At 46.3% G+C, this 71,769-nt stretch overlaps 3 long non-coding RNA genes across 4 annotated transcripts; 1 reads left to right on the forward strand and 2 right to left on the reverse strand.

Annotated features, from left to right (window-relative positions):
• Window positions 1–7,766: 7,766 nt before the first annotated feature.
• On the forward strand, window positions 7,767–12,020 carry LOC125164381 (uncharacterized). Its single transcript, XR_007151737.1, has 3 exons — window positions 7,767–8,878; window positions 11,071–11,401; window positions 11,608–12,020. It is a non-coding gene; the product is annotated as an uncharacterized LOC125164381 (long non-coding RNA).
• A 4,155-nt stretch (window positions 12,021–16,175) lies between these two features.
• LOC125164383 (uncharacterized) lies at window positions 16,176–43,109 on the reverse strand. Its single transcript, XR_007151740.1, has 3 exons — window positions 42,625–43,109; window positions 16,505–16,604; window positions 16,176–16,243 (listed from the first exon to the last, which is right to left on the reverse strand). It is a non-coding gene; the product is annotated as an uncharacterized LOC125164383 (long non-coding RNA).
• Window positions 43,110–43,119: 10 nt separating this feature from the next.
• On the reverse strand, window positions 43,120–59,204 carry LOC125164382 (uncharacterized). Of its 2 annotated transcripts, none has more exons than XR_007151738.1 (4): window positions 59,147–59,204; window positions 56,213–56,672; window positions 47,633–47,743; window positions 43,120–43,389 (listed from the first exon to the last, which is right to left on the reverse strand). It is a non-coding gene; the product is annotated as an uncharacterized LOC125164382 (long non-coding RNA). The 2 variants fall into 2 exon arrangements; XR_007151739.1 differs by lacking the exon at window positions 59,147–59,204 and adding an exon at window positions 58,496–58,560.
• Window positions 59,205–71,769: the final 12,565 nt, after the last annotated feature.

Here is a 71,769-nt window from a genome sequence, read left to right on the forward strand (position 1 = left end):
TGGTGTAAGTCCCTCTCACACAATGGCTCTGGGGACTCTTTGCTAGGACCTATAATCCCAAGGTTGACAAACACCTTTCAGACTGAGACTGGAAACCAAAAGGATGTTGAAAATAAAAGATAAACACATTTAACTATGTAAATAAACACCCTTATACATCTGTGGGCAAAAAAAAAAAAAAAAAGCCACAAATAAAATTAGTAGAAAAATAAAAGATTTGGGATAAAATATAACACAAGTAACAGACCAAAGATTAATATCTATAAGATAAAAAGAGCATTGACAAATTGGCCAAAAAAAAAAAAAAAAGCAATTCAGAAAAATACACAAAAGATAGTAAATACGGGATTCAGAAAAGAGCTCATCCAAATAGCAAAATTATTTAAATTAATTACGGTTGGGAAATGCAAATGTATGCAACAATGATATATCGCTTTACTCCTATTATACGCCAAAAGGTTTTTATATTGAAAGCATCAAATGAATACAAATGGAGTAAAAACTCGGGGATGCACTGAAGAGGGTCCTCTCACATATTGTTGATAGAAGTGGAAATTGTCACAGCCTTTTGGAAACAATCTGACAATGTCTATTAAAATGTAATAAATATCACATACCCTTCTACCCTTCAATTTCACTCCTGGGAATCTATCCCATAAACATAAAACTGCTGGTACAAAGGACATGTTCACAAGAATATTTATTATAGCCTTGTTTGTAGTGACAAACCCAGAAATAATGCCCATCAGTAGGGGAATGATCCAATAAATTATGTATATCCACACAAAACGAGATTTTTATAACCATTAAGAGAATGAGTTAGAGCTATCCCAGTTGGCTTAGAGGGATTTCCATGAAGCATTATTGAGTGAAAAACACAAGTGTGTATAAAATGAACCCATTCTTGTAGAATAAATAACGGCAAATTTTCACTTGTATGATTACATGGGCATGGAGAAAAATCTGGAAGAACACATCCTGGGCCATAACATGTTTTATCGGGTGGAGACTGAGGTCCAGGGATGATGAACAAGGAGAAATACGGAGGAACTTGAGGGGAAAATCAAGCAAAAAATGACAAGGAACAACAACAAAAAAGACTACAGGCTATGCTCACACTTATGAAAACTTATGTTCGTGTGTATGCATAAACTGTTTATTAGCTAAAAGTATATAATTGAAAAAACAATGGGCAGCCCTTGATCATTTTTGCTTCATCTTCAGGGAGAAGCCTGCCTTGTGAAGCTGGTGTAGAATGGGTCCCTCCTATGCATGTGGTAGCAGCCAGGACATCACAGAGCTCGGGAGACTGACAGGGATTTTATTCTACACCCACCTCTCCTCCTATTCCTTCTCCCCGCTTCCACTCCCCTGCCTTTCCAAAGAAACAGAGACAGTGTGAATATAATATGGCCTGTTAGGGAGGTAGTAAAGGACCATCAACATGGGCCCTAAAAAAGTTATTTGGTGTTTGGAGGTACATTTTGAAGTATTTAAAGCCACCTTAGAAAAGCCACACAAGACCCAAGGATCAGATGCACACCCTGGAATTTGAAGCCAGAAACCTGGGAGCAAAAGACAGGAGACTCGGGGAAGAAACGAGCAGAATGTCTTCTAGTTCTTGAGACAGAGGAGATTAGACACCCCCAGCCAGCCGCCTACTGAAGAGGGCTAACGTGCTTAACAAACACTTCACATTTTATCGCTGTTAAGGGTATCGCTGGGCTGCTAAGAAAAGATGTTCTCAGAAGCCAGAAATAACGTAAAAGTGAGAATTTAGGGGTGGCGCCTGGGTGGCTCAGTTGGTTAAGCGTCTGACTTTGGCTCAAGTCATGATCTCACGGTTTGGTTTGTAGGTTCGAGCCTCCCCATCAGGCTCTGCACTGAGTGTGGAGTCTGCTTGGAATTCTCTCTCTTTCCTTCTCCCTCTGCCCCTCCCCCATTCATACGTTCTCAAAAATAAATAAATAAATACACTTAAAAAAATAAAGTAAAAGTGAGAATTCCGATAGGTAATCCACTTTGCTTTTGGGGGTGTAAGCCAAACCCTGGTGTTGAACTTCTGTTTTGACAGTGAAAACTCAAAGCCTCAGCCTCACCCAGAGAAAGAAGTGTGGAGGGTCCCCCCTTGTAGATCTCTAAAAGCAACACTGTCATTATTAGGGTAAATGGGAAATAAACTTACCCCACAGAAGAGGAAATAATATTAAGAACAGAATTAATAACTACAAATACAAACATACAACAGAGAGGATCAATAAATCCAAAATAATTCTTTGAAAAGTGTTCTGAAGTTGACAAGCCTCTGATAATACTGATCAAAGAGGGGAAAAAAAAGAACAATCATTTTTTAAAATCATATTATGGGGGCGCCTGGGTGGCTCGGTCCATTAAACATCCGACTCTTGGTTTTGGCTCAGGTCATGATCTCCTGGTTTGTGAGTTCAAGCCCCACATCCAGAATTCTCTCTGCCTGAAATTCTCTCTCTCTCTCTCTCTGCCCCTTCCCCACTCGAATTTTTCTCTCTCTCAAAATAAATAAACTTAAAAAAACAAAATAAAGTAAAATCACATTATGAATGAAAAAGTAATTGCTGCAGATAGTAAAAATAGATTATTCTACATAGATTTGTGCCAAGGAATTATAAACAGGTAAAAGAAGAAAATTCTTAGGGGAACAAAAAGTACCAAAATGTTACCAAAAAAATAAAACCTAATGATTTGGTGAAAAATTTTAAAAATCAAATCCATAGTTAAAAATGTTCCTGCTAAATAAACATACCATTCCAGTCTTGGATAAATTCTTCCACAAAGCAGGAAAATACGTAACTCTTTTCACTTTAGGAGGCTGGCATAACCCATACCAACCATCAAGGATCGTCTGGAAAAGGAAAACTACTCATAGATGATTTTACTCATAAACACTGACACAAAATCACCAACAAGGCACCAGCAAATCAAATCCACTTATAAATAATAAAAAAGACAACACGACAGGATGAACTGACTGTATAACGGATCAAACGGGAAAGAGCTCCTGATCGTCTTAATAGATGCAGAAAAGCATTCTACAAGATTCAGCATCTATCATGGTAAGAAATAGTTGCTACACTACAAAAAGAAGAAAGTATTCTTCTTAAAACCTACCCCACACATAATAGTAAATGGTGAGTGCAAAGAACGCAGAGACCAAAAGCATTCCCTTGCGGGTGGGGAACAGTCAACAGCTATCGCCACTTGTACTGGGCATCACGCTGGAGATCCTGGCCGGCAGGACAAGCCGAGGGAAGAGCCACAAGAGAGAATCTCCTGAGGACCCATCCGAGGCTGACTTTGTGGAAAAACGGGTTACAGGAGCAGGGAAAGTTCCAAGATATCTTCTGCATGCTGCGTAAATTCAAGTCCTGCTACTCGTAAGGCTTTGGGACACAGCGTGGCATTTTTGGAGGGACATGCATGGAAGGCCCAGTGCCTGGTCCATATTACAGGTCAATTAAAAATTAATATTGGGGTGGGCACCTGGGTGGCGCAGTCGGTTAAGCGTCCGACTTCAGCCAGGTCACGATCTCGAGGTTCGTGAGTTCGAGCCCCGAGTCGGGCTCTGGGCTGATGGCTCGGAGCCTGGAGCCTGTTTCTGATTCTGTGTCTCCCTCTCTCTCTGCCCCTCCCCCGTTCATGCTCTGTCTCTCTCTGTCCCAAAAATAAATAAACGTTGAAAAAAAAAATTAATATTGGGAAGAGCAAAAGGCTGTTGGAAATTGTCGAGGGGCGCTTGGGTGGCTCAGTCAGTTGATCTGACTTCAGCTCAGGTCATGAGCTCACAGTTTGTGGGTTCGAGCCCCGCATCGGGCTCTGGTGCTGACAGCGTGGAACCTGGTTGGGGTTCTTTCTCTCTCCTCTCTCTCTGCCCCTCCCCTGCACATAGGCACGCTCTCTCTCTAAAAATACACAAATAAACTTTAAAAAATGTATATATGTATGTATTGCATGCTTATACATGTGTATGTATCTGTATTAGTGAAATACATATAAATCTCTCTCACTATATAGCAATTTCTCCCCAGAAACTTGGTGCATTTCTCAGAGAGACAGGGAAGAAAAATACTTTGAAATTTTATATTAATGCTCTGTGCTGACAGCATGGAGCCTGCTTCAGATTCTCTGTCTCCCTCTCTCCCTGCCCCTGCCCTGCTGTCACCCTCTCTCTCAAAAATAAACATTAAAAAAAAAAGAAGAAGAAGAAGAAGAAGAGAAATTGTTGACATGTCATACCATATCCAGCCTTAGTGAGTGACAGTGCACAGTAGGATTGAAGCAGCCCTGTGAGTGAGTCCAGGAGCCACAAAGCTCGGATTCCCCACTACCCTCCCAGGGGCCAGTGCCTGCCTCACATCCCCTGTAGAGATCACTAAAGACCTGCCCGGACTAGTAGAGATGGAGAGATGGAGACTCCTTTCCTGGAGGAGCTAATTTCTACACACGGTCGCTAGAAACAAAAAATACCAAGCACCCTTACGTGAGATAAAACCACTTTTCAAGCAACGACTCCGTTCTCATGGCCATTCGGTCGGAGACGTTTCCAAGCATCTTCTTAGAGTTTAGGCATCTCTATCTGAAATCACAGGATTCCATCAGGGGAGTAAAAAGTTAGGAGACCCTATTGGCCATAAAACAATTATAAGCTTTTCATGACATAGGAAGATAATGCAAATAAAGTTGCTTTTTTGAAGTTTTTGAAGCAGCATGCCTATATCACTGTCTTACTTTTATGACGGTATTTATTCTACCCCGGGGTCCACTTCAAAAATAGAACTTCCTCTTTCCCCCATCCAAGCTCGTTTTTATCTCTCATCTACAAAAAAAAATATTTGCAATTTCTAAAGTTTCTCAATTTTGACAGTCCCCAGACTCTGAACTAAGCAAGGCTTTCTGTAATAATTAGGTTCCCAAGTCAAGGGGGGATTTTGGTGCTTCCGAAAGCTTAAATTCTGGGGCAGCCTTGAACTTCCTTCCTCTTTCTCTTCTGCGTTTTGCTTCCTTGGTCTTTGCAATTGGGGAAATTTTTTCCTCTCCGAGTCACAGTCTCTTACTGTTAAAAAAAAAAAAAAAAAAATCTTACAGCATCACCTTCACATTCCCTTTCTGCTTATTTCCCAGAGTCCTTCTAGCATTCCAAGGGTGTTAATGGAGCGCATGCTAGACCGGAGTCGGGAGATCATCGCTTTACAAGGGTTTCTTTTCTGAGTGTGGAAAAAAAGAGGTTGGGTTGGGTATGAAACGTCCTGGATTAAAGTCCTCATTTACGTCGTCTTGGGGAGGATATATCCCCTCTGTGGGCCCCAGTTTCCTCCTGGGTAAAGGAAATGTTGGTCTACCGCAGGAATTCCAGAGTCAGGCAGCAAACGTGAAGGAAGGAAGTGCACTGAGTGTCAGAAAAGCGCTGGCGTCCAGAGGCAATAGGGAGAGGTGGGGACTGCGGAGGTCTGGCACAGGCACCTCCTGAAGTGAGGACTTGTTCTCGACTACAGCAACACCATCCAACCACCATAGGAATGTGAGCTCTCTGTTGGCAGACTTCCAACTTCTTAAGAGAGCCCTGAAATGTGGATTTTTATTTAAATTCTTTTGATTTAAAAAAAAATTTTTTTAATGTTTAGTTTTGAGAGAGAGACAGAGAGACAGAGACAGAGCACAAGCGGGGAAGGGGCAGAGAGCTGGAGACACAGAATCTGAAGCAGCCTCTAGGCTCTGAACTGTCAGCACAGAGCCCGACATGGGGCTTGAGCTCATGAACTGCGAGATCATGACCTGAACCAAAGTCAGATGCTTAACCGACTGAGCCACCCAGGCGCCCCTTGATTTTGTTTTGTTTTGTTTTGTTTAATTGCTTGCTCAAAACTTATAAATCATCACAGGTCTTTTTTGAGAAAACTCCTAGAGTCTCTTTTATGTCTAACGTCATAGGATCCTAAGTTCTGCCACGGAACTTTCCGAGAGTCTCCTACATTCCTCCCTCCAGTTTTTGCAAGTCTTCTTGGAGCTTTGTGTTGGGGCACCTAGGCCCCTGGGGCTTTCCTTCAGATTTTGGAATGTCTACCTCATTCTCAGGGGAGAAGCATTTTGGAGCTAGGATTTCCTCACAGACAGGATTCTCCTAAGTCTGATTCCTGGTCTTGGGATAAGCAAAGGATGAGCCGGCACTGAGAGTTCCACCTCGAGACCAGCCTCCCCCCTCGGAACGGGCCAGCGGGACTGTTGGCCAGGGAACTAGGCGAGTCTCTTCCCACCTACAACCCCTTTTTGAGAAGTGGAGTCTCTCCTCCCTTATCTGAAATGGGAGGGTTGCTGGAGTGTGAGCTTCCTCACCAATCCGTTCGCCTTCTTGGATGCTGGGATTCTTGGTCTCTCCCTGCTCCATTTTCTCACCGGCCACTAATCCTGCCCAAACGACCCTACGCTGTGCAGCTCACCGCCAAAAAACCAACCAGCAGTGTCTGCTTGGTCTGACTAGCCCCCATTCCCCGCTCCTGTTTGGTTCCTGAGAGCCACAAAGGCCCTCCTCTGGCCAACATTTCTTAGCTACTTAGGCTCCGTTTATCCTCATAGTAGCTCCCACACAAACACTGACTTTCCTCCGCATCAGGTCCCTCCAGCAGTACTGGACGTAAGGAGATAATACGACAAAGTGGCTACGAGCCTAAGCTTTAAATACAGAGTTCCTGTATTTAAAACCATAAGGGCAAACAATCCTACAGCTGCCATTTACTGGCTTTGTGGTCTCAGTCAAGTGGCTTCAAATGTCTGAACCCAATTTCTCCATCAGTGAAACATATACAGTAAAGCATACCTGTGGTGGTTAATTTTATACGTCAACTTGGCTGCCCAAAGTGCCCGGATACGTAGTCAAACACTACTCTGGATGTGTCTGTGAGGGTGTTTTGGGATGACGTTACCATTTAAGTCAATAGAGTTTGAGATCACCCTCTGTAATGTCGGTGGGCCTGGCCCAATCAGGCAAAGAACCGAACAGAACGAAAAGACTGACCTCCCCTGAGCAAGAGTTATTTCTGCCAGGAAAATGCCTTCAGACTTCAACTACAATATCAACTCTTCCCAAGGCAGCCTGCAGGCCCACTCTATAGATTTGGTGCTTGCCAGCACATGGACTAATCCCTTAAAAACTCTCTCTCTCTCACATATATATATTATATATAATTTATATTTTAAATGTAAATTATATATATATATATGAGAGAGAGAGATACACACAGCACATATATATGTTATATAACACTCTATGTGCTGTGTGTATATAGAGAGACATTATTACATATATTATACATGGACATTTATTTATTGTATCTTATCTATTGTATGTATATTGTATCAGACATAAAAGTCCACCTCTATCCATATTGTATCTACATTTATATTGTATATTGTAACTATATCTATATACACACAGTTCTGTTGGGGCTGTTTCTCTGAAGAACCCTGACAGATACCTATGAATTCTTAAAAGGATAACATGAGATAAGGTTTATAAAAGCTGAATTACATAGTGCCTGGTATGCACAAATCTCTCCATAAGTGGTAAAAAGAGACAAATGATTCTAGCTGGCTCCATTTCTTCCCTCTTTCTCTCCATCCCCACAAGCCCAGGGCCCCAGCTGCTGGCAGCCTCACCCCTGCACTGTTATCTCATAGGCTACTGGTGATGTAACACTTGGCTTTAGGCAGGAGGAGGATACGATGACATGCCACCGTGCCCACAATATTCTGGGAGCAAAGTCACCTATTTCAGAGCCACGCGTTCAGGTGTTACTGCGGGGTTCCTGCAGGTTTGGGATTATGATGGCCGCATCATCTAGCACCTTCTGAAACTAGAAGAGCCCCAGGTCAGCCTACTCAAAGGCCACAAGGAGTCAGATCGGCCATGTGTGACAAGAGATCCAAATCGCAAACTCTCTCCAGATATCCAGACTCCCCGACCGGCCTACCAACCGTCCGGCAAGCAAAAACTATCACAGTATGTGCTAAATCAACAAACCGTAAGAGGAAGCAAGGAAGATAGAAATGCATCTTCGGAAAGAGGAGCCCTTCAACGTTCTTACTGCCCTTTATTTACTTAGGGTCTGGACACCTGGCCCTGCTGGGGATCAGCCAGACCAAATAGCATCCCTGCACTCAGCGGCTTTGCTGTCTCCACCAGAGACCCCGTTAGACTGGAGGAGCCTCTGGAAACTTGCCCTTCTCCGGGCAAGCTGCTTACTGGGAGCGGCAGCTATAGATTTCTGCCCCAATTGTTTTTGGCTTGGACAGCCTATGCTTTTACAAACAGACCCTGACCGCCCTGAAGTCATTTCTGTCCTGGATCTCCATCCCAGGCCACCGTATTGTTTTCATTTCCTGTGCTTCTGCACTTCCTTACCATAACATTATCGCACATTCCCGGCGCCGCTGGGCGGCAGGCGGGCTGATACACCATCATTTGGCATCAGTCGAAATTGTTCCATAGAACTTCTAATCACGGGTCCCTTAAGGCGCCCTGCAGGAGCTTACAGCAACTCGGGAGCGAATGTCACAGGAATGCAAAGCCTGACGTGAGACGTGGTATATATTTCCAAGATAGGCTGCCTTCTATTGAAGTTGGCTGGTGAGGAATCCTACGTGCCCAGCAAGGAATCGGGAAGTGGAACGTACACAGTGAGGTGCATATGGAATCCCCAACCTCCCTTTTACCTGGGTCTCATGAGTGAGATAAGTTACCAAACCCCAAGGGCAGATGGCCACCGTCCTGACAGCGCTACAGATCTTTCCCCTTCTTGGGCAAGCTGACCCAACTACCTGCTCCACAACGGTATACAGCACCAAACAGGTGAAACCCATAGCCCTTAGTTTATCTCAGGCCTCTCTGATTATAAGATTTCAGACACTTTAAAATGGGGGTGGGGGGGTGGCTAATGGTGATTATAAAACATCATTCGTCAAAAGGCACATTCTTATTTCAGAAATGTTAAAAAATGGGAGAGAGGGTTCTAAAATGGACAAAATACAATATTAAAGACCTGGGAGTATTTTAGCAGACGAGTGATTTGTTTGGGGTACAAGGCATATCTATTCTATCATCTTATATCATTGATAATGTTGATGGCTGCAAAAATCAGAGTAATATATTACATTTTCATCATGTTGTATACTTTATAACATGTGAAAAGACTTCGTGGTCCTTCATCCTTCCAAGAGAAATCCTGAAGTGCCAACCTGATTTTCCTCCTCTATCCAGAAAGAATTCTTTCGTACTGGGAGAGGAGCTAAGTGCATCCACATAAGGAAAGAAAGGAGGGTGTGGAGAGGGGCAGAAAATAATAACACACAGTAGAGAAAGGGAAGGGTTTTGGGGCGGGGGGACTTGAACCGAGAGCATGAAGTATGTATGTGTGAAGAAGGGATTTTCTGTTTATTGTGTGCTTAGCTCTGCTTTGCTGTCCTTCCGGAGACGTGAGGAGGGAGTGGAATTCCTTTTTAATTACTTTTGGCCATTGTACTGTGCTTCTTAATTAAGTATGATACCATTTTTAAAGTGACCACTTGGATCCAGGTTTTTAAGGGGAATCATTGACGTTGTAATATGGCAGGGCAAATATCATTTGGTGAAGTATTTAAAGTCTTTAAAGCATAGTTATAAAAATGCTATAGTTAATCAATTTTCACTGAGTAAATGCATAATTCTCCATATATTCAGAATGGTGGAAGGGGCAATGCCAGTTGAGAGATGCAGTAAAACGTCCCGCTTCAATGAAGCTATGACAACTAAATTGAATAACTGTTCAAATGTTTGAACCGAATGGTCAACTGGCTTTGCGAATTGTTCCCCAAATTTAGTATATCTGTAGGTAGCCAATCATGACATTGTTAAAATTACTATTAGAAAGACGTGTGCCTTCGTCAATTCCACACCTGAGTATTTACCGAAGAGAAACGAGAACCTGTGTATGTCCACACAAAGACTTGTATGCAAATGTCCATAGCAACAGTATTCACAAGAGCCAAAAAGTGGGCCCAATCCCAATGTCCCTCACTGAGTGGTAGGATAAACAAAAGGTGGTACGTCCATACAATGGGTTCTATTCGGCAGTAAGAAGCAACAGAGTACTGATACATGCTACAACAAAGAGGAAACACAGATACGTTATGCTAAGTGAAAAAAAAATACACAAAAAAACTATTCCATTTACATGAAATATCTAGAAAAGGTAAACCTGAGGCGACAGGAAGTACATTAGGGGTTGCCTGGAGTTGGGGTTGGGAAAAATGGCCATGAGAGATATCATGGGGCGATGGAAATGTGCTTAAGCTGGATTATGGTGATGGTTACATAGCTCTGTTCATGTACTAAAATCACTGAATTTGTGCACTGAAAATGGACACGTTTTATGGTATGTAAATTATACCTTAATAAAGTTGATAAAAGAAAAACAAAAGGAGGAGAAGGAGGAAGTGTACCATTTACAATGAAACTCAAAGAGATTAATTAGGAAATGGGGAGAAGTGGGTGAAAGTGGCCCATGTGTACAGGAGGGATTATTGGCTGTAGGGTTAGAGTGAAGGACACATAGTGAAAGCTACAATGCAGGAAATAGGTGCTACGGTATGTATTTGATGTTAATAATGGAGGAGGGAAAGTGATTAACAGAAAGGCAAAGTGTTGAGTGCTAGGCTAGAGGACCACCACCAAGTTTTGACGCCTGTTAATGTAAATTCAGGAGATCAGAAGTTGGTATTAAGTCCATCATCAGAAACTTAACCTGTAGGTAAGATGAGGGTACGTAGCTTCTGGCCATCGCATTTTGCTAGTAAAGTCCCAGCATAAGAAGCTTTTGGTAAATTATTATCTACTATTGTACAAAAGAAACCAATCAACTTGACAATCTATTGTTCCGGGAGAGTTCAGTTATTGCCCTAGGTAAGTACTTGGTATTTGGATGTAGTCCAAAATATTATTGCTTTGAAAATACTTAATTTGTTTCTACTTTTACGATGTATAAAATCATTTGTCTTGTTTTACAGTACAGTTTTATGGTGCCAAACAAGTAAACTTCTGTTGATGAAAACTTCAAAAACCAAAAGGAACACCTGTTCCTGGTAAGGATTAAAACAAACAGAAGGGAGTATTAAATTCTAGGCAAACAGTAGCTTCCTTGTATCACCCAGAAGACAGAGGGACTCAGAAAGACAAAATGCAACACCGAGAAAGAAATTCACAAAGGCGTCTCTGCCTACAGTTTCTGCACATTCCTCCACCTTGCCCTTCTTCTCCCCTCTACCAAACAGCCCAGGAGGTAAAGGAAAGGAGATGAGTTACTCAATCTACTTGCCTACCTGGATGATTCTAAAAAGGGTAAGTTCCAACCTTTTGCAATATGAGAAGGTCCCAGGAGGTATAGCAGAATAAACATGGCTAACCATATGTGGGCATTCTCCAGAGAAACCAAAATCTCCTCAAGTCTCCTGAATTACTAAAGCCAGGTCTTAAGTCCAGAAAGGGTGAGAGTATGGTGCCAGTAATTGGCAAGACTCTTAAGCTCGTGTCTTTCCATGCTCCAGGTACCCCTGAACCAGACCAGGAGGTGGTAGCTTTATGAGAGTGGGGGCCAAGTTCACATTCTGGTTCAGCTCCCGCGAGATGAACTTACTAGTGGTCTGGAGGAGGCCATGCTGGGGAGAAGAATGTCATCTCTGCCAAAGAGCAAGACAGTGGTCTACTGGCACTGATCTTGGACCCGGGGGTGATGCTGAGTGGCCTTCCCATGGCAGTTGGTACACCAGATCTCTCTCCCAACTTGTGCTTGTATTTTTTTTTAAATGTTGCTATTAATTTTCTCTTGTTTGTTTTGGTCCATTTTAAAGAGTATAGAATTTGAAATCAGAAAAACCAGGATATAAACCTGGGTGCTCTGCAGTATTGTGTTGAATGGTCTTGGGGAATTTATGTAAGCCCTGAGCCTCATCTAAAATGAGAATAATTATAGCCAAATTATGGAAAAAGCCTAAATGTCCATCAACTGACGAATGGATAAAGAAGATGTGGTTGATATATACAATGGAATACTACTTGGCAATGAGAAAGAATGAAACCTGGCCATTCGTAGCAACGTGGATGGAACTGGAGAGTGTTATGCTAAGTGAAATAAGTCAGGCAGAGAAAGACAGATACCATATGTTTTCACTCATATGTGGATCCTGAGAAACTTAACAGAAGACCATGGGGGAGGGGAAGGGGGAAAAAAAAGTTACAGAAACAGAGGGAGGGAGGCAAAGCATAAGAGACTCTTAAATACAGAGAACAAACTGAGGGTTGATGGGGGGTGGGAGGGAGGGGGGGGTGAGTGATGGGCTTTGAGGAGGGCAACTGTTGGGATGAGCACCGGGTGTTGTATGGAAACCAATCTGACAATAAATTATATTTAATACAAAAAATTACTTCAAATTTAAAAATAAATAAGTTAATTAATTAATTAATTAATTAAAAAATGAGAATAATTGGTTATACTTACCACTGAAAGTTGTTTAGAGACTTAAATAAGATCATTCTTTAGAGAAGGGCTTTGTAAGGTGCTGTGTATGTACATTATTATTTTTGAAGCTTTGACCCTCACTTTTTTGGGTGTTAGCTACTCCCCCTTTGTTTTTGCCACCCACGAATGTTATAAACCAGCCTCCTGTATCTTCATCTAAGTTGTTCAAAAAGACACAAAGGAGGGTGGGGAGGGGTGAGGGGAGCGAGGTGGGGGAGGACCCGGACAGGACTGACTGAGGACAGAGTTCTATTGTTCAATGCCAGCAGCCTCCCTCAAGCTGTCACTAATCAGCACATCTGATTAATGACAGCAAAATTTTTTAACCAGCCAAGAACTAATCTATTTGTCCTAAATCAGCCTGTGTTTCCCAATCTTCTCAAAGAGATCATGAAAGGATTTGTCAAACCCCTTAAAATCCAGGACGCTACCCTCATGACCCTCCCTTGATCTGCCTGTCCAGCTTTTTCACAAAGGAAATCAGATTTGCTACACCAGGTTCATCCTTCCTGAGCTCGTGCTACCCCCACGCATCCTGTAGAAATCCCCACAGGCCACTTGTTCTAAATTTGTTCTAGAATGTTCCAGGGAGGTATCTCTCCTTGGGGTGATAGGCCTTGGGAGAATCCTGATGGCATGCCAGGTTAGTAAGGAGAGAAGGGCGTCAGGTGCCTATCTTCGTCTGGGAGCCACACGCAAGGCAGTGCGGGTGAGCAGCAGGAATGTACGTGGGCATTCACACAAGGAGTCTGCAAAGCCACACCTGAAGTGACCGCAATCAAAGGCCTGGGGAATAGGTAAATTGAGACTTAAGGTGGTCAGGCATGACAGAGCAGCACCTGATCGCAGGAGTATAAAACCAAGACTGGAAGCAGAAGGGATTGACTGAACGTTACCCACCCAAGCTGAGGCATGAGGACGCTCAGATGAATTCACCGAACTCCTACCAGTGCCCGGCCTGATTTATTAGCCCAACCACAGGCTTTTTCCCTAGAGTATTTAATAGGACATCCATCCAGGACACAAACAGAAACTCAAGCTTATATACAATTTCTCCCACCTCCTGAAAATTCATCCATTGGGGTGTGTCTGTCTTCCGGCCCTTTCTCCATCAGCCGCGGCTTTTGCAACATTCCTAGCAGCGCCTCCTCCACCACAGCTGCTGGTTGTTTCAATAGAGTTGAGTCAGGGCTAAGAATATGGGCTTCGGTGCCTGATAGACCTGGACGTATGTCCCCACGAGGCCGTTTACTTCAGTGAGAACTAACCAACTTGAACCTAAATTTTCTTGTTGAAAAAATAAGGATAACAGTAATCCCACCAAATGGGGTCTTTGTGAGGCTTCCACAAAATCACGTATTTAAAGCACACGGCACGGCCCCCGTATACCATGTAGGCTCCACGCGTGTTCCTATGGCCAACCACACCTTTACTCCCCTTGGTTCACTCCTCTCAGGATCAATACCCTTTGCCATGTGACTGGCAGTTCTCCCCACCAGAGATGGTGTGTATCTTCCGTCTCATTGGCGTTGACCTTGGCTGCCTGTGACTCACTTTAGCCACTGGAATGTGGGCAGAAGGAACGATGTGCCTCTTCTGAGTCCAAGCCTTACACGTCGTATCATATAGTTCTCATCCTGTCGTGCTCTGCCATGACCGAGGGAAGGATATGCCCCAGAAGGCCTACTGGTACCTGGGTAATACTAAACACACGGAGCAAAGTTGGACCCAATGCATAGCTTGAAGCCACGTCTAGCAGAGCTCAGCCTAGATCAGCCAAACCCCAGCCAGCCCACAAGCACACGAACAAGAAATAAGTGCTCATTTTTGTCCACCACAGGGTTTTGAAATGGTTTTTAAAGCGGCATTATTGTGGCAATAATTTATACTTACCTTGTCCAAGGCTTGGCGACTTAAGCGAATTTAAAGCAGTTAAAGGGTTCATTTCTCTTTTACTCCATTTCCTGCCAAGCCTCAATATAATAGAAAGAGAATGGGTTCTGGGCCCAGAGAGACTTAATTCCTATCTAGCTTCCTGAGTAACCCAGGACAGGTCATTTAACCTCCCTGGACTTGATTCTTCATCTGTTAAAAGGGGAATGAGAATACCAGCCCCTGTTAGTGTGAGGGCTAAATGGCATAATTTATGTCACACATGTGGACACGGCAAGGGTTCTCAAGAAAGGTGAGTAACTCTCCTCTTTTCTTTATAAGTTTATTGTGCTTTGGAGAGCCTCATGTCCAGACCTGGACAGAGCAGAAAGAAGTGAATAGAGTTTAGACGCCTCTCCCAGAACACAGGGGTTGAGGCATTTGGCTTTGTCTCAGACTTGGGTTTGTTCATTCACATTTTTGTGGCTCTGTCGTGTGCCAGGCACTGGGAATCTGGTGGCCAATAAGACCAATGAGGGCACTACTCTCATGGAGCTTACATCTCAGAAGAGATCGAAATAGATAACAAGTAAGAAAACAATAAATAAACTCCACAATTCCAAGCAGGAAAAAGTGCCATGAACTAAATACAAAAGGACGATGTGATAGACAGTGACAGAGTCGGGACCAGTGGTCAGGCCGACCTCACTGAGCCAGTGACAGTCTCTGCTTTCCAAATAGCAGAAATAGTCCTTTCTAGCCCTTCTCGCTCCACACTTACTCAGAGAAGCTCTTGTCGTCAACACTTTAACAAGTTACATTTTTTCTTTCCTTAACCACCTGCCACCCTTGGTATAGATCCAAGTTAAGTCTTTCTAAATTCATGCTTGATCGTGTGTTCTTCCTTCCTCCTTCTGTGCATGTCTGGATTCTGTAAGTTACCTTAGGCAGCCACACCCACCTTTTTAGACACCCTCCTTTTCTTCCTCACTGGCACCATTTTTGGTTTCTTACATAGCAGAGGCTCTGTTTGGAAAGGCTCTCACCTTGTCATGCCATCTGCCCTTAAAAAACCTTGCCCGGAGCTTATCTTTGAAATCTTCTCCTCTGTCGCCAACAATATTTGACCGTCGCCCCAAGTCCCCATCTTGGCTCTCAAGAACTCCAAGTTAAGTGAGAAGATCACCTAAATTATCCCAGCTCACGTCCGCTTCAGCCTTGTTTGCGGCCAGAGGAAGGGCTCACGCAGGCAGTATCCCTCACGCCTGGTGGATGAACTTGTCAGCAACATGTGCCAATAATTTAGTAGCTGCCTCTTCTGCCTTTAGCAAACTGAATTTCCAGCTGTTATCTTGAGTAGCCTGGTGATTCGGAAAATGTATTGGTCATACGCATGACCCAAGTAGCCTGTCAAGAATACTGATTCTGATCCACTAGGCCCAATGCCAGGCCCAAAACTTCTGCATTTCGAACACACTCCAGGTGCTGCTTGTGCTGCTGATTAGCAGAGCGCATTTTGAATAGGTAGTTTCAACCCTAAATTATCTCTGCCTCGAGGTGCCTCTACCTGGAAAGTAGTCTGGGGCACATGCCCAGGGCAGTATTTCTTCTCTTTGATATTCTGCCTTAATTCCAGGGCCTCACTCCCCAATTTCCTCCCTTGTACATAGTGTTCTCTACAATCATGTTGATTTTCCCAGTTTGCTGTCCAGACAAGGGGTACATCTTATTAGGGCAGGGAAGAACAGGATAGAAGATCTGTCATCATTGTTCAAAGAACGTAAAATGACCCCCTGAAAATTAAAGGAGAAAAATTGACAGATAAAACCCTACAACCACATTCAAGGGGAAAAGTCATCCATTTATATAACCAGAAGAACAACAGTGAGAAAGTACCCGGTAATTTTTAAGAAAAATTTTTAAAAAAAATTTTTTTAATTAAAAAAAAGTTTTTTAATTTTAAATTTAAAAAAAAAGTAGGAGAAAAAAAGATCATGAAAAATACTCATTCAATTGTTCATTCATTCATTCATTCATTCATCCATTCAATTCACCTAATACTTGAGCAACTATTCTGTGCCAGGCTTTTCCAGGTGCTGGGTTATGGCTGTTGAAAATGACAGAATCCATCCCTTTCCTCGTGGAGCTGACATCCTGCGGAAAAAGATAGCAAGGCAGCAGACAAATAGACACATAATTACAAATAATGCTTGACTACAAAGGAAATAAGGTGTTAACCCTCCCCCTGCACTACTGTGCAGAAAGTGGTGAGGGGCCTCCCTCAGGAAACCATGTTCAAGCTGAGAGTCCAAAGATGAGAAGCAGCGGGACCTGTGAAGAGTCAGATTGGAGGAGGAGGGAAGAAAGATCACTTCAAGGAGAAGGAACAGGATCTGCGACGGCCCTGAGGCGGGAAAGAATCTAGTGGGTCTGAGGAACTGAAATGAGTCTGTCTGGCTGGAGCCTAGCACGGTGGGTGGGGAGAGCGGCAGCAGAGGAAGTTGAAAGGGAGCTTTATAGTCTCGGACATTTACACCCATGGACTAACCGTGGCTGGTAAGCAAAATGAACTTGAAAGCTTAGTACAAGAGAGTAAATCTGGATGGGACTTGTTTACACAAATATTCCCAGAGTGTCTACTTGTTCCAGGATTGGTATATGGAAATAGATGGTAGATTAAACAGAAGAAAAGGATCTGATCGAAAGGAATGGGCAAGACCATCGATCACTGTTGAGAAAGCTGTTGATTTACTTGGGTAGATATGAACCCAAGAAGGGAATTTGGTAGAGAGTGTTGGGTGGGGGGTGGCAGACATCACTGTAACCTTGGATTGGACTGGCCTTGGATCATGGAAGCAAGAAGAGGCTAAACATACTGTACATGCTTGTGTGTATGTGTGTGTGAATGTGTGTGTGTGTGTGAGAGAGAGAGAGAGAGAGAGAGAGAGTTTAAAAATATATATCAATGATATTAAAGAAAACCCTCCATAATCTCACCAAGCCCACCTAACCTCTTCCACTTTTGCCACATCTTTCTAGCACTTGTTGGCACGCATAAGTGGCCCACTTACTACATCCATCACACCGGTACCATGTTGTCATCCCTAATTGTCACTACAACACACGCTGATATGCAAATGCAGCCCCTCCAATGCTCCGTGTTTCTGTGGTCTCCACAGTTATATTTTAAGGGGTACTCCAGATTTTTTTTTTAAAGAAAAAACAATTATCTTCTCCTGTGGTGGTTGTGAGGCCAAGTTTTGGAGTCCGACAGGCCTGGAGTCAAACCCTCGCTTTGACAATTTACTATCTGGGCAACTTTGGTGAAACTGGCCTCTTGAAACGGCAGTCTTGTCGCCCATAAAAAGGAACAGTGACCCTTAGCTCCCAGAATTGCTATAAGAATTGCGATATTGGATAGAAATTGAACATGGAGATGGGTCCATGGTGGTAAATGGAAGCTGTTTTATTAATAGCACCATTTTTATTATTCTCTTTGAGAAATTTCAAACAGGATATAGCACAGCACAGAGGAACTCTCAAGAGAGTAAATTTCATCTAAGTTTCACAGCAACAGACAAGACCAGTTGTCCCCTTCGGGGTTTAGGGGAAGGTCTTTTCTCCAGATTAGGTCAGGCATTCACGCCACTCATATCTGCTGCCCGCCCCATCTCTCTGCACCTGGTTTCCCTCCCAAACAAGGATTTACCTGACCTAATCCCACGGCTTTTCCTCAGGGTCCACATGTCACCATCCTTTGTAAAAACCACATTAATACTTTAGGGACACCAAAGCATTCATCAGTCCCCCGAAGCAAAAACATTTACCAAAGCTTGCCTGGCCAGGCTAAAAGAATTGGTGCAGCTTAGAAAAGCAGATCCTTTATAGACAGAAAGCACTGCCCCACCTGCCTCTGCCCCCCCCACCCGCCCACCCTGTGCGTGTTCCCTGCTTATTGTATTTTCTTCCTAAAGGCCACTGTCCCAGATCAACCCTTAAGCCGAATTTAAGTGTGAGTGCTCTTCACAAAGCACCCAAAGGTATTTGCTACCCCACATAAAGACATCAAGTTCTCTGTGTGTGTGTAAAATAGTCAATATGCCACTTATTACTTCTGTAGGAAGGAAAAAAATGAGTCCGTATAATTCTTTTCAGCAAATCAATTATTAAGCACGCATTCATCTGACCACTTTTTATGGAGCACTTTTATGTGTTAGATGCTGAAAAGGATATAAATACTAATCAGGCATAAAAGCCACTTCTGGACGCTGACAGCTTAGTAAGAGAGCCAACATACGTGTCTGACATGTATGTACAGATGTGTATGAATGTGTAAGTGCATGTATTAATGTGTGTGTGTAAATACACACGTACAAAGAATATGCAAAATGCCAGAGGATAGGTTCAGATAAAGTTCTGTGACTGTTCAGGTGGGGACCCATTCATCCCAGCTGAGGCCTGCCCTCACCACCCTATTTAATACCACAGTCTGCCCCACCTCACACGCTTCCCGCCTCCCTTCTCCTGCTCTTCCTGCTCTCCCAGGGAACTTATTGCCACATTACTTATTTATTGTTTTTTATCTGTCATCCCCGCTAGAATGTAAGGTCTCTCCTTAAGGGGCGGAGATTTTTGCGTTTTGATGTATCCCAAGTGCCTAGACTAGAGCCTGGCACACGATAAGCACTCGATAAATTTCCCTACCTGCCGGGCAGGCAGGACAGGTGAGATGAGAAACAACCATCCATCCATCCACCCATTTAATAGGCATCTATCGAGTTTCTTGGCTGTGCCAAGCATCATCTTAAGGCACTGGAGATGTAAAGAAAAAAAACTTTCTGTCCCCTCCAGGGGCTGGCAATCTGGACAGAGGGCAAGGGCTTCCTGCTTGGATAAACAGTGCGAGCAAAGACTCCAGAGGCACAACCGCGGGGGCCCTGTTCAAGAGAAGGTGCAAAATGGGTGTGATGGGGACATCCTGGGAATAAAGCTGAAGAGGGACTGTGGGCACCAAGCCCAGACTGCATAGAACCCCTGGCTGAGCAGTCCATGCTGACAGCTGGACCCTCACAAGGCTCAGAGATTACGCCTCATTTTAAAACAACCCCCTTCGTTACAGACATAAGACTCCATCACAGCCAAATAAATCAGACTTGATCCGAGAGGTGGAAAGTCAAACGGCAGTAATGCGCAGAGCCCTCTTCCTTGCAGCCCATATATTTTCATGCTTCACGCTTTGCCTGTTTCCAAGTCACAGAGGAATGGGGTCACGTAGGCAGGCCCGTGCAGAGCACCCCCAGGCTGTTTCCAACGTTGCACAGACTATTCCAGCCAGGACAGGGGAAGGCCAGGTGGGGTGAACACACCTGCTTCGCCCTCTGATTGCCAGGCTACCTTGGAGGAAGAAGGATTCCTTCTTCTAGCAGCATGGCTGACACTCCAAGACACCCGGATGGCTCCCCTAGCTCACGCCTCAGGATCACCAGCAGTCAGGATCAGTCGCGGGACCTTGCTGAGTGCTGAGCTCAGAGCCAGGCACTAGGAAAGGTCATATACATGGTAGAAGAGTCGGGAAGAGCTCATGTGTGACCCCAAGGAGGGAGAGACTATAAAAATAAATGCTTAGAGGCATCATTAGATTGGATGGCTGTTCTGAGCTCTGGAAAAAAAGAGCATATAAAAATAATTCTGTTATAAACTGACTCTTTCCTATATATAGCAAATACAAATAATCATCCATTTCCCCAGTTCATCTGTTTTGTGAGTTCCTGTTTTTAAATGGTGGTTAAAAACTCAGCCACAAGCAGAAGTTCTAGTGACAGCCACAGAGGAATGTCCAGCCATCAAGGTGACCCGGAGGTCCCTGCAGGGGAGGTGGGCTGTTTGGGGGGGGGGGGGTCTGTTGCAGGAACTGGATGATTCATCCCCAGGGAAAATCAGGCCACTTGGGCAAAACCGAAAGCATGCATTCCAGGTCACTGCTGCTGGGTTTTCCGTCCTATTCCCCGGCAGACTGGAGGATGCTGCAGGGAGTGAATCCCAAGTTACTCTGCAGACGTTCTTACCCCTTACCCTTTGCCCCTGCCCTGGCATCTCTTAACAGCCTCACCAAAAACTGCCCGCCATCAACAGTAGGGAGAAACCACCTATGTTATGTGAATATAAAAGCATATGAAGAATACAGATCTCCAGGTGATTACATGGTCCCGGGTCGGACGTGTTGCTGCCCAGGGTGCCTTTGCCCAGGAGTACAAGTGTGAGTGAGAAAAGCCAGTTTCTCTCCCCGTAAGCAGCTCAGCCAAGGAAGTGAGCCTCTATCAGACATCAACACTGATAAAGTTCTGGCTGCTAGGAATGCATGGAGGGAGGGGTCAAGCAGATGTGAGGACTCACTCTTCCAAGTTGCTAAGAGATTCCAAGCTGAGTCTTGTCAGGAAATGCTACCTGGTGTTAAGCCTTGTAACTCTACCCGAGGAGCCTCTTTTCCCATTTCTTTTTAATTGTTTCCTGCCTCCGTCCAGGGGAGCGATTTAAGTCACTCTGATTCCCCACTAACAGCCTACTGGATGACAACAGACCAGAAAAGAGAAGACATTCCAGAAATAGAAAACCACTGTGAAAAATAACTGCCCAGAGCTTCATTAAGCCTTAAGAAATAGGACCACTCCCCGGTAATCTCATTGTTCAGAACATAAGGGAATCCACGGTAGCAGTGGAATATATTTTCGGTGGCGTTCCGGCTGTCATTCTTCCAGCAGGCATGCACCGAATGGCACTGACAATAGCTAATAGCTGATACTTAATACCTGCTTACAGACCAGGTACTGAGTACTGACTTAGTACTGACTTAGGATGTATTATCTAATTTAATCCTCCCATTCATCTATGAGTGTCTTGCTGTTATGACTCCCAATTTATGACCAAGAATAATGAAGGCGCTGAGAGGCTAAGTAATTTCCCCAAGATCACAGAGCTAAATCACAGAAAGCCAGGACTGGACCTAGTTTAGGCCCCAGCTTTAGGTACTGTATTTCTCGGCCCCTACGAGAGATGTCCAAAAAAGATTGTGCAACCTGCCCTGAAAATCCGTTCCAGGCTTGCCCTCAGAAAGTCCCTTCCAGGGAATTTGAATTTCTCTTCTTCTGTTACAGTCCATTTCCTCTTGCTCAGCTCCAAGGGGAGCTGCAGAATTAGGCATGGCAGCTTCTGAGAAGTGGAAGGGGAAGGGGCAGGGCTGGTCCTAGAGCAGGCACTGAAGGGAGAGATGTGTTCCTCACGCCCAGGACTGGAACACCTGCCGTGGGGGCCCCTGCAGTGAGGGCCACCTGCGGTGGGGGTCGCCTGCGGTGGGGGGGGGGGGGGGGGGAGGGTCACTTGCGGTGGGGGGTCGCCTGCGTCCGGGGCCCCTGTGGTGGGGGGGGGGGTTGCCTGCGGCGGGGGCCCCTGCGTTGGGGGTCGCCTGCAGCCCTCGGGAGCCCTGGTTACATCCTGGTGGAAGCCCGCGCTCCTCCCACCGTTGAAGAGCAAAGGTTCATTTGCCTGCCGAGAAGTCAGAATTTGGCCTCTGATGCAACGTGTCTGGCATTTTGTCAAGCGCTCCGTACTGGTGGAGAAGGGCAGAGAGTGCTTTTGTATGCATTCTTAGAAGAGGCCCTTAGGAAAACTGCGTTTTCTGGGGGCCTCAGAACCCCTACAAACCTGGGGACTCAGTCCTAGTCATCACCAGTTAGCACCAGGACACTAAACAACCCTCGAGCAAAAACCCTCCTCCGCAAAACTAGACCATGCCCAGAGGGCTTGTTCAAACACACACCCCCCCCCACCCCCCCCGCTTGTGTTCTCCAGCTGGGGCCGTAGGTCTGGGAGGGAGCCCCAGCGGCTTCACTTCTAGCAAGTTCCCAGGTGACGCTCTTGGTCTGGGGGCCCTACTTTGTGTCTCCAGAGATTACGCTGTAGAGTTCTGGGTGCCAGGTTAGTACCAGCAAACACATTCCTATGACTCACAGCTGAAAACACAATTCCAGCACAACGTGGTCTTTCAAATCCCAGAAGCACAAACGTGTGAGAAGTGAGAGGTAGAGGGGGTGAACAGGTTGAGCCCAAGCTGAATGACACTTCAGAATACACGTCTCACGGACAGGGGACTGAGGGAAGCTGAAAGGACTTGCAGAGAAAGGCTTGTTGATAGTCTTTCCACTTCATTCCTAACTGTCCCAAAGTTGGTCTGGGCAAAGTCGGCCCTGCCCTGTGCAGCCCAGACCTGCCCGAGGTGTTCTCTTCTGCCTCAGGAGAGTAAATTTACCTCCCAACCACAAATGGCTGCATTTGCGTTCTCTTGCCTTGGGAAAGACAGGGACATGTGCCCGCCTTGCCCTACCAGTTCATTAACATACCCTTCATCAGGTCCCTGTTGGGGATCTGAGATTTCAGTATAAATACCCAAAAGGAAGGGACCCTGCCCATCATTACACTTCTAGAAAGCCTGAGGTCAAGACCTAGAAAATAGAGTGGGGGCCTAACACAGTCTACTGAGGGAGTCAACCTTCTGGTTTTGGGTTTTGTTTTTTTTTTTTTTAGTGTTTATTTATTTTTCAGAGAGAGAGAGAGAGAGAGACCCAGCATGAGTAGGGGAGGGGCATAGAAGAGGGAGACACAGAATGTGAAGCAGGCTCCAGGCTCTGAGCTGTCAGCCCAGAGTCCCACAGGGGGCTCAAACCTACGAACCTCAAGATCATGACCTGAGCCGAAGTCTGAGGCTTAACGGACTGAGCCACACAGGCTCCCCCAACCTTCTCTTGATGTATCCAAAGTGGCTTCATCCCCATTATTCCTCTGAATGGGAATCCCTTCCTCCTTGACCTCATGGTGAGCTCCTGGTCTGCTTTCAACACTCATCTCAGGGCTGCTTTGGGAGGCGCTGTCATTACTTTCCCTATGCTCGCCACACCGCATGCACACTTCCGTATTGTTTATGCACCTGAGTGGCAGCACAGAGATGATCAACCTCTAGATATTCCCAGCCTGTGCTCTCCTTCCTTGGTGGCTAAAAAGACCCTTCCCGCTTGGTTCCTACTGTTCTGTCACTCTCCAGGGATAGAGGTCTCCCTTGCCAGAATCTTTCTTTTCCGTGGTACAGACCCAAAGGCTCAGACAGAAAAATGAAGAGACAGAAGGAAAGAAGAAGGTTTCGAAGAGATGAGAGGCATGTGGACTAGGGACAGAAAGATGTTTTCTCAAAGGTAGGAAAGGAAACTGGCACGGGTCAGGGCACTTTTCTGGTGGGGTGGGGGTGGGGTTGAAGAAAGAGTGCCCCGGGGAGGCTCAGGCTGCAAGCAGGTGGACAGAGAAGGGAAGAGGTTGTATCAGGGTAGCTCCGGAATCCATATGGATTCCATTTACAGAACTTGAAAATACAAGTAAAGGACTTATGTTATTCTGAAATACCTCTTGGTCACTGGGACCCTCTTTCTCTGACACGGGGGCCGGACCGCGTGGATCACGCTTTTATCCGGTTCCACCCTTGGGCTTCTCGGGTCTTCCGCTTTACCGTTCCCAGCATGTGGCCCAGAGCCTGGTGCATGTGAGATGCTCAGAAAAAGTTAGGTTTTTTTTCCTCCTTTCTTCCCTTCTGTCAACCTTGAGCAGCCCATCAGGCTGAAATGACGGCAGAATGGAGGATGGGCTGACAGGACGAGTCGGGGGAGAGAGGCAAATCAAACATGGCGCTAAGTCTGCCTGGACTGAGTACCAGCAGCACAATGCTGATCTTGGCTGGGGGCCCACCATTTACCAGCCCCCTCCTGGCCTCTGGGGTATGGCTAATTAAAGACATGATTACTCATTTCATTCCCAAGTCGCTATTTAAGGAAGTAGAATCATGCCATTCCTATAAGGCCTCTGACCCTAACTAGAGGCAAACAGTGCCAGGGCTTGTGCAAGTGGCTGTAAGTACAGAGCTGTTCAAAGAGCCTGGGAGGAGGGAGGAGGGAGCAGGCCCTACAGCTGGGCCAGCTGCTGGATTGCACCCCCCCCCCCAATGTCTTCCTCTCTCCCTCCCGCCAAGGGGTCAGGATCTAGTGACAATCCCTCCCCGAGCCCCCTGCCAGGGCAACTCCCATGTTTTCTGAACACAGTCAGAGTCACACAGCTGACTCAGAAAAAAAAAAAACAAAAAACAAAAAACCCAAAACACTAACAATCTCCTTTTGTATTTTAAGTAGCAGCAACTTGGAGCATTTGAGATTCTTCAGGTTTTTTTAAGAAATCAAAAAAAAAAAAAAAAACAACACATTGCTTTTAATCAACAAACTCTTTAATCAACAAACTCTCACTGCTCTCTGTCAGGCCCAGTGCAAAGCACTGGGAAAAGAAGTGAATCAAAATCATTCCTGCCCTCGGGGCGCCTGGGTGGCGCAGTCGGTTAAGCGTCCGACTTCAGCCAGGTCACGATCTCGCGGTCCGTGAGTTCGAGCCCCGCGTCGGGCTCTGGGCTGATGGCTCAGAGCCTGGAGCCTGTTTCCGATTCTGTGTCTCCCTCTCTCTCTGCCCCTCCCTCGTTCATGTTCTGTCTCTCTCTGTCCCAAAAATAAATAAACGTTGAAAAAAAAAATTAAAAAAAAAAAATCATTCCTGCCCTCAAAGGGTATCCAGTCTTAAAGATGAAATACACACATGAACAAGTAAGTTACACGAACACGGAATAAGTACAAAGGTAGAGATACAGACTCTGCAGGATACAGAGAAAGTGGTGCTAACGGGTAGGGAAAAAAGGTGTGCCAGGGGATGGGAGACCCGATGGGGTTTTGAGGCAAAAATAGGAGTTCATCTTACCAACTTACCAGCCTAGTAAGGGAAGAGCAACCCCGGCAACCCCGGCAGGGGAAAGCATATTAAAAGTGATTGAAATCATAGAAAAACAGGTTGAACTCCCTTGTTTCAATGGGTTTCAAACTTGTCTAACAAATAATTAATTGATAACTGCAGATTGACATAACTGAGGGGTATTCTGAAGCATCTAGTACAAACATGAAATCTCTTTTTTTTATGATTTTTTAAAATTTTACTTATGTTTGAGAGACAGAGACAGACCAAGAATCCCAAGCAGGCTTCGCACTGTCAGCACGGAGCCCGACGCGGGGCTTGAACTCACGAACCGTGAAATCATGACCTGAGCCAAAATCAAGAGTTGGACGCTTAACTGACTAAGCCACCTAGGCGTCCCTGATTTTTTTTTTTATCAAAATATAATTGACTTATAACATTAGATTAGTTTCAGGTAGCATGAAATTTCTTAGATATTTATTTTCATTTTTTAAAACTGTATACTTTGTGTAGTATGGTTTGTAACAGTCTCACATGTTTTGATATTAAAATAATGTTTTCAACTTTCGGTCAGTAAGATTGACTTTCCAAACATACACTGTCAAATAAAATTTATCCTCCATGGAAAAAGAAGCTTCCTGTTGACCTTTTGGGTTGAAATAAAGGCAGTCTTTATCCAGCCTTAACAACTACAAAGACTAAAAGATGATCAGAGGGGCGCCTGGGTGGCTCAGTTGGTTAAGTGTCCCACTTCGGCTCAGGTCATGATCTCATGGTCCATGAGTTCAAGCCCCACGTGAGGCTCTGTGCTGACAGCTTAGAGCCTGGAGCCTGCTTCAGATTCTGTGTCTCCCTCTCCCTCTCGCTCTCTCTGCCCCTCCCCCCCACACACTCTATCTCTCTCTTCCTCAAAAAAATAAGTAAACATTAAAAAAATATTTTTTAAAGATGGTTGGAGACTAGAGCTTTGAATACACAAGTGATTTTTCATACTCATATTTATGCCTGTTGACTGAGTTTGACCACAGTTACAGTGTCTTCCAAAAACTCTTCTTCAAGTTTGTCCTACTTCCCTTTCTGTCTGCCATGGCTGTCTGCCATGTTGATTGACTTGAGGAAAATACCAGAGGAGGAAAAGCCACTGGGAACCAGTCAGCAATGTCAGCAATGAAGTGGATTCTCTCCAAAAAAAAATCAGGATTTAGAGCAATCCCAGGCTGAATTTGCATTGATCGCCAATTAGATGCAGGCCACCATTTGAGGTTTAAAATTTTTTTTAAATGTTGTTTATTTTTGAAACAGAGAGAGGCAGAGTGCGAGCAGGGGAGGGGCAGAGAGACAGGGAGACACAGAAACCGAAGCAGGCTCCAGGCTCTGAGCTGTCAGCACAGAGCCCAACGCGGGGCTTAAACCCAAGATGAGATCATGACCTGAGCCGAAGTCGACGCTTAACCGACCGAGCCACCCAGGCGCCCCCGCCATTGGAGGTTTTAAAATGCCACCTCAGGTGAAAGGTAATGATTCCCTAATCCCCATGCCAGGTTAACACTCCAGACCAATTAAGCCAGAGTGGCGTCCAGGCGTTAGAATTTATTAAACCTCTAGGGTGATTCCAATGTGCCACCAGTTTGCGAATCAGTGGGCCAGATCCTGGTGGTTCTCAACCTTGGCCACACATTACAATCACCTGAGGGGGTTTTTATACATATGGTGGAGGAGTCCAGTCTCCAGCCCAGTAGATCAGAATCTCTGTGGCTTGGGTGTGGGTATCCACATGGCCCTTAAACCTGGGGAGGAAGTCAGCACCCCCTAGCTCTGCATTCTGGGGCAACTTCCTTGCAATCTCCTAAGTCCTATGTGGATGCCTGGACCCACAGGGGCTGTCGGGGCTGTCCCCTGGGTGCCCCGAGCAGGGACCAGGAGACAGATGCTCTCAGAGCTCAATGTCTCATGATTTTGTCGTTGCCAGGACACCTGTGGCCTGAGTGGTTCCAGGAGGGAAGCCTGGGTCACTCCTGCCTGATGCACTGGCTGCCAGTGGTGCTAACACCTGATGGGGGGGGGACAACTCCCATCAAACATGCAGCATGGGGGCGCCTGGGTGGCGCAGTCGGTTAAGCGTCCGACTTCAGCCAGGTCACGATCTCACGGTCCGTGAGTTCAAGCCCCGCGTCAGGCTCTGGGCTGATGGCTCAGAGCCTGGAGCCTGTTTCCGATTCTGTGTCTCCCTCTCTCTCTGCCCCTCCCCCGTTCATGCTCTGTCTCTCTCTGTCCCAAAAATAAATTAAAAATGTTGAAAAAAAAAAAAACAAAAAAAAAAACATGCAGCATGGTTGGGGCTCTGGTTTACCCGCCATCCACCCTTATCGAGTTGCACGTGTGGGCCCCACATGTGTGGTTCTTGCCCCTCCCGTTCAGACCGTTGGGTCCACAGCACGGAGGGGTATGGGGAGCAAGCCTGGCCCTGTGAGCCCCCCCGCCGCCCCCTGGCTGACACATAGGACGAACCACCACCCCAGGGCAGGGTCCGCAGGTGGCTTTCCAGGCTGTTCCTCCTCGATGCCAAAGGAGGCTGCTGGTCAGATTCCTCTCTTTGTCTCCTGCTGGTGGTGACCTCGTGCTGTCCCTGTCTTCAGCCACGCCTGATGACGGCGGATGTTTTTTGCGGGAATGGGACAGTTCTGCTCACTCTTGCCGCAGGCCATTACCCTCTGGGCTGGTGGCCCTGTGCAGCCAGGCTGTGGTCCCCACTGAAAGAGATCACATTCTAGGAAGGCGATGATCACCACCCAAAGGGTTCAGAACACCGTGGAAGATAATTAAACATTTGTGCTGGAAAATTGCAAATGACAAATTTAACGTCACCAAAGAGAAATGTTAGCCTTCACACTTTCTTGCGTACGGGGGAACACCTGTGTTTCGTGCTTATCATCAAGAGGGAAGCAGGGGTCCAGCCTTCGAGAGGGTCAAGGGGGGGCCGGAATCTTCACCCGAAATGCTATGATGCGACAGCTTGCCAGTAAGAAAGGAGCAACCTTAAATGGTGTTAAGGATCTATTCCGTTTCAATACAGATTGGCTTCGAGGAGCCCCGGCATTGGGATGACAGTGCTGTTCTCTTCCAATGCTGGGAGGCATGCAGTTACCCAGGAATGCGGTGTTAGACAACGTAAAGAACGAGAAAAAAAGTGTGTCTGGACCCTACAAAGAATCTTCGGGTGCAAGGACTGGACACTGATAATTAATACCTAAAGTAGTTCTTCAACCCATAATTCTCATTTTTCTTCAGTAAATCACTATACCTCATGTGGGCCTATGAATTTTATAATACATTTTGCAATCGACTTGTTTTATACCCGACAATAAACATATAAACAGCTTTTCTGTACCTATTATTCTAATATTTTTTAATAAATCACTCACGTGGGCCCATGAGTTTTGCAATATTTTTTAAAGTTTATTTATTTATTTTGAGAGAGAGAGACAGTGCGAGTCAGGGAGGGGCAGAGAGAGAGAGGGAGAGAGAGAAAATCCCAAGCAGGGCTCCGTGCTGCCAGCACAGAGCCCAAAGCGGAGCTTGAACTCACAAAACCATGAGATCGTGACTTGAGCCCAAACCAAGAATCAGACGCTTAACTGACTGAGCCATCCAGGCGCTCCTGCAATATGTTTTATAATCAACTTGTTTCAGGGGCGCCTGGGTGGCGCAGTCGGTTAAGCGTCCGACTTCAGCCAGGTCACGATCTCGCGGTCCAAGAGTTCGAGCCCCGTGTCAGGCTCTGGGCTGATGGCTCAGAGCCTGGAGCCTGTTTCAGATTCTGTGTCTCCCTCTCTCTCTGCCCCTCCCCCGTTCATGCTCTGTCTCTCTCTGTCGCAAAAATAAACGTTGAAAAAAAAAATTATAATCAACTTGTTTCATAGACAGGAGCCCCACCAAACAGTATTTTCCCAGGCTTTTCACGTGTTACGGGAGATCCTGTTGGGTATCTGGTTTTGCTGGTTTTTTTTTTTTTAATTTTTTTTAACGTTTATTTATTATTGAGAGACAGACACAGAGTGTGAGCAGGGGAGGGGTAGAGAGAGGGGGAGACACAGAATCTGAAGCAGGCTCCAGGCTCTGAACTGTGAGCACAGAGCCTGACGTGGGGCTCAAACTCACAAAATGCGGGATCGTGACCTGAGCTGAAGTCAGTTGCCTCACCAACTGAGCCACCCAGGCACCCCTCATTTTGCTGGTTTTTTTTTTTTTTCAAAAGCTTCCCAGGTGATTCCAAGTTTGCACCCAGGGCTGAGAGTTCCTGCACCGGAAGCAAGCGGGTGAATGCATGCCCACACCTCTGATTCCAGCCAGCAGTGGGGAGGTGCCTCAGGTGGACTTAGAGGTTGAACTGTGCCCCCCACCTCCCTCCCCGACCAGAATTCATTTGCTGAAGTCTTCACCCCTTGCACTTCAAAATGTGGCCTCAATTGGAAATACGGTCACTGCAGATATAATTAGTTAAGATGAGGTCATACCAGAGTAGGGTGGGCCCCTAAAGCAGTATGACTGGTGCCCTTATAAAAAGGGGAAATTTGGACACAGTCCCACACACAGGGAGAGCATCATGTGAACATGGAGGCAGAGATCGGGGTGATGCATCTATAATGCAGGGAACACCAAGGATTGCCAACACACCGCCAGAAGTCAGGGGAGAGGCCAGGATGAGATCCTTCCCTCAGCACCCACAGCAGGACCCAAGTCCGCTGACACCTTGATCTCGGACCTCCAGCCCGCAGTTTGCGGGACTTTGTTCCAGTAGCCCTAGCAAGCCCACACAGGGAGTTTCCTCCAAAACAGCAAACAGAAGTTCCATACACAAATGTTCCAAGTGGACTTTAAAACAAACAAAAAACCAGAATCTCTCTAGGTAGCGAAATTGCTGGAAAGCTTTGGAAACTATTTGGAAACTCAAAGAAATCATTTTGTTTTGTTTAACGGGGTTCACACTGCCGCAGGAAGCATCGTAAATCTCAGTGACCATCCTGACCAGCTGATAGCTACTGAGAAAGTAACTGGTTTGTGTCCATTCCTGCACTCAGTTCTCTCCCTTGCTCATTTCAGCCTGTCAGCAGCAGGACAGGTAATTGAATTAAATCACCTAGCAACTGCGATGCTCTCCTTTTTCGTATCAAAGGAGCCTTTCTCTTTAATCGATTAAAAATCTGAGGTCTCCCTGGCAAGGAGAAAATTCTTAGAATTAGAAGTTGGCCAGGAGCTGGATTCGTAGGGACAGTTTCCAGATACAAAAGGAAGCTTCAGGGGGGCCTTAATCAGGCCCCCCTAGAGGAACCCACGGGGTGGCCCAGGGGTTCCTGGACAACAGTGGCTTGTACACCTCCCACCAGCTGCTGAGTCCCTCAAGGGAGAGGACTTTGTCCCTCACATCTCATCCCAAACCCAATCTTCATGGCTGTTCTACTGAATTCTCCTGCCTAACCCTTTCCTGGGCACAGAGATTGACCTTCTTTGCCCAATTCCTATGCAGGGACCAGGATAAACAGAGCTCACAGATTGCAGGGATGCAGTGAGAGGGCAGGAAATGAGCATCTCAGCTCGGCCACTCACAGTAGTTTTCAGGGTCACGCATGCCAGACAAAAAGACAAATGGAAATTTAATTAGGGTCAGTGAAAGGAGAATGGGTATTGAACTTAGCCATGAATTTTTCTTTTCGAAGATGTAAATAGAACCTCAGAGTGGAGTCCTTTGGCTCTTTTGAGTTATGGAGATGGTTCTCTAATTGAAGAGTTGGGACACACTCATCTTCCTATATAAGACATAAGCAGATGTAGGGAGCTTTAGATAAGGTTCTTTCAAAAAGAATAAATAAATGCAAAAGAAAGACATTACTAGCTTTCATCTTGACACTTTTCTTAGGTCCCCTCCTGCCCTAGGATTTTTCAGTGGGTTGATGTAGAGGAAAAAAAAAAAAAAATTCAAACATGAAATTGCTCAGTTTCAAGTTGGCTCATTTCCTGGCTCTCTGGTGAGTTGCCTGCCCAGTCAACTACTTGTCCTCTAGTGCCTTAGAAATGCCCTCGTTCAAATTTGTTCAAAGAGTTCGAACACCTAGTACCATCCAGGTGGAGCCCTTGTTCCCGCATGGACCCCGACTGCAGAGAGGAAGCTCGGCCTCCTAGAAAGAGCTTCCATTCCAAAGTCCCAGATGTGAACCCCAGGTCCTTCCCTTGTGCAGGTGATGAAGGATGGGAGTGTCTTCACAACCTCCTTGTGGGCATTCAGCGGAAGAAGAATAAATAAAGCACCGAACAGAGATCTGATGCGCTCTCATGGGTACTCAACAGAAGGGCCTCCACTCCACTCTGCCCTGCAGCTCAGTGGATTCTTACCCTCCTCTCCCGTCCACATGGATGCGGAGGGGGGATGGGGCCAGTGTTCTCTACTCCCCCTACCCGGAAGCCAGGCTCCTGTGCCGTGCTTCTAAAGAGGGAGCCAGGGCTGATACAAGACTGGCCCTCTCCATCTCAGGGAGTCCGCGTGCTGGACTTATTTCCATTCAGTAAACAAGTGTTGAGCACAGACCGCCTGTTGACCCAATGCTAGGGCCTGAGGATGAAGCAATGAAAAATAGTGGGCCCTTTCCTCCAGCCTCAACACGTCAAAACGTCTCTCAATACATCCACTTCCCTAAGAGATTGTGGTCATTTCATATTTTATTATACTACTTTAGCTTATTTTTATTTTAATAAAAAAAGATTTATGTGCAAAAGAAAAACATTATTGGGGTGCCTGGGTGGCTTAGTCGGTTAAGTGTCCAACGTCAGCTCAGGTCATGATCTCACCGTTCATGAGTTCGAGCCCCACATCAAGCTCTGTGCTGACAGAGCAGAGCCTGCTTGGATCGTCTCTCTCCCTCTCTGTCTGCCCCTCCCCCACTCTCTCTCTTTCTCAAAAATAAATAAACATTAAAGAATGTTTTAAATAATAAATAAATAATGTATACCTTTTTTTAAAAATGGAAAACATTATTTTTTCCTCTCTTTTAATCCATAAACCTCAATGACATTTAAGACTGAATTAATTTCTTTTTTGGGGGGATTTTTTTAAGTTTTTATGTATTTATTTTGAGAGAGACGGGGGGCGGGGGGGGCAGGGGGGCGGGGAGGGGCAGAGAAAGAGGGAGAGAGACAATCCCAAGCAGGCTCCCAGCTGCCAGCACAGAGTCCGATGCGGCACTTGAACTCACGAATGGGGAGATCACAACCTGAGCCGAAACCAAGAGTTGGACACTCAACCAACCGAGCCACCCAGGTACCCCAAGACTGAATTAATTTCTGATAATATAAACAGGAAGTGACTGTCTTTTCAAAGTTACTAAATAAATAAAGCCAACCATATTTCCACTGGAATATTTGACAACACATTTTTTTAAGTCTGAGAGAAGAACTCATTCTCTGACTAATTAAAACCCATTTAATGTAATAAAGTAGACTCTCTAAGGGCCTCCTTTAATAGAGAAAACTTTATTAATCTGAGATGAGCTACAATACGAATTTAGAGGAAATAAAGTACATTTCTGGAGAGAAAACCAAACATCGCTAAGTGGGAACATAGCCACACTGGCTCCCCAGTCGACTCCACGCCATTTGACAGGTAGCTGTCTTCTCCAGTTAGGAACCAAAGGCCAAATTCCCTCCACCGATGGCCGGTGATGTTTTTCCTTCGGGAAGGCAGATTTGCTCCTCTGCCGTCTCTCGCAACCAAGTCAGGCTGATCTGATGTTCTGACACTTCCTCTCTCACCCAACAGCTTCCCATTGAAAAGTGAGACCGTTCTGGTCAACTAGGTTTGTTCGTGGCAGCAGAGGGAGCTCGACGCAGAACGAGAGTGGCATTGTCTGTCCTCCCAAGGGAGAGGACACAGCACACCATTCTCTCTCCCAGAACCCCCGGAAGTGTGGTCAACACAAGAGTGGCTCCTAACCTAGGTTACGGGGCCTCTGAGTAACAACATGCTTCTCAGAAGATCACGTGTATGTGTTATGGATGATGTAGCCGCACAACTCCAGCCATGAATACATCTCTACATTTTCAAAAGAGAAGCTTGAACTGAGGTCAAAAAAGACTTCCCTAGAGTCTCGAGGTTTCGAAGGAACTTGTCTTAATTAGTAGATCAAAGTGGTTTGTATTTAACACATCAAATAGACAGATGAGAGGCCATTAGACAGATGGTAGATAGGTAGCCAGACAGATGATAGATGGATTGATTTAGAAGTCAGATAGACCTAAGTTTAAACCAATTACTGTCAGAAGGAGCCTTGATAAGGTACTAAGTCTCGCTAAACCTACATTTCCTTGTCTGTAAAATGGACTCAGTTACTTCTCCAGGTGGTATTAAGGCATAAATGAAACAGTGGGTGCAAAGTGCTTAGTGAAGTGACTGACACAAAGTAAGCCTCGATAAACAGGAACCATTCTGCAACAATGCGCGGCTTAAGCGGGGCCAGTCACCCGGTGGCCAGACGTTTCCCCGGTCGCCAAGGGTGAGACAGTTTTGCCAGGGAACCCAGCTTGATTTCCTGGTTCAAAAATCACACCTGTGAAACTCAATCCAGGTGGGAAATTCTTCTGGTTGACTCTGCTAGAGCCATGGTTCATTATCAAGTTATTTCTCCGGGTCACTCTGAGGTCATCTCTTAATCAATAACAGCCAGAGGGAGGGGGGGCCGGGGCGGGGAGGGGGACACAAAATCTAGCCATTCAGGCTTTGCCTAGAAGTCCCTCATAGCACCTCTCTTTTGTTGAACATTTTCTGGGTACCAGGCACCATGTCCAAGGCCTCCTGCACATCAGTTTATTTGATCTTCTAATGATCCCCCCCGGGGGGGGGGGGCAGCTACAGTGATCCCCATTTAAAGATGAAGAATTTCAGGCTTGCAAAGTCCAGTTATCTGTCCAAGATCACAGCTAGCCGGTGGTGGAGCCAGCATCAGAGCTCTTCCCACCAGGCTTTGCTTCACAGAAAACCATTAATCCCCCTTTTCTCTCCCATGTCACGTGTGTTTATACTGCACAGGAGAACAAAAGATGGTTTAAAATTCTCGTTTTTCTCACCTGCTGAAAAGCAGTCCGGCCTATTGTTACTAATCAGGCTGTACCTGGCTCCCGGCTCTCCAGGCGATCCCTCCAATCCTCTTCATATGGCCTCTCCGCTTACCCTCATTCCTGCTCCGGATTCTTTCTGGCCTTTCAGAAAACAACTGGCAACAGTTTAGCAACTAGTTTAAATCTCTTTAGCTTGGCTAAGAATCCCCATTGCAGGGGCACCTGGATGGAGCAAAGCAAGAGTGCCACCTGGTGGCACATTTGGGTCACTGCCAACAATATTCCTTGGGCAAAGGTGGGCTCGCTGTCGGGCTGCAGGTACAGGGGGACGGGCCAGCGTTCACGCTGTCTGGGAACCACTCCTAGACAGCTACAAGAAACAACTCATCACTGTCTAGGCACTAACTTCATGAAACTCAAAGTCTTACTCAAATACAAGTTTGGGACTTTAAAGGCATGTATTTCTTGGTTCCAGAGCCTAGGGCTGGGATTAGGGTGAAGTAGGAGGCATGCCATCCATGCAAGGGCTGCATCTCATCTGCATTTAAAATTTTGAAATGCTTGGGACGCCTGGGTGACTCAGTTGGTTGTGTCTGACTTCGGCTCAGGTCATGATCTCACGGTCTGTGATCAAGCTCCACGTCTGGCTCTGTGCTGACAGCTCAGAGCCTGGAACCTGCTTCGGATTCTGTGTATGTCTCTCTCTCTCTCTCTCTCTCTCTCTCTCTCTCTGCCCCACCTGCACTCATGCTCTGTCTCTCTCTCTCTAGAAACTAAATAAGCATTAAAAAAATTGAAAAAAAATTTTTTTGAAATTCTTTTCATCGTGGATGTTTGCATTAATTTTGACCTTTTAAAAGTGCATTAAAATATTAGTTATCTTAATTACTGAGTTTTGGGCACTCCCCCCTTACATCATGCACCCATGGAAAACTCCTCTTGCTTCACCCTAGTATGGGGCTGCTGAGGTCCTCTGACAAAGGATTGTTTCCTTTCAAAGCTCTGTCGGTACCTGAGCTACAACAGCTCCTGTGGTCTCCTTGCTCATCTGCCTTTGCTCTATCCCGTCTGAGAATGGCCTTGGCATCACCACCATCCCTCCTACCCAATTCGTCAACTCAAGTCAAAAGAAAGTACCCAGACGGGGACACACTTCAGTGTAATTGCTGGGGAGCCTGACAAAACACATTTGCTGTTCACTGACCTCCGCCCATCACCGACCTCTGCCTGTCACCGACCTCAGTCCATCTCTGACCTCCGCAGATCACTGCTCGTGAGTGGGCAGCTAACTTGCCTCCCTGCTTTTGCCAGGTCCCAGACCACTGGGCTGCAAGTCTGAGCAAAGTGCACTTGTCTACACTGCATGCCAGCCCAGGGTCTGCCTTGGGGTGTTGCTTCCTCAAGAGTGTCCAAGCTGAATGCCCACATCAGGTCAGATAGCCACAAAACTCAGCGTCTGCACTGGGTCACGCCAGTCCCCTGATCCATGGCTCAAGGCTAGGAGGGAAGTTCTTTACCTGGAACATATGAGTGGGTTGGGAGGGGGGGATGATTCTGGAAACGCCTGAAAATTTACGGAAATGATGTGTATTTTCTGGGGAGATGATTTATCACTTTCTTCCCATTCTCCGAGGAGCCCTTGACCCCCAGAACATAAGAATCACAGCCGTCTCCATAAAGTCTTCAGGCTCCATCAAGGGTCTGTGTGAAAAATACAAGAGATCTCTCCATGCCTGACCTGGTAACAAGTGTCAGCGGCCCCATCTGTGGTATTTAAACAGTTGGGAGAGTCTGAGAAGGGCCAGAATGGTCTTCAAAATTCAGAGGAAGGAAAAATTCCTTTTACTCGATAAACTGGAATCTCAGGTGGATACTGAGAACTGGAGAGTCGCCACTGCCTTCTCTGCCTTTCCCTCCCTGAAAGATCTTTCGGCCTTGCTATCGTTCTCTGGCAAAGTTCTTTTGCAAGATCTAGGCTTCCCTCTGGAATACTCTTCCACGCTTTTGGCATCCTTCACTCATCCTTTCCGTTGAGCTATCTCGACATTTCTAAACAGGGCTGGGCACCTTACACTCCTGTTATCACGCAGATGACTTTGCTGGGTTTATCTGCGTATTTACCTATCCTGCCCATAAGACCGTGATCCCAGGAGGGCAGGAGCCCAATCTTACTCATTTCTGCATCCCCAGCACCTAGCACAGAATCAATGTGTGGGGAAAAAAAAAAAAAAGTTACGTGGATGAATAAAAAAACAGATCCATGGATGAATGAATGAGTGAATGAATGCACAGCTCCCCACCCTCCCCACCCCCGCACATACACACCCCCATGCCTTCATTTCCCAGATGAGGCATGTGAGGCAGGGAGGGACATTAGCATGCCAGCGAGACCGAGCCCCCAGGGCCTCCCCACGGGAGCCGCACCCACGCCAGCTGCAGCTGCGCGCTGAGATCATGCAGAACCCTGAGCCACTCGGCGGCCACCTTGCCTTGTCTTTCCTCCTTGTTGCTGCTCCTTGGCTCAGCACACACAGTAGGGAGATGCTGACCCAGGGAAATCAGAGGCAAGCAGGCGGTTGTCGGCAGGTGCCAGCTGCCCCCCCCCCCCCCTCGGCGGGGTCTGGGAAACCGGAATCTTCTCTGTGACTCTCTGTCATTACCACAGTGAGGACACAGTGAGAAACGATTTGACTCTCTCAAACTTACTTCAACAGCAGGATACAGAGAGCTGAACCTCATGCCCAGAAATGCATCGTCCATGAACCTAAAACAGCCGGTTTTACTCCGCTTCCTCCCCCCCGGAATTAGATTCGGGAGAAGTCGGATAAAATCTCCGGACGGGCGGCCCCAAGCGCTGCTTGTCCCAAACACATTGCAGAGGCTGGGAAGAGAGCTGGAGGAGGGTGGCCTACCCAGCTGGCCTTGTTCCTGCTCTCAAGTGGGGGTGGGGGTGGGGGGAAGCCTCTGAGGAAATTCGTGGGCCCCAACACAGCTGTGGTCGTTACTGAATCATTAGATTTGCCACAAACAAGATAAAAATTTCGAACAACAAAGAGGACTTTTCCGTGGTCGGCTGAACGGGGTTTCTCATTGTGTTTTGGTTCCTTCTGGTTTCCTCACACCCTGACTGCCTTTGCCAGAAAGCCACAGGAGCCCCTGTTCCTCCAGCAGGCCTGAGGGGGGGCAAAGGATTTTTGGTTTTTAAATGTAGGTAAATCCGGAAAAGACTCAGGGTTTTGAGTCATTGTTTTGTGAGCAGCAGTTTGACCTCCTCTTGCCCACTTCTCAGAATTAGAGGTCTCCTCTCTGAGGAACACAAAAGCCCAAACAGGAAAAGAGAAGAATATCCCAAATTCATAGCTAGGAAAAGGGAAGTCACTTCGCTGTTTGTCCTCAAATGTACACCCTATTCAGATTCTCCACCTCTTCCAGATGCCGGGTAGAAATAAGCCACTTGTCGCTGATCCCACAGTTTTCTATTCTGTGTGTGTCTTACCTGTCACCCTAGACTTCAGACCTCTTTCTGTTCCCTTTCATACCTACTAAGTGTATAATAAATATTACTGTCTTATCAAAAGCCTGAAGCCAAATTAAAGCCGCGAGCATTTTTATACAATATGAATTATTTAGAAAGTGTTACTAGAGGCCAAGCCCTTTATATCATATTTTAATGCTCACTGAAGTCCTGTAGGGGTGGGTGTTTTTTTGTTTTACAGATGAGAAAACTGAGCCTGGGAAGGCTTCTGGGAGTGCAAGGTGCTTCTCAGTGGTGGGGGGTTGAACTCCGGGACAGTCTCACTGGCAAAGCTATGCTCCTCACCTCTTTGGACTTCCCAGCATTTCAGCAGATGACCCAGGAAAGCTTTCACTTATTGGGCACAGTAACCAGGACCTAAGGGATCAGGACACGGTGTAAAACACGGCAGGACTCAGAGCAGAAAAAGGTTCACTAGCATCCAAGTCGTTAATGCTTTTCCAGGCAGAGTGACAGGGACTGCCCAGGCCAAGCCCTCATCTCCCAAATCCCACCCTTGCCCCCTACCCATGGCCAGCTCTTCTCTCCCAACCACCCTCGGTGAGTATCAGGAGAAATGTCCTTTGTCTCCTCCCCTAACTAGCCCTGAGCTGGAGTGTGGCACAGTATGGTGGTTCTGAGTATGTGTGTTACTGCGGACCTTTGCCCCAGTCATGCTCGTAGCCAATATCCCTGAATTGATCCCAATACTCCTTGCTACAGAAGACAGATCAGAACTCAGAATCATTCTCAATACAGCATTCCAGGCAAACACTAGCAATCCATCAGCCTTGTTCTGAGATTAAGCCTGTTTGTCATTATTGGCATAGCAAGTGATCAGTGGAATTTAATTTCCATTCCCTTCTACCCTTCCTGCCTTCCTTCCTCAGTGTTTCTGGGATGGGTAGAGGGATGGATGGATGGATGGTTGGGGAAATGGATGGATGGATGGATGTATGGATGGATGGATGGAGGGAAGGATAGAGGAAGAGAGGGAGGGAAATAGGGAGGAATGGATGGATGGATGGATGGATGGATGGATGGATGGATAGATGGATGGATGGAAGAAGGGATGGATGGATGAAGGGATGGATGCATGGAGAAATGGAGGGAGGGAAGGAAGAAAGGAGGGAAGGATAGAGGAAGGGAGGGAGGGAAATAGGGAGGGAGGGAGGGAGGGAGGGAGGGAGGGAGGGATGGATGGTTGGGGAAACGGATGGATGGATGGATGGATGGTTGGATGGAAGGAGGGAGGGAAGGATAGAGGAAGAGAGGGAGGTAAATAGGGAGGAATGGATGGATGGATGGATGGATGGATGGAAGGATGGATGGATGGAAGAAGGGATGGATGAATGAAGGGATGGATGGATGGAGAAATGGAGGGAGGGAAGGAAGAAAGGAGGGAAGGATAGAGGAAGGAAGGGAGGGAAATAGGGAGGGAGGGAGGGATGGATGGATGGATGGTTGGATGGCTGGATGGAAATTAAGTTCTCCCCTTACACAGGAGCCCTGGTTGGCCCCACTCCTAATTCTGCTGACTCCACTCAGTGCCAGTGCTTCCTTGACAAAACTTGCTCTTAGCATGTGGCATTTGTTATAGGAACTGGTGAGATTCCTGGGTCATTCTGAGGCCATGGAGGATCTTCAGCGTCAGCACTTTGTTTCTCACTCAGTCTCATTTCCTCCCCCTCTAACATATGCCTGAGCTTAAAAACATCCACTCACCCCATACTTCCTTCTTCTTTTTAAAGCTCAAGCTGACAAGAGAAATTTCTTCTCCCACTCACCACTTTTTTTTGTATACAGAGAAGAAAAAATACAATTCCACTGTGGGGTGCATAGGAATTGCCAATGATTAAAAACTTTTCTGTCTCTTTGGAACCATCATCACCCTTAACCTATACCATTAGTTGCCTAGAGGTTCTGAATCATCCCATGATTTAGTTATGCATGGGGAAGCATGTTTTTCCAGGGCCTTTTAAGAAGCTTTGGCTTTTGGTTTTGAACCAATCAAGTTATGGTGATAACAGAATATTCTTTCCCTAGCAAAATACCACGTAGTGTTCAAGAAGAAGAACATGTTAAGAAGCTTTTATTCAAGTCACTTTGAAGAGGAATAAAATAGCTCTTATAAAGCAACATTTTTGAGATTTGAGTACAAGTAAATCAGAAGCATATGGATTGTGTGCTGTGAAAACATACTTTTGTTTCCCTGGGAAGGAAAAAAAAATACTTGGAAAAAATATATTTTATAAAATGGCATATATTAGAAAATAGCTGGAGATTCTTAAGAAAACCAAAATGTAGCAGAAATGGTCCAGCTCTAGTTATTAATATCCTGGAACCAGCTGGGGAGTAAAATTAGGTGGTGAAATTATTGTACCATTCTTATTCCGAGCTGGAAAGGACACATTTCTCATATCTTTCTCACAAAAGAAAAATGATATACTGAGACCTAGGAGATGAGGCTTTGTGTTTTTTTCTTTGTTTTGATATCAGTTCTGATAATAATTCTTATCACTGAACTCATAGACTAGGTAAGGTAAGAGTGTGTAGGTAGTGGGGCGCCTGGGTGGCTCAATTGGTTAAGCATCCGACTCTCAGTTTCGGCTCAGGTCATGATCTCGTGGTTTCATGGGTTCGAGCCCTGCCTTTGGCTGTGCACTGACAGTGCAGAGCCTGCTTGAGAGTCTCCCTCTCTCTCCCTCTCTCTCTGGCCCTCCCCTACTCATACCATCTCTGTCTCTTTCAAAATAAACTTTAAAAAAAAAAAAAGAGTGTGGAGGTAGATATGGGGTCCCAGAGTCAGACTGTTGCCACAAATCATGGCTCTACCCCGTTAGACATGGGATCTCCACAATCCATTCACCTCTTTCTATGCCCTTGTTTTGTCATCTGGAAAGTGAGACGAAGACAATGACGATGATGACAATGAATTACTACACTTACTATCTGGGAAAGCACTTGGAATAAATGTCTGATGCACAGAAAAGTTCTCAGTAAATGTTGGCTCATATTATTTGTCTTCTTGCCTAGAATGCTCTGCCACTAGATAACTCTATGGTTCAGTCATGCACGTCAAAACCTGACAAACCTTTAGGTAGACTGAGGAAAAAAAAAGAAATAAAATGAAATGCAAGTGGTGACATTACAATCAACTTGAAAGAAATAACAATTATGAGGAGAGAATACAGTGAACAACTGTACCCCAGCAAATCAGATAATCTACATGAAATAGCAAATTCTTAGAAACACACCAATTACCTAAATTGACTCAAGAAGAAATAGAAACCACAACAGACCTATTACAAGTAAAGAGAGTGAATCGGTAATCAAAACCTCCCATTGGAAGAAAGTTCAGGACCAGATGTCTTCACAGGTGAATTCTACTAAATATTTAAAGAAAATGTAATACCAATCCTTCTCAATCTCCTCCAAAATATGGTAGAGGGGAACACTTCCTAACCCATTGCATGACGACAGTGTTCTTCTGATACCAAAATTAGTCCCGCAGTTCTTTCAGAACTCTGCCCTCCCCTTCCATATAACTATAGTTTCACCTCCTCCCACACACATATGCATTCCCTCACCTCAACTTATTTTTCATCATAGCTCTTATCACTACCTGATATATACTTATTTTCCTATTGATTGATTGATTCTCTTCTCTCACTAGAATGTGGGAGTTCCATCAGAGCATGGAATATTTTTTTCCACGGAATAACTTCTTAGGCATGAATTTTCCACGCCTAAGATAGTGCCTACCACATAATAAGGGCCTATAAAAATGTGTTGGATAAATATATTGTCTAACCATTCTTTTACTGAAAGAAAATAAAGAGAAATCTAGAGAGGACCTGGGTATTGCAGAACTCCAAGATCTAGCTGACTAGAAGAAAATTCGCCTTCAGAAGCAGATAACCAAGAAAGTGTTATGTCAGGAAAACAAAGGGAAATGAGATTTCTGAAAAGCAGGGACCAGTCAGCAGTGTCAATAATGCTGAGAAATCAAGTACAATAAGAACCAAAATGTCCACTGGATTGAGCTGCAGATTATTGGCCACCTTCGTGAGAATCATTTGGGAGGTGTCATAAGGCTAGAAGACAGAAGCCAGGTAACTTTGAGCAGTAGATGAAGGAGGCAGCCCATTCTGATAACATTTTAAAGAAGTTTTTCTATTAAAAAAAGAAGACACACAGATAAGGAAGCTGCTAGAAAGGGCAGGTGTCAAGTGAGGATATTGTCTTTAAGTGGGAAAGATCTGTAAATGTCTAAAAGCACATGGAAGGAACCCAGTTGAGGAGAAAAGAAGTTGAAAATACAAGAGAAGGCAAGGTTCCCGGAAGGAAAGGTATGGGAGGCAGACCATAGGACTGGCTTTAGCAAGGACCAACCTCTCCTACACTCTCAGACTGCAGGAAGGCAAGACCCGGAGAGCCCCTTTGACTTACCCACCAGCCCAACCAGGACCCAGGTCTCCAGTGTTCTTTTTACTATGCAGTTTTTTCTCTTGCTCAAATTAGAATGTTCAACGAGACGTGAAGAGGAGAGGGGGTTAGAAATCAAAACAGGTAAATAAAAAATGCCTACTACAATAGATTTTGTCATTGAAGACTTTCTTAGGGAGGGTGCTTCTTCCCACTCAGGAGCTCTTTCTCCAGCAGCATGAACCCCATTAGCAGAGTATCTCCCTGGAGCCCTTCTTCACCCCTCCCCTGGACAGCAGAGGGACTTACCTAATTGAGGAATCTGTGGGAAGAAACCAAGCATGCACAGCCCAGCCCCTTCCTGTCTCTTCTTCCTTGTAGGAAATAGCAGAGAAAACATGCTCTAGATGGCTGTCAAACCCCTGGCAAGCACAGCAGTAAACCTCTCCACGCTTCCCGTGTGTGGAGGCCAGCAGTGGTCTGCTTCTGCCTCTGACCAGATCGGCTGGTGCAGCCAGCACGTGGACTCAGGATTAGGAAGTCCATTTGGCCACAGATATATTCCACTTTCTCCAACGTCAGCTTTATCAATAGGAAAGATGTTATTTTGGTGTCTCTCTGCCTCTCTCCTTTGTCTTTTTTTTTTTCCAGTGGGTTCAGAAAAAGATGAGAAGGAAGGGAACTAATTATTCCAACAAAAATTAAACTATTCAAATCGGCATGTGAAACTTCATTCTTGAAATCATTCTTTTTAAGACGGAAGGACCAAAAAACCATAAGACACAATATGACTATTTACTGATATTATTTAAATAGTGAAAGTGCATTCTTTTCGAGGAAGAACACCCCAAAAGGAGAACATGAGGGCCTGATATTTCATAGATGTGTAAAACCCAAAGGATCTGCTTGCTTAATTCATCTGGATCGAAGTACAAAATCACAGTTGATTGTTTGACTCTTTCCAGGATTCCACTGTTTTCTGTCTGGAAACAGCCACGGCCACATCCACAATTCCAAACTTGAGAAAATGACCCAGAATTCTCACAACATGTGAAGAGCACAGCGATGACCATCCTGTGAGGGTGGGAGAGAAACGTGCCAAAGTACATTCTTTGTTGATGAGAAAAAATTCACCGACAATTGTAAAATTAGGTGTTTGGCACCATATTTAGCCATGGAGCCAGTTTTCAACTCACTTCTCTCCAACTTTTTCAGTGCCAAAGAGTTGCTCCTAATAATCATCTCAAAAATAGTCACTGTCACCTTCTCCAATTACTTCAGTCTCCATATTTCAAATTGAAAAATATTGGCCTTGACTGCACAACTTCTCCCACGTTGCTATTTGGAAATTTACCAGATAAGCTTTAGGTCTATCAGTGAAGACCAAGATTAGCAGCAAAATCCCTCTTGCAATTTTGCTTGAAAGCTATTTTAAGAAACAAAGGGGCTGGGGATTATTCAATGACTTTAAGGCACATCAGAATCTGTGGGAGGTTTGAAGTCGAGGGTGGGAATGTGGGCAGGACTAAGGGAGCTGGTAAAGGCAAGGTTGAAGGAGACACAGCAAAACTCAGAGCAGAAGCATATGGTCTACACTCCATCCATGTCCTGCCATGAACAGACTCCAATCATCTTACATCCTTGCAACAGTTGTTTAAATTCAAAGCTCCCAGAGAGAGGATCTGACCACTTTGATTTATAAGAGCAGGCACTTCCCTCCACCATCTGCTCTCCCCAAAGCAGCCCATGGTGGGAAGCTCCCTAAAAGACAGAAGGAGTACAATTGGAATGGTAGGATTGGGTGCTGGACAAGCGACCCCCATACTTGGGCCCCATGGGGAAGTCCAGTGAGCATCAGTTCAGTGGTTTGATTCAGCCATGATGGTTTATTGCATGGTGATCCTGAGAGCCCTCACTCATCCAAACACGATTCAGTACATAGTGATTAAGTCCTTCTGAGTAGAGATACATCGGTGAACAAAACAGACACAGTCCCTGCCTTGATAGAGTTCACAGCCTTCTCAAATCATCCACTTTGACTTATAGGCCACTGAGCCACCCTCATTGTTAGAAGCTCACAGTTGCCATAAAACAATCCCATCCAAACCCTAGCCCTGGTCTGACAGAAAGTCTGGGTCGGAAGGACACCACTGCACAGACTTGACATACTAAGGACTGATATTCTGAGCTCAGCTCATCTGCAAATTGAAAAATGAGCTTGAGCTTGGTGTGGACACAAGGAAATGCAGAATGTGACCATGTCACAGGGGACTGATCACCAGCAGGTGACCCTGAGGGGTCAGCAGACAGCAGCATAGCTTGCTGGAAACTTTGTACCTAGTGATATTAGTACATGTTAGTTCAAACAAACGTTTCCATTTTGGTAGATTCTTTTGTAAAACTGCTAATTTTACATTCGAAGAATGCACTGAACTACCTAAAGTGTGTAGTGTGTGTGTGTGTGTGTGTGTGTGCGCGCGCACGTGTACATGTGCTCACTAGAAAGTATAAAAAAGAGTTCAATTTTTTTCCCTTGTTTTTCATGGTGACATCTGGGCATCCATGGTGGTCAATGTCATGGAAAACTCGGGAGCTTCCGGATCTAATACTCTGTTATTTATCTGTGTTCATGGCCTTGGAGAAGTTTCCTAACTTTGCTGAAGTTTGTTTCCTCATCTATAATATTAGAATAATACTATCTATCCTTTGTCATGCACTGACCATGTGCCAGGCACTATGCTGAAAATTTTTAAAGATTTTTCCCCAAATCCCTTTTGCTTACTTTTTACTTATACTGATTTTGCAAATGAAGAATCAGACATAGAACAGTTAAGTAATTTGCCTAAGATCATGGAGCTGATAAGTGTAGGAGAGGTAAGTTTTTAATCCGGGTGTGTCTGACCCCAGAGCCCATATTCCCCAACACCTCATTCTACGACTTTCTTACTGGGTGCTTTTGGTAGGACAGGATCAGATCAGGTGACCAAAACCCTCAAAATTCTCCTCCACAATCATCAGCGACTCTAGCTCCTTCTCGTTGCTTTACCATGCTCAACAAGTGGTTTCCACCTCATGGTCTAAGAAGGCTGTTCACATCCAGCCATCACATCCACGTTCCAACTGGCATAGAAAAGAAGAGACAAAAAGGGGCATGTTTCTTCCTGTTTAGGACACTTCCTCAGAACCGCACAGAACACTTCTGCTTCCAACACAATGACCTCATGGGCACACGTAGCCACAGGGGAGGCTGGGCTATGTGGTCTTCTTGTAGGAATTCATGTGCCTCGTTTAAAGAAAAAAAAAAGTATAATTATATTATTAAGGAAGAAAGGAAAGGAGAACACTGGAGGACAATCTTTGGTGCACAGGATAATGGAAATGATGAGGGAGAACGTAAAAGACACACCAGTTCACTGCCTGGCACGTAGCAGGTACCTGAACGTAATGCCATCACGCATTACGGTTGACCTCCATCTGGCATCCTGCAGGACCCCAGCAGAAAATCACAGATTCCAGCCGTGAAGGAAAGGTCACAGGAAAAGGGTAGGAGAAGGAACTACTGTTTTAAATCACCATCATATTACGGATCGGGCCTCGTTTCCCACACGAAAGCGCCGCCTCTGCCCATCTGCGGCATCCTGAGGACCGCGTGGAAGGTGATCACGAGAAGGCGCTTCAGCAACCGTCCCTGGCGGCATCCGTGCCCACCACGTGAGCCGCGGGGTGACGCTATCACAGGTGACCGCCGGTAAGTAATTTCTACCGCAACGGGTCATGGAAATGCAGTTTTCATTACAGTAAGAAAATTGAAATCTCAGCCAGCCTCTGTGGGTTGCATCTGGCCCATTCCTCATTTCTCCTAAGATTGCGTGTTGTTTTCATTCCCCTCCTGATTAGCCTTTATCATGAAGGGTAGAGGGGAGCAAGGTGATTGAAATCCCCAGGAAATCTCCACCTCACACCGCCATTCAGCAATCTTCCTCAACCATCCAGATACCAGGGCTCTGATCAAGTAGGAAAGGGCCATTTTTTAATTTGAGGTGGAGATATTATCTAGTAGGGAAGGTTCCAGATGGCTGGACTGAATTGAAGTGACAGACAGGCAACCAGTATGGAAGGGGGAAGAGGAAAGGGAGAGAGGGAGAAAGAGGGAAAATGGCGGCACCGGGGGCCCCAAGTCAGCGAAAAGCTCTCAAATGCACCGGACGACTTCCCTTGGGTGGGAGGTATTTGGGGCATGGATACTATGAATGCCTTTCCACACAAAGTATGTTCTCAACTCGGTTTGCCTCTTGCTCTTTGAATTGCAAATGATCTGTGGCTGCACAAAATTTCTCCTTTGTTGGAAAGACGTTAACTAAACATGCTGCAGGCTTGCTCCTTCAGAAGCCCCTTTCGTCTCAATTCAGGGTCGCTGTCCCTCAGCTCCTAATCTCTCACGCCCAGTGTCCTTTCCTGTCACTGCCGGCTCCTTCTTTGCAGCTCATCTTTTTTTGCGCCACCCACTCGGCAGAGTAAGCAAGGAGCTAATAGATTCGCAGCAAAGAGAACATCTGCTTAGCCACGCGAGTCAAAGCGCATAATTTCGTAATTTTGTTGAGAAAGCAAAAGGGCACTAGACATCCTCCCCTTGGCAGAGGCCCACCCAGTTTTAGGTTTTATCTCTTCCCTGTTTTTTCCTGTTACTGCTCATCATATGACCAAATGGGTCCTGGCTGCCATTTTCTTAGCCCCAAACTGATACTCTATCAACCACATGCAAATAATTTCCAGAAGAGTGACTACGGTAAAAATCAGGGAGGAGGAAAAGTTTGATTTCAGCAGACAGCCAGACTCAAAGTTTTCCCATAACCTACACATGTTCAAGCCATGACCAGTTCAGCATGGAGTAGTGATGGGGAGATTCATCTATGCCATCTTGGAGAGCTGTCTGATTGCTCAAGATGTTCACAGGAGGGAAACCGCCTTGCCCCTTATTTTGTTTACTCATTCACGCATCTTCAGATTCTTCTTTCCCAGACTCTGTTAGCAGATCCGTGTTTTGCCATGACTGACAGAAGTTCATAGGCACTGGAGCTACATTTATCTGTCAGTCTCTCGGAGGGCACGCTGTCCCCGCTTGCAGGCAAACTGGGATTCTGGAATGATCTGGGGATCATTTCACTGGTCAGTGGGTTCATGTTCCCTCTCCAAGCCTGGAAGCTTCCTTGTCCCCATTCTTACTCTCGAATATTATTTCATTTGCACCTGTGTACGCGGGAGACCTTTGAGCCTGGAGATGGCTGGACTGCCAGGAAACTGACGGTGTCCAACTTACCCTCATCTTTTCCTTTTGCGTCTCCGACTCCAGTGGCACCACGAGGTGTCCTTCAAGATCTCAAATACAGAGCTGCTCCCTGCTCCCTGGTCTTCTGCAAATGGGCCGGCACTGCCAGAGGACAGACGGTGGACCAAGGAAGGAAAGACTGACAGGTTATGGATTTCAGAGCAATGAGGAACCTTAGAGACCGTCCGTGCCTGTCACTTTACGGAGAGGAGTGCCACGGTCAAAGCTGTGCACAAAGCCACAGCAGAGCCAGGCCAAGAGATGGAAACTCCAGCTTCTGATTCGGGGCTCTCTTCACTGTGCCTGGTGTGCCTGATGCAATGCTGGCTGATGGCACTCCCCAGACCCAAGAGTTCCCAACACTGTATGAAGACACCAAACAGATGTAAAAAGTGGAACCGTTGACAGAGAGAAGGAGGCAGAAACTTCTTTTTATTTATGGCCAGCTGGTGTTTCTGTTGGCCTACTCACAATGGGAGAATTGAATGGATCTGAAGGACGGGAGGACAGCAAAAGAAACGAAGCAAGGGGGTCAGAAGAACATGCCAAGGCGACTGGCCGCGTAAGCAGTGGAAGCGACCCACACGGGTCCAAATCCCAGCTCTCTCCCTAGCTGTGTTGCTTAACCTCTCTGCACCTCAGTTTCCTCAGCTGTAAAATGGACATCATGGTACTGTCTGCACTATAAGTCCTTTCGTGGAAGGTTCTCAGGACAGTACCGGCCACATAGCTGGCCACGGTTATATTCATTCCCAGGGAAGGAAGCGAGAGGGACAGCCACGAGAAAAACACAAGGCGTCTGTCAGGCAGACTGCAAATGAACCCCTCTCCCCGTTTCTGGCAGTGTTGCTCGGAGAAAGTACAGTGTGATGCCAAGGGCCTGCGTTCGAAAAATGGTATGAGTGTGACGCTAAAACGGAGAGGTCTCAAAACACCGTGGCTTACAGAACAAAGAGGGTTATTTGTCCGTCAAGGCACAATCCTGATGTGAACTGTGCAGGTCACTGGAGGAGCTCTGTTTCTTTGTGATCATTCGGGAACCATGGTTTTTTCCAAGTGGTGACTCTGCCAACCCCTCCGTGTTCTTGTCAAACCGAATCAGCCCCATATCCAGATTTTAGCCAGCAGGTAGAAAGGGGGTGTGGGGAGGAGGCGTACCCATCATCTTAAGGCTCAAGCCACAACGTAGCACCTTGATGTCTGCTCACCTTTAACTTGCAAGAATTTTGTCATATGGTCACATCACCCCGACTGCAAGGGAAGCTGGGGACAGAGTCTAGCTGTGCAGTCACCAACCCAGAGAGGAGGGGAGCGACACCCACGTTCAAATCCAGTTCTCATGATTACTGATTGTGTTTAGGGGCAAGTTACGGAAACGCTTCCTACCTCTTCTTGCTCTCTCCTTTAACCAGTTCTCTAGTGTCAATCACCCTTTGATTCTACAAGTATTTCTTGAGCACCTACTATGTGCCGGACACTGTTCTAAGTCCAGAGGACACAGCTTTGAACAAGACAGACCAAGCCGCCTTCTCTTTGAAGCAGATTCACTATAAAGCTAATGAGGAGACTTCTGGGGACTTTTTCTTTTCATTCCAAATCAATATTCATTTTCATGCTGAATTTTATAGTCTTTTCTTAAAATTGTTTTTCTCTAAGTTTATTTATTTATTTGAGAGAGAGAAAGGGAGCACAAGGGGAGGAAGGCAGAGAGGGAGGGAGACAGAATCCCAAGCAGGCTCCTCACTGTCAGTGCACAGAGCCCGACGTGGGGCTCCATCTCACAAACCATGAGATCAGGACCTGAGCCGAAACCAAGAGCGAAAACCTCTCTTTTTACTGAGATCTCTCGTTAGGATTGTAAAAGAAACGATAGACACCTAGGTCTTGAGACATTTTAATGATCATTTTGTCAGAACTTAAATACGCTCGAGACTTTTCAGGGCTACTTGTATCCACACTGTCCAGGCTTCTCCATGCCCTAGGTCCCAACTAGCCTTTTCTTACTTCCTACCCTGAACACCTACATGCAATTCCTTATCCTAGAATGAGTTCTTAAGTCACAGAATTTTAGGGTGAGAAGGAACCTTGGTGTTGATGAGTCCATTCCAGAGATATTACCGATCCGCCCTGAGACTCGCGGTGAGTTTACGGTCAAGCTAAGGGAAAGCCTCAATCTCTGCATTCCTAGGTCTGTAATCAAAATCAGTGACAGATGAAAGGTGCCTGCAGTGTTTTGTGACAGCAGAACTTAAGGCAGAAGTTGTTAAATAAACACTCACGGACGTGGCCTCCAGATCTACCCACGTCGTAGGTGGTTATGAGCGTTCACTGAGATAACACATGTTAAAGCACACGGAACGGCGGGAGAGACATTTAAATGTCAGTGGCGGATACTACTTTGGTGGCAGAGCAAGGGGAGTGTCCCAAGACCAGATGTGGTCCCCGTGGGAAAGGGCGCAGGTGTGGGGCACTGTGGGGTGGTCTTGGGGCCTGTAGGCATGAACAGAAGACCTCAGCAGAAAGGGGCTGGCCGTTATACCTCCGGAATCCCAGGAGCTGGGGAAGGAGTCATATGAGACCACCCAGAGGGATAGAGACCTTCAGCCTGGGTCAAGGGAACCACAGGAGACGGGGGGCCCAGCTGGAGGCCTCTGCAGAGCCCGTGACAGGGCCAGCTTTAATCATCTGCCAGGCCACCCCATGGAGGCCAGCTGCCGGCCCAAAGGGCTTAGGCCACCCAGCCACGTGAGAACGATCTTATTCCCTTACCTCTCCCCTTTCTGGGCTTCATTCCAAGCACGGAGGGAAGCAGCAGCTAGCAAGGGGGAGGAGGTGAGCAGAGGGGGAGGCGAGGAGAAGGGCCATGCCCCCTTTCCCAGGGCAGGCTTCCAGGATGAGGCGGGTCTGAGCCAAGGGAGAAGAAAAGATTTCAGGCTAAATCAGTTTCAGAGTTTTAACTATTACCTGGGACTTAGAATGTTAAGGTCCGAAGGCAGGCTACTTCTTTGCAACTCAAAGGAGTATTGTGTTATCTGAGCACGACAGCAAGTTCACTGGCCCAAGTCATCATTGGAGGGAGAGGGCTGCTGCCGCCATCGAATAAAATTGAAGGAGACAATGGGGGCCCCCACAAAACTTGGATCTGCCCCTATTGCTCCCAGGGGCGAGAGATGATAGACAGATGGAGAGAGAGAGAAAGAGGGGAAGAGTTCCATTTGGTTCACAATCCCTGTTTCATGCTCTTCCAGTGAGCCAGTTATACACGATTTTAATTTGACAGTCATCCTGGCTGTGTCAAAAACATGCAATGCTATTTCCTAAATCGTCACTTTCTTTTTTAAAAAAAAAAATGTTTATTTATTTTTGAGAGAGAGAGGGAGACAGAGGCTCTGAGGCGGGCTCTCCACCAACAGCCACGATCCTCCCCATGCAGGGCTCGAACTCACAAACTGCGAGATCATGACCTGAGCCGAAGTCGGCTGCTCCACCAACTGAGCCACCTGGGGCACCCCCTAAATCATCACTTTCTGCCAATAAGAAAGCGCATTTTTATTCCACTCTAGTGTACTCGCTCATGAGTTAAAAGTACTTTTTGGACTCCCTTTTAAACTTCCTGATTGCACACGATAGTTTTATCGTCTATAATCCTTTCACTCACTGAAGCCTCAGGGATATATATCATAGAGGCCATGTTGCTCTGAACATGGCCTGAGCTCAAAATTGCAGTCACTGACTCCTCGTGTCTCCAGGCCACGGAGTCCCACACGGTGTTTTCATGTTCCTTGAGGCCTTCCCCATCACTCTCTACTGACAGATTACATGCAGTCAGGTCATTCATTCATTCATTCATTCATTATTTATTGGATTGGGTACCCCCTTTATGCCCAACACCCTGTGGGGTGCTGGAGATAAAAACCTGACAGCTGACCAGCACACAGACCCTGCCCTCGAGGCACACACCATCTACTATTTCATGATTCACTGGGTATTGAATGATTGTGATAACAGGTGATAAGGACCACGTTGGCATTATAGACAAAGTGCAGTGGCAATGGGTCAGATCGGTTTCACAAAAGAGAACAGCATCGGGCTAGAAGGATCAGTAAGACTTTTCCAGGCGGAGGGAACCCCTTGCATGAGTCAGGATGGCCTAAGTTACGCCATGGTAACAAAATGACCCTGAAGCCTTGGTAGCTAAATATAACTAAGATTTATTTTTCACTCGAGTCACGTCCAAGGCCGGTCAGCTGGTTTGGGGGTGGGTAGGAGGAGTAATAGGCAAGGCTCTGCTCTACACAGTCCTCTGAGGCCCGAAACGAGCAGAGTCCATACGCTCTAATAGCCCTACCATCCAGAACATGTGGCTTCCAAGCTGGCCCTGCAGGGAACAGAAAGCTGGAAGGTAACACATCGAAGGTGAATTCCTCAGCGCGGAGGTGACAGAGATAATTTCCATTCCCACTCATTGGCCAGAACTAATCACCTGTTTCATCAGGTTGTGAACTGTACAGGGACACGTGGCTGTTCTGTGAGTGTGGCAAACGTCTCTGCTACGAGCTCAAAGACAGGAAACCATTTCCTACGTTTAGGAAACTGAAGAGTTCAAAATGATTAGAGAAGAGAGTGCAGACAGGCGGTAGCAAAAGTTGAGTTAAGAAAGGTAAGGGGGAAGGGGCACCCGGGTGGCTCATTTGGTTAAGCGACAGACTCTTGACTGTGGCTCGGGTCATGATCTCACGGTTTGTGAGTTCGAGCCCTGCATCAGGCTCAGCACTGACAATGCAGAGCCTGCTTGGGATTCTCGCTCTCTGCCTCTCTCTGCCCCTCCCCCACTCGTGCTTTCTCTCTCTCTCCCTCTCTCTCTCCTTCTCTCAAAATAAATACATAAACTTAAAAAAAAAAAAAAGAAAGGTAGGGGTAAGATGATGGAGTCTTGTGTGCCTTGCGTAAGAGTTTGGACCACCGTATGTGCAAAGCAAAGCTTTTGAAGAGTTTTAAACATAGTATCACAGTCATTTTGCATTTTAAGTGCATCCCTCATGAAGCAGCATGCAGGGTGAATTAGAAAAGGATTGAGACAGGAGATGGAAAGGCCAGCTTGATTCCCACAATTGTCCGGGTTAAAGATGATGGAGGAACTAAAACAGAGTCACTGGGGATGAATATGAAAAACGTTAAAGAGATAAAGAGACAGTCAGTAGAACTTCATGACTGATTCAATATGGAAGAAGGAGAAAAATAAGATGACTTTCTATTCTGCTCTAGATGAATCTCGGTGCCACCCGTTAAGATAAGGAATATAGGAGGATGAATGGGCTTGGGGGGAAAGACACTGAGGGCGATTTGGGACCTGAATTTGAGTTACATAGTGTGTTTGTTATGAGCTGAATTGTGTTTCTCAAAAATATATGCTTGGGGCGCCTGGGTGGCTCAGTAGGCTAAGTGTCTGATTGTTGATTTCAGCTCAGGTCATGATCTCGCGGTTCGTGACACTGAGCCCTGAGTCGAGCTCCACACTATCAGTGTGGGCCTCTTGGGATTCTCTCCTTCTTTCTCTGCCCCCCACCCCCACTGCTCTCTCTCTCTAAATAAATAAATAAATAAACTTCAAAATAATCAAATAAAAACTTTAAAAAAAGATATGTTCAGTGGGGCACCTGGGTGGCTCAGTCAGTTAAGCATCCAACTCTTGATTTCGGCTCAGGTCGTGATCTCAAAGTTCATGAATTTGAGTCCTGCGTTGGGCTCTCTGCTGACAGTATGGAGCCTACTTGGGATTCTTTCTCTCTCTCTCTCTCTTTCTCTGCCTCTCCCTCTCCAAATCAATAAACTTAAAAAATATTTTTTTAAATATGTTCAGGTCAACCCCCCCCAAGAGCTCAAAATGTGATCTTATTTAGAAATAGGGTAGCTATAGATCTAATTGGTTACTATTAGGATGAGGTCATCTGGAGGAGAGTAGACCCTTCATCTAATGTGACTGGTGCCCTTATAAGAAGACAGCTAGGTGACCACGGAGGTAGAGATTGGTGTGATGTACCTACAAGCCAAGAAACACCAAGGATTGCCAGAAAACATCAAAACCTACAAGAGGCAAGGAAAGACTCTCCTCTGTGTTTCAGAGAGAGCGTGGCCCTGGAAACACCTTGATTTTTGACTTCTAGCTTCCAGAACTGTGAGAAAATAAACTTCTGTTGCTTTAAGCAGTTTGTGGTACTTTGTTACAGCATCCCAAACAAAGGGATACAGGCATCCAGGGGGAGCTGTCCAGTTGACAGTATGGATGAGGGCAGGCCCGTCTTCTGAAAGCCCAATGTGGGGTTACTAAGCAACACGGAGTAGGCTGGGGCACATGCTGGAGGGGCTTTCTCTTGCCCAGGGAGGCGAGGAAAGGGAAATGGGCAGGGAAGCATCACAATGAAGATGATGTTAGAAGAGGGCTTTGGAGGAGAAGTTGGGATGTTTCTCTCCTAGCTGATGACAAACTCCTGGGAGCCAAGTCTACGTATCTGACAAGTATCTGACAAACAGTTATTGAACACTCTTACGATGGGCTCTGTGCTAGGCTCTGAGAGTATAATGAAGAGGGAACAGGGACAGACCCAATTTTCATGCAATTATAATTTACTGGGGGAGACAGACTAACGCCCGTCAGTATCAAATAACCACCCAGAAAAACATACAGGCACCCACTCTGGTTAAGTGATATGAAACACATCACCAAGTGTTAAGAGAACGTATTTCAAGGAAGTTGTTTAAGCCTGGAGGCTGTGAAAGGCTTTCTGAGGAAGCAAGGTTTGAACTGAGATTTGAAGTAAAGGAGTTAATTTTACATGAAGAGGGAAAGGGAGGGGTGAGTCCAGGCAAAGGTTCTGGAGCCAGAGGGGAGGCTCGTGCAGATTTGAGGATCTGAAAGAGAGGCAAGGTCACTGCAGCACAGAAAGGAGGGGGAGCTGACCCTGAGAGGAGGCAGTAGCCTGGAGAATGGAGGGAAGTGAAAAAGCCAGTCAGTGACTTTCAGCAGGGATCCAGAGAGACAAGATGAAATTTGTTTTTGTTTTTGTTTTAATTTTAAAGATCACCTTGATGAGAATAGTTGGAGAAAGTCAAGAATGGAGGTAAACAGGGGCACCTGGCTGGCTCAGTCAGAGGAGCATGTGACCCTTGATCTTGGGATCATGAGTTCAAGACCCACACTGGGTATAGGGGTAACTTAGAAATAAATACATGGGGCGCCTGGGTGGCTCAGTCGGTTAAGCGTCCGACTTTGGCTCACGTCATGATCTCACGGCTTGTGAGTTCGAGCCCCGCGTCAGGCTCTGTGTTGACAGCTCAGAGCCTGGAGCCTGCTTTGGATTCTGTGTCTCCCTCTCTCTCTGCCCACCCTTGCTTGTGCTCTGTCACTCTCTAAAAATAAATAAGTAAACAGAAAGAAAGAAAGAAAGAAAGAAAGAAAGAAAGAAAGAAAGAAACTTTAGGGGCACCTGGGTGGCTCAGTTGTTTAAGCGTCCAAATTCGGCTCAGGTCATATCTCCCAGTTCGTGGGTTCAAGCCTTGAGTCGGGCTCTGTACTGACAGCTCAGACCTGGAGGCTGCTTTGGATTCTGTCTCCTTTTCTCTGCCCCTCGCTTGCTCGTTCTCTGTCTCTCTCTCAAAAATAAATTGAAAAAAAATTTTTGAAAAAAGAAATAAATAGACTTTTAAAAATATTTTTTAAAAAAAGAACGGGAGGGGTGCCTGGGTGGCGCAGTCGGTTAAGCGTCCGACTTCAGCCAGGTCACGATCTCGCGGTCCGGGAGTTCGAGCCCCGCATCGGGCTCTGGGCTGATGGCTCGGAGCCTGGAGCCTGTTTCCGATTCTGTGTCTCCCTCTCTCTCTGCCCCTCCCCCGTTCATGCTCTGTCTCTCTCTGTCCCAAAAATAAAATAAACGTTGGAAAAAAAAAAAAAAAAAAAAAAGAACGGGAGCAAATAGAACTATTCAGAAAGTACTGCACCGGTCCAGCTCAGAGAGCACGTTGGCTTGAGCAACGCAGCAGCAGAGGAGACAGAGGATTTAAGTGTTTCTCTAAGCACTCAAGGGAAAAGTGAATGAATGAATGAAATCAACTGTCTGTATCTGCAGCTATTCCACGCTCTTCTCTGTCTTCAGGTTTCAAAATACTGGCTCTCTGAACAGTGACATTGATGCCTCGGTGCAAAACATCGTGACATCTGATAAAGGCTTAGTCTATGAAGAGGAAATTAAATGGTGCTCTGAGGAGACGGTGATATTCCTTCCAGTTGGGAAGAGGGGGCCCAGAGAAGAGAGAATAAGAGGTTTGACCCCTGAAGATCTTCACAGGTCACAGGGGCCCCGAGACAAGGACCTATCTGAAGGACCTAAGGCACCTGCCAGCCACTAGGCTTTCTCTCCTCTGATCTTCCCTAAGGAGCATGACTCACAGGCCCTGTGTACAGAAGGGACGTACCATACAATCGAGCTCTCCCAAGGCACCCTGCTAGGCAGCATTATCACTCGGAAAGAGGGCTCGTGCTTCTGTAGTTAGATTTTCCTCCACTGTTGCACTTACCTTGAGACCCGGGGAGAATGAAGTCTGGACCGCGGCCTTCGCATTACACAGGAGGGTGTGCTTCTTCCCGGGGCCTGGCACATACCTGCAGTTCTCCTGAGCATCAGCTCTCTAGCTCCTGAAGGAGGCAAAGCTGTAGTCCTAGGAGCCAAGAGACTTGGCCCACTTTTGCAACTTGGGATGCGTTGAGTTCAAATAATTCGCTTGTTTGGGTACCTAATTAGATTTAAGATGCTGTACTAGGTGGGTCTTGAGTTCATTTTCCTTCTCCATCATGCCAAGGAAGGGCGGAGTTCAGAGGCATGAAAGGCAGTCAGCCGTCTTTGAAAATCCATAGTGTCTCACAGTTGATAAAATCTAAAGAGTATTGGGATATTGCTTCGAATCTTTCCTTCTTATTCTTGTTTAATAGATGCTGGAATGGACTCTCCGGAAACAAAGAAAAACCAAACTCTGAAATCTAAAGAACAAACTGATGGTTACCATAAAGGGGAGGTGGGTGGGGGCAACGGGTGAAATAGATGAAGGGGATTAAGAAAACACTCATCGGGGCGCCTGGGTGGCGCAGTCGGTTAAGCGTCCGACTTCAGCCAGGTCACGATCTCGCGGTCCGGGAGTTCGAGCCCCGCGTCAGGCTCTGGGCTGATGGCTCAGAGCCTGGAGCCTGTTTCCGATTCTGTCTCCCTCTCTCTCTGCCCCTCCCCCGTTCATGCTCTGTCTCTCTCTGTCCCAAAAATAAATAAAAAACGTTGAAAAAAAAATTAGAAAAAAAAAGAAAACACTCATCATGATGACCCTGAGAAATGTAGAGAACTGTTGAATCACTGTATCGTACACCTGAAACTAATATAACACTGTATGTTAATTATACTCGAATAAAAAAATAATCAAATCAAGGCAATGTTTTCATCCTAATTTAACCATGCGGGAGCTACTTATGAAATGATACAAATGACTGAATATTATCTAATAATGACATCATATCCACATTTACACCCAAATTCCAATGACTCCGAGCTCCCCTTGCCAAACAGAAGGACCTGAGCCCCTCTTTGAACCCTCCCTGTTATTTCCAGGCGATTCTGAACGGGCCTCAGTGTCTTGGCCACAGGAGCCACACAGAGCTCTCCATCGGGTTTTTCTTCAGTGAGTCACCATCGTTGGGGGCCACCAAACAGAGCCGTAAAGAGACCGCCCATTGCTGGCAGTGCTGAGACCGCCTCCCCAGCTCTGTTGGACAGCTTGCCATTTGGGTGCTGAGGCCTAAGCCCAGAGTCTCCCAGTCTTTCGTGAGGGCAGTCACGTTAGACGATGGCTCCTACCCATCTCCTTGGAGAACACTCAAGCCTGATTCCAAGGAGGGTTGAGGACAAAGGCCATGACATCCCTCTCTCGCCATCCCTGTTCTCTCTGTGGGGCTCCCTGCACACCCCAGGCCTGTGTCTCCCCCGTTCAGTCACACAAGCCCCAGGCACATCCACAGAAATCCAAAGAACTCCCTCCGCTGACTGCATCAGAACCTCCTCTCCTGCCTGCCCGGATACACACACACACACACACACACACACACACACACACACACACACACACCAATTAATATATGTATAGAAAAGGAGCCAAAAGGTCACACATCAAGGAGTTTTCACAATAGCGATGATCCCTGGAGGGTGAGTGTTGTTTGGGTGTTTCTCATTTTTTGTCTGCTGACATACCCCCTTGCTCTGCTTCTTTGTCATTATTTTACCTTGTGATGCTTTCATTATGTATTGATATGCATTCTACATTTTATTATCTAATACTTTCATTTTTAAAAATCACTTAAGATATTAACATTTGGCTGATACCTGGAAACCCTCCAGTTTATTTTTGGTCTTCCTATAAGTTGCTTGCAAGCCTTCAGGAACTGTTCTTTGAGCGTTTATCTGGCTCTGTGTCTCAACCTAATACGGAAGCTGGCGAGAGCTGGCATCTGTGCGCCCTCACTGTGCGCCAGGCTCCGTGCCAAATGCTTTCCGTGCATTGAACCAAGCCACCCGCCCGAGAACTCTGGGCGAGCACTGTAACCCCCACTAACACTGATGAGGACACAGCTCTTTAGAGCCAACATAAACCACAAGGCAGCACAGGATGGATGCCAGATGCGTGGTGCAGAGCCCCAAATCCTACAGGAGACAAGAGGCCCAGAGCCCTTCGGCGGGGAATCTGGTTAGGGCGCTAGTCCGGGGGGCTTCCCGAGGCGTTGGCCAGCCGGATCTCCCCCTCCCAGGGCAGTCCTCTCCTTACCCCAAACCCCAGCGTCCTGGAAGAAACAGACGAGGGCTGGGTCCTCTGTGGAACCTCACCCGCTCCCACCCACAGGCTCTCGCGGAAAGTCAGCAAAACTCGGCCAGCCCACTTCAGAGCGGCCGCGGTCCCACCACGCCCGCCCCACCCAACCTCCTGTAAGAGCTTAAGTCAACAGGCGCCGAAAATCAGACGGCCATCTTGGGATAAGGAGAGGAAAAAAGTCCCCAGCAGCTGCCGCCTAATTGGCGTTCGAAAAGGGAGAGGCTTCCAAGTGCAGAAATGAATTAAATGAGCTTTTTTCCCCTTCAGGGTGGAGTACCAGCTCCACGTCTCCACCCGAGTCACACCCTAGCTGCGGCTATTTATAAGATCTAAGTGCCAGATGGAACCTGCCAGGGCGAAACAGAAAACAGAGGGCCGGAGGAGAGGCAGAGGCCCCGCGAGCCCCGAGGGGAGCAAAGCCTGAGTGAGCGGCGGGGGACCGCAGGGCGAGGGTGCGGAGGCAGCCGGTGCCTCCGCCGCGCCTCTCACCCAAGCGGTACTGCCCCAGCCGGCAGGAAATTGGGAGTGCGGGCTGTTGGATGCTTCTCCTACATTCCACAGCCTGGGGCCCAGGGCCGGGTGCTGGGCAGGGACTCCGGGCTGTACCTGTTGGATCAGGAGCAGACAGCAGAGTCCAGGAAAGCCCGCCCGGCCAGCGGCCAGCTGCAGGGCGGGGCGAGGCGGGGCGGGCCGCTGGGGTGGGGCCCAGGTCCCAGCAGAGGCTGGAACACCATGGAGCTTGGTGCTCAGAGTGCAGAGGCAGGGGCAGGGGGCAAGTCCTGGCTTCCCCTCTTACCTGGCATGACCTCATGCCTGTTAGGAACCCCTGGACGACTCTTATTTGGGAAACACTGGTAGTAATTAAACCAACTGAGTAGGATTGTTGAGAAAACCAAACAGTCAGGGCTGAGGAAAAGTGCCGCAGCACTGAAACAGCCACTGTCACTCTTGGACTTTTCGCCCAGATGCAAAAATGCTTCCGTGTTAGCCACTGTCTGGACCAGTGACTTGCAGGGCAAACTCAGGGCCCTCTCCTCCCGGAGGGCTGGAGGGCTTGGAGACAGATCACATCCCAGCTTCCCAGTTCCATGTGCTGTGGGTGACCGAAGGCTGGCCTGAGCACACAAGTCACCTGAAACAGGCACCTGATGAGATCCAGGTGGCTTCCTCCTGCCCCTGCCCACTGGTCTGCTAGGGAGTTAGAATAGTTCCCCCCCCACACCCCCCCAAACATAAAGCTCTTTCCTCCTTCTCTGGTGAAATCCTCTCCTCCGCTCCCCCATTCAGGAACTTCCCTGACCCTCAGACCACCCTGGAGTTCCTTCCAGAATTTCTAGTGTGGCGTCATCCTGTGGGAATGGAATGCAGACCATGCCGGTCATTTTAAGTTTTCTAGCAGCCATGTGAATAAAAGTAAAAGAAACAGGGGGCCCCTGGGTGGCTCAGTTGGTTGAGTGTTCAACTCTTGATCTCAGCTCAGGTCTTGATCCAAGGGTTCAAGCCCCACATTGGGCTCTGCACTGGACACGAAGCCTACTGAAAGAAAAGAAAAAAGAAAGGAAAGGAAAAGAAAAGAAAGGAAAAGAAAAAAGAAAAGAGGGAAAGAAAGATGAGAGAAAGAGAGAGAAAGAAAGGTGATAGAAAGGAAGGAAGAGAAAAAAGAGAAAAAAAGAAAGAGAGAAAGACCATAGAGAGACAGAAAGATGATAGAGAGAAAGAAAGAAAGAAGGAAGAGAGAGAAAAAAGATGATAGAAAGAGAGAGAAAGAAAGAAAGAAAGAAAGAAAGAAAGAAAGAAAGAAAGAAAGGGAAAAAGAAGAGAGGCGCCTGGGTGGGTCAGTCGGTTAAGCATCTGACTCTTCATTTTGGCTCAGGTCATGATCTCACAGTTCGTGAGATCAAACCCCACATCAGGCTCTGTAGTGACAGCATGGAGCCTGCTTGGGATTCTCTCTCTCCCTCTCTGTCCCTCCCCTACTTGAGCATGCTCTTTCTCTCCCTCTCTCTGTCTAAATAAACATTTTTTTTTAAAAAAAGCTTTTAAAAAAAATAAAAAGCAACAAATGATGAAGTTCATTTTAATATATTTTATTTAACCCCGTATATAAAAAATAGCATCATTTCAAAATGTGATCAATATAAACATTATGAGACATTTTACATTCTCTTTTTATGCTGAGCGTCTGAAGTCCGCTGTGTATTTTATACTTATCTCCATGCACAGTAGCTACGTTTCAAGTGCTCAGTCTGCACACGTGGCCAGTGGAGCCTGGATCGCACAGCATAGTCCCAGAGCGCCGGCTGGATTTGCCGTGGAATTGTTTGGCGTGGTCTCCAGCTCAGGTCTTCGATGGCGTCTGGAGAAGAGCAGGGTGTTAATGCCAGTGTGGGGAGGCTGGCAAGAGAGCCGGCAGTCAGAGATGGCGTCAGAGACAGGACGTCAAGGCTCCAAGCGTCATGCTTCTCTTCTGTCTTCTCCTGGAGCCCCTGACAGTGTGGGTATTAGTGTCAGGGTGGGGATGGGTCATGGACACTGTGAACAAAACATAAAAGCCACTGTTCCCCCAGAGATCTGGAGGGTAATGGGACCCCGGGACTTCTGCTTTCAGAGGACATGGTTTCTGCACCTCCCTCCAAGTTCACAGCTGGAGTGAGGCTTTTGGCTGAGACCAGGCTGTCACAGTTGGGGAATAAAGGGATCTGATGAGGGAAGAAGCCGAAAGAGGAAAGATTGAAAGGGGAGATTCTTTGAACCACCAGCTGTAGGAAGAGTGACAGCCTTTACACACAGCCTCAAAATCTGGAAACGCTTCTTTGGCTTCCAAAGTGTCCGAAACAGTGTTAGGTCTGTGGCCTTTGAAGGCTCTGTGTGCTTCTGTACGAGGAATAGTTTCCAAACACGTTAGATGAAAAATAATTTCTTTTTGTGCTCTGAGGACCTGAGCTCACTGAGGTCTGATCCTACCAGTGAATATGGAGGAAGGCCCTCCCTGAGGAGGAAGCTGCCCCAGCATCAGCTGTGCTCACCCCATTAAACCACAGGATTATGGTGCTTGTGCTTGCCTTGTGCAGAAAATGCTAGAACCTTCTAGAAGACTCTGAATGGGACCAAGATGGGACTTTGTGGCCGGTGCCTGCTAATCCTGAAGCCACAGAGGTGACCACGCATGGGTTTGCACAGGTCCCCACCCACCTAGGGCCTTCCCAAGCCTCGGGTTGGCCTCGCTTTCTGACGCATTCACTCCTCTCTGTTACTGCCCATCATGTAGACTGCCAAGCTAGTTACTGAGAGGATCTGGAATCTGGGGAGTAAGAAAAATCACCATCTATGCTGCAGGGAAGATTATGGGGACAGTCTGAACCAAATGATCTCTTCTGGCCAACCTGGCCTCAGTGCAGCCCAGCCCTCACAGAGGCACCACTTGTCCCAGAATCGAGCCAGTGGGCAAAGGTGGCGGGGGGGCGGGGAGGTGTCCCTGATTTTGTCTGGGATACTTCTATGTCCATCCAAAGATGACCACATGGACACCTTGTCCCAGAAAATGTAATTTCCCAGAGAAATTGCCACAGCACACACCCTTGAAAATTAATTTGCTTTCTTCTTATCACCATAAAATCTCAAAAATTAAAATGTTCAGGAAATGAGATTCTTCCGATAACTGGCCTCTTCTGATCAACAGGAAGCTGTTTTTATTTTAACCAGCGATGCTGAAAATCTCTGTCTCGTGGACCAGGGCCTGGCCTGCTTGTAATCACACAGGACCCTGCTGGGCTGCGGGGCACGGTGAATCCAGACATGGGCTGTCGGCCTACAACACATAAGCCACCGCGTCAAAGCTGGTTCCAGGCCTGCGGCTGGCGTCTTGCTTCTGTCTGGTTTTAACCAGACCCCTTAGATGAACTCTTTTTCTTGTAGTACATCCTCTTTCCCTAAACTCAAAGCATAAAAATTATATTTTGAGGGCTCAAGTTAACCAGCTTCCACTTGAGAAATGGCTCTCGTTGGAGCAAAATGTCTGGCTCCCATCTAGGGCCTGACCATATTTTGACTATGAGATGACTTTAGCATTCACTTGGCAAGGGCATTTCCATTTGGCTCCCCATGAAGTCACAGAAATTCTGGTTATTTCTGTAGTGTGCTATTGCCTGGTTTATTTATAAGAACCATCCATTGGGGCTGAGCTGTTCTGTGTCTGGAGGCACTTATATTATCACAGTTATGAAATGTTTATTTTCTTAGATCAGCTTAAGCTGATACAGCACTTTTGGGCCATTAAGAATCTTGTAAATCAAGATAGTTTAGATAGGGGACGATTTTTCTGATGGGGGCTAAATCAGCTGAATCAATGCCTCTCCCTTGATTGGACTCTTACATTAAATGGGTGTGACTATCACATGTTCCTTTGAGAAATAGTGTTGCCTAGTTAGGAAGATTTACTGCCAGCCCACTTTGTTTCTTCTGGCTCACACCCCAGCTGGGAAATGTAGCTTCCAGGACCTGGGTTGATGAGGCCGCCCCAGTGAGGCAGAGGAACCAGTGATGAATATTTCAGGGCCATGATTTGCAAAAACATTGGACACAAGAAGCCCAAAGAAAATATTCCACATTAATGAGGGTTGAACCGACTCGCGAATTTAGAACTTAAACCCAAAAATCTATTTGAAGAGCCATCTGGCAGTGCCTATCAAAAACGGAAGATTTCACTTGTTCAGCAAAGATTTAAGCGCCTCTTCTGTGCCAGGAGCTGTTCCAGGATATAAAAGTGAAGAAGACAGGCCTTGCCCTCATAAACCTTGCTTTCCTGTGACAGGGGCAAAGAGAGAAGCAAATAAATATGCAACATGCTGCTGACAGCACCGACATGGACAGGGGAAAGTGGGGTAAGGGGAGAAAGACCAGAGGGGCAAGTGGGGCAGAGGAGGGAGGTTACCCGTCGGGGTGGCCGGGGCCAGCCACTCTGAGGAGGAACATTTGAGCTGGGACCAGAATCAAGTGAGAGAACAAGCCAAGTGACTGGGAGAGGAGCTTCCGAGGCAGAGGGAACAGGGAACACAAATGCCACTCGGGGAGCATGCTGGCCGCAGAGCAGAGAGCTGGGTGTGTCTAGGGAAGAGCAAGTGAGGGGACAGGAGGGAAGGGAGATGACAGAGAGCTGGGGTGGGGTGCAGATCGCGTCGTGCCTTCCAGCAGACTGTCCTCAACATCCATCCTCTCTCCCTCCTTTTAGCCCCCCACCCCCCCGCTGTCTTCTCGGGGCTCATGAACGGTGTGCTAGAACTCACATCTTCCAGTCTCTCATGCAACTGGGTGTGGCTTCTCTGTGGGGTTCTCGCCAACGGGCTGTGAGTGGAAATGATTTCTGCTACTTCTGCTACTTCTTGGTTGGGCAGTCACAGAGTGGGCTTTTATCCCTTCCTTCTGGCGGCACCCAGGGCAGGTGCTGGTGAGCCCACCTTGTCCATGAGGACAAGGGGAAGGCCCCACACGGAAGGTCCCCGGGGCAAGGTTCATCAAGTGTGGTCCTAGACCTGCCACATCAGCATCCCCTGGAAACTTATAGAAATGCAAATTGTGGGGCCCCACTCCAGACCTACTGAATTAGAAACTTTGGGGGTGGGGCCCAGCAATCTGTGTTCTAACAAACCTCCAGGGGTTTCTAATGCAGTCAGGTTTCAAAACCACTCTACCCTAGAGCAGAGTTTCTCAACATCAGCAGCGTTGACCCTGGGTCGATAATTCTTTGTCGTGAGGGCTGTTTTTCATACTATAGGACATTTAGTAGCGTCTCTGTCCTCTACCCACTAGAAAACAGAGGCACGTACCCCCCTCTCCCTCAGGTTTTTACAACCTAAAATGCTTCCACAAACACTCACATACACGTTTCCTGTGACACACATATTAATTTTTGGAAGAATAAATGATAAAATAGTAAGAGTGATTACCCTTAGGTTGTAGCACGTGCGTACAGGGGACTTTGGAGGACTTTGCTTTTATTTTGTATGTTTCTGTTGTGTGCTTTTACCACAGCGATGACGTGGGGAAATGTTTTGGAAGGACCACGTATGGGAAAAATGGACACAAGGTTTCAATTCTTAGACGCCAGCTGGGTGTCCTACGATTCACTTGATTTAGAACTATCGACCTGGAAATAGTGTCAGATCCCATAGATTAAGGGCTCGATCCCACAAGACCATCCCCCCCTCTCCTCCATCCTCCTTCAGATGCCCATCACACATTCAGGTTGTCACCGTGCTTCTGACCCTTTGGCTGTAGATCAGAGTTCTCATGACCCCCTCCTTGGTGTCAGTTAATTTGCCAGAGCCACTCACAGAACTCAGGAAACCAGTTTTAGTTTGCTTACTACTGGTTTATTACAAAAGGCTATATATAAATCAGGATCAGCCAGGTGGGAGAGATGGGAAAGGTGAAGGGAGGGGGCGTGGAGCTCCCATGATCTTCTCTGGGCATGCCACTCTTCCAGAATCTCCATGTGTCCACCAACCCAGAAACTCTCTGAACCTTGTCCTTCAGGGTTTTTATAGAGGCTTCTTTTCATAGGTATGATTGATGAAATCATTGGCCATTGGTGACTGATCCAACCTGAGGAGGAGGCCTCTTCCCTCCCAGGAGGTCAGGGGGTGGGACCTAAAGTTCCAATTCTCTAATCACATGGTTGGCTCCAGTGGCAACAGCCAGTCTCAGGTGCTTTCCAAAAGTCACCTCATTAACATAACACATGACACCTTTATTGCTCCCAACACAGGAAGTTCCAATGGTCTGAGGAGTTCTGTGCCAGGAACCCGGATGAAGGAAAAAAATCTATGTATTTCTTATTATTAATCACAATATCACGTCTTCCAGAAGACTTAGCATCCTTAACACATGCTAACCGAGTTTTAATCTCCCAGAGGAGCAAAATCCAAAATGGTGTGTGCCCCAGAGCACTTTGGGACGCTGCTTCCTGGAGCCCTCCAAATCTAGGGAACAGTTAAAAGTCTGGCCACGGCCACAGAAAAATTTATTCCAGGCATCTTGCTGGAATGGGCCTGCTCCTTCTACGTTAAGTTAAGAAATATGCCTTGAGATATGACAGTTCTTTGAGGCAACTCTTGGCTGGCTCTAAGCGATTCTCTCTCAAGAAAAAGCCGCACAGGTAGTCTGGGTGTCTGTGGTCTGTACCACCCCTTGTGGCTGAACAACCTGCAAGTCCTCCAGGAGCTGGAGGAGGGGGGACGTGTTTGGGTTCCACTGCTGGAAACGTGTTTTCACCCTCTCCACCCCATTCCCACGTGGCCTTGGACAGGTGCATGTCTGTCCATGTTCCCTGGAACAGGGCCAATTGTCTGCCTTGCAGGGTCCCACCCCCTACTTTTTTGCCTTCTTCTATTCCCTCAAATGTGTTGAGGCAGATTTTTCTTCTCCCCCTCACCTGCCCTTTTTCAGAGCATGGGGAAGGAATGAGGGAGAGGGGTTTAAATTTTAAATCCTGGTGATCCGTTCATTCTTAATCTTCTTTACTATTTACCCAAAACCTCCTCAGGCACATAGCACAGCTAGAGACCGAGCAGAAACACCGGAAGTTAACTGAGCCTGCCCTTCCACTCTAACCCACCAAAAATGGCCATCATTCTACGGTTGCAATAGATCAAATCCTGACAGTGTCTTTCCTCATTAAATGAATTAATATTCACCTAAAGGGTTCCTAATAGTGCCCGGCAATATGGTGACTGCTCTCTTTTAGCTATTATATCATCATAGTCTACACTCATATATCATCATATTCTACATTTCTATTTGTCCCTAGAATTATTTAGATTGTCAATGAACAAGTTTATATCATGAATGAGGTACAAAGAGATAAGCAAGTGGCATGAGCCACAAAGTATGGGAGGTCTTCATGGCAATTGGCAAGTGAGAATAAAAGATCACGAAGAAAGAGATAATAGATCACTAAGAAAAAAAGAGACACTCTTCGCAGCGTTTTCAATCACAGGTGTCTCCCACTTGGTCCATTGAGATTTTCTCCCCCGACACAAGTGGTTCTCAAGCTTTAGCAGGCATCAGAATTCCCCAGAAAGATTTCCAAAAAGACTGCCAGCTCCACCCTCTACAGTTTCTAAATTAGTAGATTGGGGTAGAGCCTGAGAATTTACATTTTTAACAAGTTGTCGGATGACACCGATGCTATTGGTCTGGGGATTATGCTCTGGGACTCACTGCCCTGCACATGAACTTAGAACCTGACGTTTAAAAGTGCATTTTGTTCAAATCAGGTCATGGGTCCAGCTTGTCAACATCAATCAGAGTCTGTCATGTCATTCACTGCATTTGCTTTGTGGCATCCATGCATCTGACAGGTTATGCCCCCTTGGTCCTTCTGTAGGTCACTGAGACAAATGTGGACCGGGCAGGCTAAGGACAAAATCCAGATAGGGTGATTAAACCCTTGGCTTTTAGTCTCCCTTTAAGCCATATAATCACAGCAGTAGTTCTCAATTTTGGTTAAACTTTAAAATCAGAGGGGAGCTTAAAAAGCAAAAACAAAACAAAACACAATGCCCATGCCCCACCTCAGAGAGGCTGAGTTTGTCAACCTGGAGTACCCACAGGCACCGGTACTTGAAAAAGAAAAAAAAAAAAAAAAAAAATCTCCAAAGTGTAACCAGGGCTGAGAACGACCATCTAGAGGTCTTACTGGTTTAATGGGTTGAATCAACCTAATTGAACTGTCCTCTGTCCATGTAACTTTAAGTTATTTAAGCTTTAATAAGTTAAATAAGCTTTAACTTATTTAAGCTATTGTGAGATGTTAAAAGCTTTGCTGGTATCAAGGTATGTTTTCCTACAGCTTTCCCTCTTATAGTCAGTCATCACAATTAAAAAAAATACATAAAATTATATTGGCCTAGTATGACATGGTCTTAGGGAATCATACTAATTTTAAAGATCATCTTTTAAATATGTTTACAATCTGATGAGGAATTTTGGCTGGGGTCAATTTCAAGCTCGCAGGATTGGATCCATTTAGTTATATAATCGTAAGGGAATGATAGCTACATATGTATTGCTTAACTTTGTCTCAGTGACAGTGCTCAGTATTCTTCATAAATATTCAAATAATCCTACAAGATAGCTATTATTGTTTCTAGTTTACAGATACGGAAGGGGGGTTGGATTCCAGCTGACTCTGGGGCCTGTACTCTTAACCGCTACATGTTGTTTCTATTTATATTTTCCAGGCTCCATCTTGTTCCTCAAACGCTTTACAATGACTTACAAAGATATTAGCAATATGAGAAAGCATGAAATAACTGGAGTAAAGTAAGACTGGAGTAAAGGGTCAAAATGAGTCACGGGTCAGAACAAAATGCTTGCACATTTGCTAACGGAAGGGTCACCGATTTGGCTTTGAGTGTGCTGGAAATGTCAATGCGATGCTCAGTCGCACAGCTGACAATGGATTACACACAAACAGTGCTCAGGGGACGAACCTGAGAAGCCCTGGGGCTCCTTAAAGAAGACACTGAGGATTAAAGGAAGGTCTGCAAGAATAATCTCATGATTCAGGCAGACGAGAGCTTCGCAGGTCTCAACAAACCATAATTTACACCATCCGCTTCCTCCCTTCTTAAAAAAAAAAAAAAGGGTATTATGGCTACTTTTAGAATTCTACAAAGATTTCTGCATTCCTGTTTCCAGCACTTTATCCACCATCCTCCACTTGTTCCAAGAGAACATTGCGATTGAGCAATTCTTTGCTCACATTTCCTCAGTACCCCGGAATGTGATGTGGGCAGTCAGGATTTACCTTTGGAGAGTTCCACAGTCTCTTGATTCACCTTCCCTTTGGGGCTTTCATGCCATGAAATCACACCTAACTCTAAGGAGTGTCTTCTCCCCACGAGTTTCCCCTTGCTGATCATCCCGGCATGAAGCCGATATGGCCGTGTCCACAGGCTGTGATTTCTGCAATGAGATGAGCACGAACTGAAACAAAGAGGTCACTCTGTCAGGTAGGTGTCCATCGCGATGCCATTTCACCAATTCATTCCTCCTTGTAGCTCGATGCAAAGTCAAGAATAGCAGATCCCCCTGGGGCACTTGAAACAGCCAGTGGATGGGACCAATATGTTATCATTTATCTTTATGGGACTACAGAGTAATGGGATTTTTATCTTGAAAAATATTGATATTTCCTTGCCATCTGAAAAAGAGGTGGCATTCAAAGGGTGTTGGGGGGCACCTGGGTGGCTGAGTCGGTTAAGTGTCCAACTTGGTTTCTGCTGAGGTCATGACCTCATGGTCTGTGGGTTCAGTCAAACCCTGCATGAGGCTCTGCACTGACAGAGTGAAGCCTGCTTGGGATTCTCTCTCTCTCTTCCTCCCTCTCTCTTTGCCCTTCCCCCATGCATGTGGGTGTACCCGTACACATTTGTACTCTCTCTCAAAATAAATAAACTTAAAAAAAAAAAAAAGTGTGTTGGGATTTTAAGAAAGAGATCTCTTGGTACAAGATGCAAGATTAGGAGAGAATTCTGTATCGTTTGGAAAGTACTCTTCCATCTTCTAACATCAAGCTGCCCAGAACACTCTCACCCACCTGCTCCTCAGCTCCATCCTTTTCGGACCCTTCAGATCTCACCTTAAATACCAGCTCCTCAGCGGAGCCTACTCTGACCACTCTATGCGGGCAGCTGCCACCCCGTAATCGATTTTTGTTTATTTTAATTACCTATCTCCCCAGCTAAACAAAAGCTGTGATGGCAGACACTTACCTTGTCGTCCCAGGACCTTAATCAGAGTGACCATAGGAGGGGAAACCACAACCATTTGCTGGGAAGAGTGAAGGTAGGCAAGCAAGGGAGGTATCAGAGTTGCAGAGGTGGGGCCTGAGAGGCAGGCCGGTCCAATTCTCTTCACTGTGGGAAGACAGCAGATGAAAGTGATCCTGGGAATGATCATAGAAGCATATGGGGGAAAAGAGAAGGATCCCGAATGAAAAAGTTCATTTTGTCCTTTCTAATAACCAAGCCATTTAGATGATTGGAGCATATGAAACTTAGCAATAAAGTTGACTGCCATGTACCTCAAAGGAAGGAAAATGGATCATGTCATATCCTTGGTAGCAAGTACAGGAAGACCTAAGGTGGGCAGACATTTGATGACATGAAACAGACCCCCTACCCTCCCTACCTCAAGCAAGCTTGCCTCTACTTCCCTAATATGCTACGTCATCATCTGCAGATTCCTCAAGATGGCGCCTCGGGATGTCATCCTGGAGGGTGCTGAGAGCCAAAGCCAGAGTTGAACAGTAATCAGAGTCAGCTTCCCCAACAGTTGGAAGAAATGAGAAACACAGGGTTTTAGGAATAAGAGATGTCTACGGGAGCGGGAAGAAGACACCCAAAGTCGGTCAACACAGAAATTGGTCAACATAGATCTAAATATGGAATAAGACAAAGACAGTGGCAGAAGGAAATAGCCAGAAGGGTGAGGAAAAGCAGAGGAATCCGACTGGGCGAAAGATTGTCAGAAAGTTGTTCCCCCTCACCCTGTCAGATTGTCCAGGCTATCTTGGTGGTTCTGAGGAAAGGGCACTGCAGCAATAAAGTGCGGTGAGTCACTGGCGCTATTTTTAATGCTCGCCATTCAGCTCCTCTCTGCTCCCCTCCAGAACCTCTGGGATCCCGAGGGGCTGCGGGAAAGGGGCGGGCAGTGAGACCATGTGTCTACAGCAGGCAGCAGGCAGGAGAGCAGGCAGCTAGCTACAGAGTCGCACACCAGAACCTACTCCACCCTTGCACCATTACTGAGGGCAGAGGGCTCCAAGTGGGGGAACCAAGGCAAGACTACAGACAAGTCCTGTGGAAAGGGCCTTTCAGAAAAGGATGTTTGGAAGTGTTGCTGGGCTTAGGTCAGCTCTTGGCCAAGAACCATGTAAACGTTGCTCAAACAGTCTTGGAGATGCTTTTATAACTTGCTCAAAACTTTCCAAGTGAAGAGTTTGAGTGCTTTAAAGTCCTTGGTTAAAAAACATAAAATTTGTAACATGTTTCAATTAGTTTGCATTAGTCTGCCATGAGAGAAGATGGAATGGAAATTTACTAGCCGGATTTCAACAAACACCTTTGCATAATCGGTGAATAAAAGTGAATTAACGAGCATCATGACTTAATGTGACCAGCAGTGCCCTTCCTCCACTTAGAATTTGGAAGCCATCTTTTTTCCACCCTCGACACTGCATTAAAACCGACAACCAGGGGCGCCCGAGTGGCTCAGTCAGTTAAGTGTCCAATTTAGGCTCAGGTCATGATCTCACGGTTCGTGAGTTTGAGCCTCGTGTTGGGCTCTCTGCTTCAGTGCAGAGCCTGCTTCAGATCTTCTCTCCCCCTCTCTCTGCCCTTCCCCTGCTTGTGTGTGCTGTCTCTCAAAAATAAACATTAAAAAAAAAATAAATAAAACCAACAAAGTGGGCTGAACTTGGAAGCTAACATTACTGCATTACTGAATCACAATCTTAAAGCCATATTTGAAATGACCAGGTGTTCATTGCTTTCCTTAGAAACACTGGATATCAACATCTTAATCATTAATATTTTTAAACTATTTTGTTTCCCCTCATTTAAAATTTCTATTTTATGATAAAACTTACTAACATACAAAATGTTTTAATATGCATATAGTGGTGTAAATTCAAACTTTCCCAGTAAGGGTTTACAACCAACATAGTTGGTTACTCAGTTTAGAGATATACAGGCAGATAGTATGCAGTCTGGAGACCAAGGATATTCATCTTTTGTTACCAGTTTCAAATTGTCCAAAGAACAGTCCCTTGTGGCCGTTCCACAGCTCTTCCAATTCCCTAATTGTTCTAACCCTTTCCAAAGATGGCAGTGAAACCCTTTACATAACTGGTAAGTTTCACTTCTATAAAACCAAAGGCAATTCTCTGTTGTTTTAAAAATGTTACAATGCAAGGGTTTTCAAAAGTCTGAAGATAAAAAAGAAATGACTATTGAGAGCAAACACTCTACCTAATTTAGACGCTGGTGAAGGATTCCTCAGCCTACAAGCCCACAGACAGGAGTGAGCTGGAGAACTCCCCCCACCCAACCCCCTTGGTTTTAACTCATGAAAAATCAAGGCCCCCTGAAGACCCTGCATCTTAGGAGAGAACCTGATTTGGGCTCCTAACTAATACAGATCATCCTCGTGAAAATGAAGCAGAT

This window comes from Prionailurus viverrinus, chromosome B1 (assembly GCF_022837055.1).
Source record: "Prionailurus viverrinus isolate Anna chromosome B1, UM_Priviv_1.0, whole genome shotgun sequence".
Lineage (NCBI taxonomy): Eukaryota > Metazoa > Chordata > Mammalia > Carnivora > Felidae > Prionailurus > Prionailurus viverrinus.